The sequence below is a fragment of the Diceros bicornis genome, chromosome 37 (assembly GCF_020826845.1).
Source record: "Diceros bicornis minor isolate mBicDic1 chromosome 37, mDicBic1.mat.cur, whole genome shotgun sequence".
NCBI classification, from domain to species: domain Eukaryota; kingdom Metazoa; phylum Chordata; class Mammalia; order Perissodactyla; family Rhinocerotidae; genus Diceros; species Diceros bicornis.
In genome coordinates this window covers 29,434,979-29,507,067 of record NC_080776.1, presented here as the reverse complement: position 1 = coordinate 29,507,067, position 72,089 = coordinate 29,434,979, and positions in this window count along the sequence as shown.

Genomic DNA, 72,089 nt, shown 5'->3' with positions numbered 1-72,089 from the left:
CACCTCCCTCTTAGATCCCAAAGCTCCCACAAAGCACTTTTGTCTGTGGATGGATACAAAATTGTTGTTGTTGAGGGGGGAATATGAGGAGGGACTTCTTATTTGGCCCTCTTGCTGAGGTCATTCTCCTTCGAATCCTTTGTGTTTTAATCCAACAGATCTGGGGGCCTTGGATTGATGTTTTTGGTTACATGAAAATGTGGCCTTTCAATGGAGATGCAGTTGGAAGTGATTGATACCTCTGCTAATAGATGGGCCATGTAGAGAGACTGCTGATTAACTTAACTGAGAATTGCTACTAGAAGACCTGGGAACTTCTGTGGGTGGGAGTGGGGCTGTGGGCATTGATGAGGGTGGGAGGTGGGATGGCTGCCTCCATTGGGGGTGACACATCTCTGTGTAGGAGGTTGAATCTCAGATAACAACAGCCCTCTCTCCCGGCTACTGTCTGATACCAAACACCCCCACCTTGGGCAGGCACAGGAATCATTCTGAGATGCTATGGTGGGACTTGTTGGCTCTACATAACCTTCTGCTTTGCTAATTTACTTATACAGCCAAGAAAAGCACTTTAAAGAAAAAAATCTTTCTTTTAAAAAAGTAAACTTTCAGAGTTCGTTCCAGTTTTCCCTGGTGGCAATTAGTAAATTAGAAAGATGCGTGATAGGGCCGGCCCCGTGGCTTAGTGGTTAATTGCACATGCTCTGCTACTGGCAGCCAGGGTTCGGATCCCGGGCGCGCACCGACGCACCGCCTCTCCGGCCATGCTGAGGCCGCGTCCCACATACAGCAACTAGAAGGATGAGCAACTATGACGTACAACTATCTACTGGGGCTTTGGGGAAAAAAAAAAAAGGAGGAGGATTAGCAATAGATGTTAGCTCAGAGCCGGTCTTCCTCAGCAAAAAGTGGAGGATTAGCACGGATGTTAGCTCAGAGCTGATCTTCCTCACAAAAAATAAAAAATAAAAAAAAAAAGAAAGATGCGTGATGGTCTTAGGAGCATGCATGCACAAACCATGACTGTCGTTAGCATTCCTTCCTCAGATCTATTTCTGTAAAGTCAGCTTCTCCACTAGTAACTTCCGTTTTTGATTTCCAACCTTGATTGAAATTTTAAAATTTTGTGATTTGATTTATTTTTCATTTTTCACTTGTCCCTCTTCACTTCTAACCTCCTTCCTGCAAGGTTCATACTAGATTTTGGTAACTCCATGCTCTGTGGTGGAGATCAGACATAAATGAGCTTCATGGCAATCAGTTTCAAGGCTCATGGTGTGTTAAGTGATTAGGAGATAAAAATGAAAACATGAGTCCTGTCTTCCACAAGTTTGTAGTCCATTTGTGTCAATGAGACTGAACCCCAAAACATAATTGGAGGGTATGAGGAAATGGTAGAAATTAAGAGGAAAGTGTCAGGACACATTGAAGGCCAGGGGGATAGTAGCAGCTGGAAGAGGAAGAACAGCTCTGGGAGGAGGTGCCTGTTTCCCAGCATGCAGGTGGGTGATTTGGGTGGGAGACGAGGAGGTGGAGGACAGTCTAGGCAGAGGAGCAGCAGCAATGAAGGCAAAGAAACAGTGACCATGGCTTAAAAAGAAAGTGTTAATAAGGTATTGGGATGGCCACACAAAACATGGAGGGTGTCGATAGCCTGGTGGAAGTGCTCACAGTCGATGCAGCAGGAGACTGGCAGTCTCTCACTGAAGGACCTGCTTGGGAGAATCACTGAGCGTGAGACAGAGTCGGAGAATCAGTGTGTGGTGCACTGAAATTCCAGTGGCAGAGAGGATTTCATTAGTCGCCTGTCAGGACACGGTTCAGATCCTGTGGTTAGCACTCAAGGAGAATGAATGTGGAGTAAGAGGTGGCCTTGTTGCAGGCCAGCCATGGCCACACTGGGGAATGGGGGCTGTATGAAAGGGAGGTGGCACAGATGGTGTCAAGGAAAATATTTCCAGATCCTCAAATCCATAGATGCACTTTCCAGAAGTGGTCAATCTGTGTCGTGGGACCTTGATGGTCCCTTTCCTCTCTCCTCCTACACTCCCCCTCCTCCTGCTGTACAAAGAAACTGTTCTCCCATACCCCACCCACATGGAGCCCTTCCTGGGATGTCAAAGCCTCCTGGATATCTGCACAGGCACCACAAACCCATGGAAGGGCTTTGCTTATTCTCCTGGGCTGTGCATTATCCTGTTAAAGGATTAAGGTAAAGTCTGATGTTGGACACAGGGTATGTTCATGTATGTTGATTCGGGATTCATTTATATTGTAGAATGGAAAGACAAATTTGAGTTAGTGAACTTTCCCCTTCCATCCCCAATTATGATAAAAGAATGCAGCAATGCATACATTCTGGTGCATGAGTGAAGAATGGAGACAAGAGGGGGTTAATGAGGAGTACCACTGGGGTGCCATATGTCACTCAGGGGACAAACTCCTGATACTATGCCCTATAATCTGTCTATCTATCTATCTATCTATCTATCTATCTATCTATCTATCTTTCGATCATCTATCTATTTATCTATCATTTATCTACCTACTTACCTATCATATGTCTTTATTTACTATCTATCTATCTATCTATGATCAACCTATCTACCTATATTTATTTTCAATCTCTCTTCTATTTAGTGATTATATCTCTCTCTCTCTATCTTTATCTATCAACCACTGAATATCTATTAACTATCAATTATCTATCTATTGATTATCTATCACCTATATATCTATCTATATTTATCTGTTATCTATTAATCTAAGAATTAAAATTCAGAAGGAAAGATGGTTATCACAGGGAAGAATATTAACAAGCTTATTTAAATTGAAAATTGAAATACAATGTTTTATGACAGAAATCAAGTCTGATTTGGCTTGTTGGTTAGGCAAAGAGAACTGGATTTGCCAATTAGGATTTATGATAGACATTTTCCTTAAATCACATGTGCTAACTCTACATTGTAGAGTTTTTGAGAAAAGTATATTTGAAGCATGTTGTTTTATCAAGATATATTGTATTTTCAAGTGTGTATTGAAATTAACTACATTGGAGTTAATATTTCTCCAAGTCTTTGTGAGTATATTGTGTTAAAATATCTTTATATGTATGACAAAAAGGTATTATTTAAAGTAACTTTGATAAATTCCTCAGAAATTGAGAAATTGGATTATTCTAATGCTAAGCACTAAAGTCTTTTGCAAGTCTGGTGGCTTTGGTTTCCAATTTTTTTTTTTTTTTTTGGTGAGGAAGATCAGCTCTGAGCTAACATCCATGCCAATCCTCCTTTTTTTTTTTTTTTTGATGAGGAAGACTGGCCCTGAGCTAACATCCACACCCATCTTCCTCCACTTTACGTGGGATGCCGCCACAGCATGGCCTGACAAGCAGTGCGTTGGTGCACACCTGGGATCCGAACTCAGGCTGCCAGTAGCGGAGTGTGCTCACTTAACCACTACACCACGGGGCCGAACCCTACAATTCTTTTTTTTTGAACAAAATTAAAGGCAGAACTTAATTAAATTGTCAGTTGAAATATCTTTGAAAATATTTTAATGATAAATATCTCTGTAAGTTTTGGTATGTAACTCAAGAAGATCTTAAATAATTTAATGTTATTGTTATGTAAGTCCATCCATTGCCTTCAAATTATTTTTTGGACAAAAATTCTCACCACTTATTGTCATTATTTTGCAAAACAGGGATAGAATTGATACTTTTGCCTTATTCTCCTCATCCATATACATATTAGTTTAAAAGCCCATCCATTTCATCAACCTCATAAGGGAATGCTGATGGGTGTCCAATTCTTTCGGCACCATTTGTTGAAAAGTTCATCCTTTCTTCACTAACTTTCCCAGCCCCTGTGTCAACAGTCAGCCATGATATGTTTGTGGGTCTATTTTGTAGACTGTGTTCTGTTCCATTGTTCTATGTGTCTATTTCTACGCCAACACCACACTCTCTTCATTACTGCAGTTTTATAACGTCTTGAAATCAGGTGATGTTGTTCCCACAATTCAGTTATTTTTCAGTTGTTTTGCTTCTTCTAGGTTCTTTAAAATTCCATATAAATTTTAGAATCATTTTGTCAATATCTACCCCCTAAAAGTCTGCTTGGATATTGGTTACGATTGTCTTGAATTGATAGTTCAGTTTGAGGAGAACTGGCTCATCAACAAGATTAAGTCTTCTAATCCATGAACATGGCATATCTCTTCGTTTATTTAGGTCTTCTCTGATATCTTTCATCAGTATTTTGTAGTCTTCAGCATACAAAGTTTGTACATTTTGTAAAATATATACGTTAAGATAGGATGGTCTTGTGCTTCTATTCTAAATGGTAATTTTAAAAATTTAATTTTCAATTGTTCATTGCCAACATATAGAAAAATGATTGGTCTTGTGTATTGACATTGTATCTTATGAAATTGATAAATTAACTTATGAGTGTGAGTAGCTTTGGGGTTTTCTGTAGAGACAATCTGGTCACCTATAAATGAGACAGTTTATTTTTACCTTTCTAATCAGTATAACTTTTATTTTATGTCAAGCTTTATTTCTGTGCTGGGAACTATAGGATCATGTTGAATAGAAGGGGTAGGAAGGGACATCTGTGCCTGTTCCTAATCTCAGGGGAAGCTTTCAATCTCTCAACCACTATGTTTATTATGTTTGATGTTTTCTGTGTGATTTTTTCTTTCTTTCTTTTTTTTTTTGTAGACACCTTTTACCAACTTGCAAAATCTCCCTTGTATTTCTAATTAGCTGAGTGTTAATGTTAAATTTTATCTAAAGTTTTTTCTGCTCTATTGAGATAATCATTTAGTTTCCCTCTTTTTATGAGTTGACGTAGTGAATGTATTGTTTGAATTGTGAATGTTGAATCACACGTATTCTTAGGAAAACCCCATTTTATCTTTTTAACATTGCAGGATTCAACTTGCTAGTGTTCTGTTGAGGACGACTGCCTCTGTGTCCACAGGGTCATTGGCCCCTACTTTCTGTTGTTTGGTTATTATCATTTGTTTGTCTTGCCATTTCTTTGTTGGCACTTGGTGTTAGAGTAATGCTGACTCATAAAGTACTTCGAGAGTGTCCCATTCTCTTCTCTTTGCAGAAAAGCGTGTGTGGGGTCTGAGGCACGAGCAGTATGATCTCTGGTCTCTGTGCCCTAGGATGTCATGGGGACTTTTGCACACGCAGTGACCACTGCAGGAACAGAGGGCACGATGGAAACCTGACAAGAAGGACCCTCTCAAGGGCAGGAGCCCAGGACTGAGAATCGGAGGGGGCAGGAGAGGAAAGGTCCACAGGTGAGAAGCACAGCTGTGAGGCGAGAACGGACATTTGAAGTTATAAAACCCTGTGCAGTCACGCACTTCATGCACATCCATTTTACTAGAGACCGTTGCTTTTACTACAGACAGATTATGATTTCCCAGCAGAAAGCCAGTTAAAGATAAAAAATAGAAAAAAGAGGGATGAGTATTATAGATACAGCTATTTTAAGAGCAACAAGAGGTGATAGGTGAGATGTTGCTGACAGTGAAAGAAGCAGAATGTTGCTCTAAATATCTAAACTGAGAATCCAGAAGCAAGCTTGCTAGGCCTCTTAGTGTGGAATAAAGAGTCACTGTCACACCTGCAGGCTTTGGGTTACAATATAATCATAAATTAATGCTCATGGGGACCCTGAGGTGCCAAGAGAAGAATTAATTATATTAATTATCCTCCACTTGGGGAGGCAAAGAGTGTACACCATCCTTTAAGAAAGATTTCTATATAAAATATTTAAAATATGCTTTGGATTTCAAAAGACAAATTTCGGTTGGTAAAAAGCCAACAGAAAAAGAAATGGGCACACTTGTGTGTAGATGCTGTCGGTGTCCGTGCACACGCCCCGCTGCTGTGAGTGGGGCTGCTGACAGCTCACAGCTGCACCTCCTCCTCAGAGCCAACAGGAGAGGCCCCGATGCATATCTGGGGGCTGTCCCTCTCCAGGGGTGGCTTGGAGCCAAAGACTGACTGACTGACACAGGGTGCAGGTGGCCAGGACAGCTCTGTGCTGCCGTTCATGCCCAGAGCTCCCATGGGACAGTGTCAAGGCTGGACATCAGCTGAGCTCACACCTCACGTGGCTTCTGCCCTGCCCTGCTCCCCTCATGCCCTCACAGCTTTATCCTGAGATCCGTCCACAACCCATTGTTCTTACAGGAATGCCCATCTCAGGCTCTGCACCTAGGGAACATCACCCAAACACTGGGGGAAGTTTCAATCCCACACGTGACACCAGGGGTGATAAATGAGATGTGACTGTGTGATAGGTAAAGAGAACATGATAGGAAGATGTGCAGCAAAATTATGAGCATTGTTTCACAGGTACAAATTACTGGTGATTACTCAGCAGTGGAGTTGACATTTTATTTGCCAACACTTTTATCTAAAAGTTTATTTTTTAAGTCAGGGAGCACTTATTTTTGAAAGCTAAATAACAGTGTAGGTGGAATTGGGGCGACTGCACTTAAATTTGAGCCGCATTTTAGGCAGAAAATATTGAAGCCACTCAGTTCTCAAGGCTGCTTCCTAAGTCAATTCAATTCAACTCAATTCTTTTCAGTCAAAGCCTAATGTCTGCACTGAAAATGAAATTGCTTCAGTTAATATTAAAAAATTCCAATTTTAAAAATGCTGATCCAGGCCGGCCCCATGGCTTAGCAGTTAAATGCGCACGCTCTGCTACTGGCGGCCCGGGTTCGGATCCCAGGCGTACACTGAGCACCACTTGTCCAGCCATGCTGAGGCCGCGTCCCACATACAGCAACTAGAAGGATGTGCGACTATGACATACAGCTATCTACTGGGGCTTTGGGGAAAAAACAAGGAGGAGGATTGGCAATAGATGTTAGCTCAGAGCCGGTCTTCATCAGCAAAAAGAGGACGATTAGCATGGATGTTAGCTCAGGGCTAATCTTCCTCACACACACACAAAAAATAATAATAATCTAAAAAATAAAAAAACAAAATTCTAAATATGTTAATCTGAACATCTTTAAGTATATTTTCTATCAATTTTCATGGAGAAAAATTACTTATTTAAGATGTAAGTATGCTATACTCATAGATTAGAACAAATTATGACAGAAAATCATCAATTTGTTTAAGAAAATGCATATGTACCAAAAGCAGACCCACATGTGAGAAAGGGGGTGTTTGTGTGCAAACAGACAGGGCTGCTGTTGGGAACCTCCTGTCCTCTCTGCTGTGCAGGCCCTCCACACCGAGAGCCTCCCAGGGTCAATCTCTGCCTTTGGCCCTCATGTGGGTCAGTGGGTGGCATCCTTCTGCTCATGGCCTAGCCTGGCCATGCCCTTGACTGTGAGGCCAGTTCTGTCACATCACTGTGACCAGCATCACCTAGCCTGGCCCAAGGATGCTGAGTTATCCAGTGGTGATCCCCTAAAGGCCAGCAGCCAGATACATTTGTAAGACATTGCTGGGTGAAGGACCACAGGAGAAGCTGTGAGATCTGACATAATGTTCTTACGTACGCAAAAATGACTGATAACATTGTTTGGTTAATTTTTGCTGTTGTCTCTTCTAACACTGGGAGATTGATTTTAACTTTAACTTTGTTTTGGATACCTCACCCTTGTATTGAGCCATATGGTAGTTCCTAGAAATTCTATGGCAAATCACCACACACTTGGTGGCTTGAAACAACAGAAAATTTTTCTCTCACAGTTTTAGAGGCCAGAAATCTAAAATCCGGGTATCAGCAGGGCCTTGCTCCCTTTCAAGTTCTCTAGGGGTGAATTCTTCCTTGACCTTTTCAGCTTCTGGTGGCTACTGGCATCTCTGGGCTTGTAGTCACATCACTCCAGGCTCTGCCTCCATCTTCAAGTGGCCTTCTCCTCTGCATTTGTATTTTATAAGGACACTTGTCATTGGATTTAGGGCTCATCTGGATAATCCAGAATGATCTCCCTATCTTAAGACTCTTAAATTAATTACATCTGCAAAGGCTCTTTTTCCACACAAGGTCACATTCAAAAGTTCAGAGAATTAAGGTGGGAGGTATCTTTTCAGGCACCACCACTTGGTCCGTGACAGGTGGTGTCCAGGTGTTAGCAAGGAGTGTGAGAAGGGCACTGGGATTTAAGGAACATCAGAACCCACAGACAGCACAAGAAATATGTGCCTGAGCCGGTTTATAAAATCAGAAAGAAATGTGTTGGTATTTTAAGAACTTTAGAAGAGAGATAATCTTTTCCATCTTAGGTAAAAGTAACTATTCTTTAGAGTTTCTGAGTCTTCGCCACAGTTTTATTCCTAATTTTGGGAACTTGCTTACTGAGATCACGTATCTTTATGATCAGCTTCTCCAATGTCCTTTCCTCTCCTAAATCATTCATGACATGCCTGGTGGTTTCCAGTGGAAAACTCCAAGTTGTCTTTCAATTCTGTCTCTCTCAGATATTTGATCCCTATATTCAGAAGTGTTAGTTTGAGCCTCCCCATATCACACTCCTTACTTCAGTCAACCACGTTCCTCACATCCTCTGGCTGACCCTACACTCAGCTTGTTTGCATCTGTTTCCTGTCCCCATGTGCCAGTCCCAGCTCCTCCTCAAGTCTTCCTTGTGCACTTCTCTCTACATCCTATTAAGTCATAATATCCAAGTGAAACAAAACACACGTTTCTCAGTAGCTCCTAACAATACTCCTTATATATATCATTGTTTAATAGATACATTAAATCAAAGGAGAAAATTTAATGACATATTTGGAAATTAAGCAGTGTGGGGAAAACATAATATTAATGGGTTAGTTTCAAGTCTAGTTAGGAAATAAAGGCTAAACTCACATTACTTACAAAATTAAATAGAAGCAAATTCTATTAAACCAACATTTCCTGTGTGACTATGGTAGTAAAGAAATATCTAGAATGTGTTAGATGTACAATGGTGAACAGCACAATCCCTGCCCTCGAGCAGCTAACATTCTAATAGAGAAAAGAAACCTGATAACTGATAACAGCAACATAAAACAATATATGGAGAGTCATTAAAATCAGCAGAAATTATTAGCCCTAGGGATTCTCCTTCATGACAGTTCTCTTGGGTTTGCAATACTTAGGTGTGTGTCCTGCCAAGACGGATTCCCCTGGAGGACTGGCAGGGCTTAGCATCACCAAGTGGGCAGGTGCACAGCACCATGGCTGACCCAACCTCAGCCTCTTGGGGTCATTCTGCATGTTCCTTCTACACCACAGTGTCAGTCAGAGTTCTCCAGAGAAACAGAACCTGCAGGATGTTTCTATATAAAGAGATTTATTGTAAGGAATTGGCTCACATAATTATGGAGGCTGAGATGTTCCAAGATCTGCCATTGACAAGCTAGAGACGCAGGAGAGCTGATGATGTAAGTCCCAGTCTGAGTCCAGTCTGAAGGCAATAGAAGATCTATATCTCAGCTTGGAGACAGTCAGGCAGAGACAGAGTGAATTCTCCCTTTCTTGGCCTTTTTGCTCTATTTAGGTCTTCAACAGATTGGATCTGCTTTACTCGGCATGCTGATTCAAATGTTAATATCATCCCAAAACACGTTCATAGAAACATCCAGAAATAATGTTTAACCACATATCTGGGCACCCCATGGCCCAGTCAAGTTCACATAAAATTAGCCATCACAACTACAGTAGTCCTCAAACACAGCTCCCTTGTTCAATCTTTAGTTCTCATCTTCCAAAGGATCCATCTCCTCCACTCTGGACCTCAGGACCCATACTTACAAAAATTATCCCTACTTTTGAGGGGGTTGTAATCACAGAAGGAGTGTACATTATCAGTCTACAAAGTAGGACACAACCAGGGCCTGCCCATCTCATGCCTTTGGCCAAGTGTCTGGTTTGTAACTGCAGAACATTGAAATCCAACCATCAGAACTTCCTCTCTCGGCACTTCTTTTGCTCTCTAAAACTTGAATTTTTTCAAGGTTTCCAATTCTCACCATGAGCATCTTTTCCTTTAAGTTTATAAACTTATTTATAATAGTTGCTCCAAAGTTCTTGTCTCCTAATTCCAATATTTGGATCATGTTATGGTTACTATCCATTGGCTGCTTTTTTTTGTTCTTGAAATGGATCAACTTTCCCCTTTTGCATTGGATTTGCATTTCTTTGCAAATCTTCTACTTTTTTAATTGCATATTTGTAATTATGGATGATACACTGTAGAGACTCTGGATTTTGTTATTTTCCACTGAAGAGTGTCAATTTTTGTTCTGTTACGCAGGTAGCTGGCTTGAATCAAACTCCAAACCCTGGTCTCTTATTGATAAGCAGAAATTACCAGAAAGCGTTATATACAGATGCATCCTCAGTCTTCCTGACGTCACTTTTTATGGGGATTTTGAGCACCTGTGCCACACATTTACAGTTCAGGGTCACCCAAGAGTTTGGGCAGACTTTCTATGCAGATTTTGGAGTTCTTCTATTTCTTCCCTTCCAGGATGGCCCCTTTCTCTTGCACCCCATTATTTGTCCTTTAGCTCCACAAACCAGTACTACTGTGGGTTTCTAACTGTCCATTCCTGCTGGTGTTGTGACAGTCCTTATGCACATGGCCGTGGACTGTGGCGCTCACGTGTCCTTCACTTCCTTCAAGGTCAACTTCCTTCCTGTTTTTCCTGTTTTAGACCTGTCTCAAGTGCCTTCAATTAAGTGTTCTTAATTATTGTGTGCGGGCTGTTTGGTCATATATAAATTATTCTGCCATTACTGGTAGGGAAAGTCTTAATTAACTTTAAAATAGTTTACATCTCTCTGCTAAAATCCTCCATCTGTTGATGCACATTTTCCACTTTTTTCACTAGTTTTTCTTTAAACATATTTATATAATATTTTAAAATCCTGAGAACAAGATTGTATAGACCCCTTTTTGTCTGCTCCTTCCTGCTAAATATAACTATAAACCCTGGAAGTAACACAAGATGCAGCCAAAGGAGAACTCTGAAAGATAGAAGAGGAAGGAGAATTGGTTTCAGACCCAAGGACTGGAGAAACAACACAGTGCCAGGTGGTGGCAAGCCCGTCCAATCAGCAGAAGCTGACTGACCTAGGCCTGGGGTTTCCCAACCTCCAGCCCAGCAACAGAAAGTGGCCAGGTGGGCTCATTTCTCCCATTGTCTCTGACAACACCAGATGAGCCTGATACAGATGGGGGATCAATCAGAGTCCACCAATGATAGAGAGCCAGGAGGAGCACTCTCCTCCCCTGCCTGGCCTGAGACTCATTCCCTGTGAGAGGTACTGAGGGGGATGGGTTCAAAAAAGCAAGAGGGACCCAGCTGCAACAAGCAGTCCTGTCCAAGATCCCCTTTGACCCCATGGACCTGAGAGTCCCCTTCCTCCCGGTAGACAACAGGTGGTACCCAAATGTCCATCAACTGCTGATGGATAACACACTGTGGTCCTCTAGGATGGAGAACTATCCATCAATAAAAAAGAGTGTTCTTCTAAGAGAAGCCCCCCATGGAAGAGCCTCAAAATCAATATGCAAGTGAAAAAAGCCAGTCACAAAAGTCTATATTGTATGTTCCAGTTGTATCACACTACCGATGAGAGAAACCTCCAGAGGCTGAGGCAGATCTATGATTGTCTGGACTTGGGGTGGGACTCACTGCAAATGGATATGAAGGGACTTCTCTAGGTGGTAGGAGTGTTCCAGTGGGGATGTGGTGATTGTTACATAAGAGTGTTAATTTACTCTAAACCATTGAGTTGTGCACTTACAGTGGGCGAATATCATGTTGTGTAAATTATATCTCATTAAACTTTAAAAATATTTTCTATGTGTTTTAAAACTTTTGTTATTTCTACTTGGTCTATTTTTAAATAGGTGATACTGTGGAAAGTATTGAGTCAAAAGTGGGTGGATTGGAATGTGGGCAAGCCTACATTTTGTACTAAATTTGTTCTATTGTTTTTCTGTGTAAGTCATGACTTATATGCCAACCTGTATAAAGAAGGCGTCTTCCTCCAGCATGCTCCTAAGAGGCCGTGGTCACATGTGGAGAGTGAAGATGAAGGGACTCCATCACACATGTGCATATCTGTTCTTATCTTCTTCCTTCTTATAAAAAAATTCACATGTTGCAACTAGTGTTCTGGACTTAGAGCTAAAGAAACTGGTTCTCATGAACTCTCTTCCTCATGGTTCTAAGGATAACAGCAGCATACATATTAAAAGGTACTTGCTTGAACTGAATTTAATGGAGTCCTGAGAAGGCTATAAAATTCACAAACATGTTTGCTTCTTCAGCATGATTCTATGGAATGGTTGCTACACATGAGGAGAAACGAGAGATCTGGGTCCCTTTTCCAAACTGCTGAGCTAGTGTGAGCTGCCCACCCAGCCTGAGGGACCCATGCTCATCAGACAAGTGAGAAGGGGACACCAGCCCTATATTTTAATGAGGTCCCCTTGCCAATGGACTGGACAACATGTGGGATGTAATGTGTTCCTGTGGTTGTAATCAGGTTCATGATAATCCTGGGAGCCGTCTGTGGTCCTCCAGCGCTGCCCAGGAGTGGATCCCCCACATGGTGCACACGCTGTCTGAGGCTGAGCCCTTCCCCAGCACCCCCTCCACCCCTAGTCTGGAGCTTTCCCTCCTGCACTCTGTGCTTCTCGTTTTCTCCAGGTTAATCTCTGCTCTGACGCCAACAGCTTCTTTCATGGATTTGCTTTAATATTACAGAAGTCTCAGAAAAATCACATAAAAATGGGTGGAGGATCATTCAGGTAGCAATTTCCTCACGTGTCCCTTTCCACCTGTTCCCCAAGTTCAGTTCTCAGGAATTCCCATTGGAGTAATTGGCCCTTTTGTTGCCTTCTCTGTTGAGGAGCCAGGGAGCCAGCACAAGACAAAAAAAGTCCATATGCTTTAGAGAACCCACATTTGAATTTTGGAAGCATGATTGGACCATTTAAACTTGACAGTGACAAAAACCCAGCAACACAGATAGCTTCTTTCTTGAAATGAAGACAATGTTTTATAACGCATTTTTGGAAACTTTAGGCATAGTTTTGAACTCAATAATTTTCATAGTAGAAAAAGGAGACAGAGGATTTAAAAAATGAAATCTATAACTCAGATGTATAGCCATAGCACAAATCAAAAGTTATCTTGGCTGAGTGGGCAGGGGAGGAAAGGGTTAGTCTTTCTTTCCTATAAGGACACACTTCAGTGGGGATGATCTGCCCAACCAGCCTTCCTGCAAACATGGTGATGGTATTTATAAGCAGAATGGCAACCGAGAGTCTCTATCTATGAAATCTATGAAATGTTTGTGGCAGGACGTACTTGGTCTGTGTGGACTGCTTACTGAAATAACCTGGAATGTATAGACTTATGATTCATGGTTGGAGAATGAGGCTACATAGTTCCTGTCTGTGTGATTTGTGGAACCCCAAACGAGAATGGTTTGCTTTTAGAATGCTGTGCCTGCACACATTGTTATGAACCTGTCTGTCAATGCAAAACCAAAACATGTTTTATGTGGAATAAAGGGGCGTTTGGGGAACTGAAAGATAAGGGCTATGTCAAAAAATGCTACTTGTGTGCCTGGTCATTGCTGCTGTCATTTGAATCATTACAAAGATCAGTGTTGGGTAAAGAGCTGTGATTCCCATGAATCATGACCGTTCATTTTCACACACATTGGTGCTAGCAGTGGATTGTCTTTCTCACCCACATCATACTGACTTAGGCACTTTTTGGCAAGGTAACAGGTGGCAAAACATGATGAGGATTTGATCTGGAAAGCTGCCTATGCATCCTGTCATAAAATGGTGAAAACCATGCAACAGGTCAGAGGAAGTAGAATTATCGTGGAATTTGGAAGAAATAGTCTCAGACTCCAGGCAGCAGGTTAAGTGGATAGCTATAAAACACCAAACAGATGTAAAGTTAGTGAAAATGGGTGTTCCCTGTTATTAGTAGTTCTGATAGAAATTATATGTCTAAAAGAGGAAACTACAACATTGGAAGAGAAAGAAGTAAGCTGCTGTGCTCACTCACAGGAGGATTCACTCATGCCTGTCGATTACCCAAAAGACTGTGGAGGCAGCTGGGAGCTGTGGACAGGTGAACGTGGACCCCAGAGTAGGCACACTTATGGGGATACAGTACAGAAACAGACAGGTCCATACCAGTATGGATTCCTAGAATTAGTGGTCAGGGTCCATCTCTAGTTCTAGATACTGCTGGATGGCAGAGATTACCCAACGTGTCTGTGAAATTTGAGAGCAGATCCTTCTGGATGGTACAACCACTAACTTGCTGAAAGTAGGTGAATGTGGGAGTTCAGTGGACTTAACCTAAGCAAGCAATTGCCCCACTCCCTCGCTGACCAAAAAAATGGAATATTCCTTCCAAAGTTCTAGAAAGTTTCATGTGACCCCAGTTTGCTGTATGATGACCAGAGAGACAGCTGATTTACTGTCGTTGACACAGATCATGTTACATGCTGACATGTGACAGGCTCACCAATACCAGGCACTGGCCCGAACTTAATCTTGAGTGGCCAAAAAATAAACATTCAGTAGGCAGAAACTGACATGCTAATGCCTAAAAGAGAGGTGGCACTAAGGAAGGTGTGACTGGCAAAGTCATTTGGAGTTATGTAGATGACTGTTGAAGAATGTGCTGAAAATGGAAAAATGATGGATTTCCACTAGAGAACTGATCGAACACTGTCGGTGTTTGGGAGGGGTTGGGAAACTGGTATCGTCCCATATAACCCAGTTTGTATGAATTCAAACTCAATCTCGAGGATTGTGAGGTGGAATGGAAAATGTGATCAGGGGATGCACACTCCCCTCAGTTAAAGCGAGAACCTCTCAAGAGGAGAGACGGGGTCTGCCGCGATTCCAGAGGGTGTGAGCCAGGACCCAGCTGGAGTTGGCCCAGGAGTGGAGGCTAAGCAATGCCCCTGGGCCCCTTCAACAGCTGCCTTCTCTTTTCAAACACAAAGGATTAGATGCTGCATGCTTCCATTTACTTCACATTCTACATCACAGAAAGCAGACCAGGAGTTGCTGCATCGAGGGAGGAAGCCAACCACCCTGGGGCCTGACAGACTGTGTGTGCTGATAGGAGTGTGTGTTATCTTGACTCCAACTGAGCACTTACAGTGGGCAGATTTCCTTTAAGTACAGTATCCTCAGTAGAGCTGAGAGAAAGACATAGGAACAGCAGCAAATATAATGACTGTGGGCACACAGCCATCTGAAATAGTGTTATCTGGACCTTTGTGTTTGAAATAGTTCATAATTTAAAATTTGGTAGCATTAAAATTTGGTAGGTAGGATTCCCTAGGAAGGGGACCACGATCATGCCGGCCTGTAGATACAGAGAAAGCATCATCGCTCTGGGAAAGAGGATGGAGCTGGGCATGGTGTCTCAGTCAACCTCCCAAAGAAAGGGAGAAAGAAACAACCAGGCACCCTGGATGGAGGAGGGAGCAAGGGCATCTGAGGGCACTGTGGGAGGTGTGTTGGAGAGAAGATTATAAAATGCGAGTCTGTTAGAGGTGAGAATGGCCAAGGACAAATTTTGCCTTTATCATAATTTTGCCATCACATCTATGAAGCAGCCTGTTTGGTGTCATCTTTCCATCTTTCTTTACTTTCCTCCACCCTGGAAGCTGTGGGTATAAATAAAAGCAGTAGGTTCATAGGATTCTTTGTGGTGATACATCAGCGTAAAGATTATGAGGTCCTCAAGCTTAGCTCAGTTTACAACACCCAGTGTTTTCTGCAGGAAAACACCAAGATGTTAAGTGCCTTTGTTGAATTGTGGTGTTCCTGATGTGTGAGCGCCTGTCCTATTTGTCTTTGGTGTCCACTTTAGCACTAAGAACTTCCCTTTGAGTTAAAAAAATGATAGAAAACCTTGTGTAAATTATCCATCTTAACTGGGTGTGGATGCTACCTGGTTACAATGCTTCTACAAAACGCTGCTTTCTCTGTTTTTAAAGGCATTTAGAATTGAAAAGGAACCTAATTATTTATACCTGAATAATTCCCAGGTAAGTTGCTACCTAATGAGCCATTTTCTTCTCAGGCTAATGAGAGATGTGTCTTAGCCTTGGATTGCAAGTTGAAAATTCAGAGCTTCTCAGTTAAAGAAATCCTGGGTGCTTTGACTTTTGACTTCAATTTTCTTCTCTCCTCTCAAATGTGAAGTGGACCGGCTCTCCCGTGTCTGCATCACATGCACACTTGTCAATAATGGAAGAGCCAATGGACACAGACTTTTTTCACTCTTAGAGTTGGCAATAAGGGAGGAAAATTTCAGCTTTTCTTTTTCTGTCTCATTAAAGACCTTGATGACAAAATACAATGGACGCACTGACAGAGCTGGCCTTAAAAAAATGGCGGTGCATCCTGGGCTCGCACTCCACCAGGTACACAAGGACCCAGCACCAAGGCGACCTACGACCAAATCCTCAGGTCCAGTGTGCCTTGCAATGGAGCTGTAGGGATACCAGGTGATTTAAAATTCTGCATTACTCTTGAACGCAGGTGTCCAAGAAGTGCTGAAATGGTTTTTAAAATAAAGTTTACATTGGACTGTGGGAACTTTAAAGACTGGTGTCTCTTTTCTGCCTTCCAAGGGCTCCCGTGTGCAGTTGGTGGGTGTGTAGTGGATACTAACGTGCTGTCCACATCACAATACAGCAGATGATGAAAAGAAAATGGGGCTGAGTTGGCTCTTTGGGAACTGAACCCCAGGGTTTAATCTTGCTCTGCTGGAGACGTTTAGGAAGGTTAGCCTCGTGAGGTAAGGGGCCTTTTCTCAGCTCAGTAACTCAGGAATTGATGTTTGGAGAGACACATAGAAGTAAATGTACTAACAAGACACGAGGATTCAGTTTGTGGTCCTAAATCAGAGTTCTGACAATAAAAAATGTCAAGTAGCTAAAAAGCTACATGGGTATCCGACAGAAGTTTAGTCTGGTTTGTTCAGGAAATGATGTGTGTAATTTCTAGAGGACTTTGAATTTAATCACACATTTACATTGAATGAGCAGAGTGATCCTGAACACAACGAAAAGTAGATTAAGGTTGAGGACTGACTTGATGTTTTGAATTATAATTTTAGATCACTTTTTAGGTATAAATTAAATTTAGGGAATTATTTTTGCAAAATTTTCTCACAAGAGATGCTACTTAATTTAAAGGATAGAAATAGTTATAAAGTAAGTGTAGAAAACTATATTTAAAGTAACATCCTTATATATTGATCCACGCTGGACCACGAATGAGTGGTCATTTAATTAAAACTTAAATGCAAGGGAAAACTGGTGCTAATGGTCACAAATAATAGAAGAAAATTTCATTTATTTTTCTGACTATATGTTGTGTCTAAGGTGGAATACGCTGCATAACATCTCTATCAGTGAAATTTGTGCAAGTAAATCAGCAGAGTATGCTCTAGGGGACACATTTTCATGTTCTTGTTCATTCATAATTTATGTTCTCCAATAGGTAGAATGATTATCTATGATACATCAATAAATACACTTACAGAAGCAAAATGTTTTCATTTACTAATGGCATGTAATTGATCCAGAAATCTATTCAATAAAATATTGAATAATTAAAATAGCCCAGACCTAAGCTGTTGCAGACACTGAGACAGACACATTAGTCACTCTCCTTGGAGAACTCAGAGATAACAAACGAGACAACACAGACAAACCTGACACTTGGCTTTGGGACCACATGTGCACATAGGGCCAACGAGCAGGAATTGCTGATATTTATGTCTGATGTGGTGTTCTTGTGATCTATTTAGCATTTCTTTTATTTCTCTAGCGATGCTTTTGCCTAACATCTACAAGCAGTGAGACTGTGAGCCTCTAACTGAGGGCAGATCTTGCCTAAAAGCAGGACTGACTCTGCTTCTCTTCTGTGCATCACAGCTTTATAAAAGCAATGTTCTCTAAGTCAAATCAACTCAGTTGTTATCTTCAAGTGCATAGGAATGATAGGGCATGTCGTGCACACTTAAAGTTTGCACCAGCCCAGTATTGGGATTACTAATATAACCCCTTACCAGCATATTTCATATTTCCACTTACAGTAATAAGGTGGAATTGAATCCCATCTACAGGGAAGCACCCAGAATCTGAACAAATTAATCATATTATGTACACCTAATTGATGAATAAATGAAAAGCAATAGGATATGGAGTATGTGAGGAAGCCATTTGGTTTAAAAACTAATTTGGTTTGACCTTGTTTTTCCAGAAAGGCCTGATGTGGCCTGTTGAATATGCATTGTACATCAGCTTTAAAAATTTACAACATCCCAAAGACAAGAACGATACCCTTAAAGATAGGGATGTAACTTCCTCTCATATCAGCATTTCTTTAAGGATAAGCATCTCTTCCCAGAAACTAAGGGATTAATTACTGACCTGCTGTGTTCATCTCATGACCACTGACAAGCTCACCACTGACCTGCTGTGCTCACCTTGTGCCCACTGACCTGCTGTGCCAGCTAAGCATCTTGTGACAGTAGTTAAAGAGATATTCCTGTCATATGTGATGTATGATCTTTGTTCCAAGATGGTACATAACCATTATGTACACCCCACTTCTGTGGAGTGCTTCCTTCCTTGGTGAAAGTAGTTTCTCCCGGGCTATAGTCTTCAAACTGGTTTATATAAAAAACTCACCCCAATTTTGATTTATAGATTGATTATGGATTATTCATGTAGACATAATGCACATATGGATTCCCAATGATGATAGAGAGATTTCCAGTAATCAAAGCATTTTTGAGAGGGACATCAGCAAGATGGTGAACCAGGAAGCTCCAAGCCCTGGTTCCTCCATGGAAACATTAAAAAAAAAAAAAGGTAGAGACTTGCTAAAATATCTTTATAGGAGTTCTGGAAAATAGTCAAAGGTCTGCAGCAGTCAAGTGAATGCCCAGACAAGAAAAAGCCACATTCAAAATGCTGGGAAATTTCATGATATTCTTACCCAGCCCTGCCCCACCCTCTCCCAAGCACAGAGTGGTGCTGTCTGAAAGAATTGGTGGTCCAATCCCCAGTCCCTCCCTCCAGAGGGATCATAGCAGATTTATTTATGATGCTGTAACCTCTCTGGGGACTGCCTGTGGGGCTGGTCTCTGTTTTGTCTGACTTGGAGCTCAAACGGGGAAAAAGGAACCCAGGCCATGGCATTGGGGTGTGAACACTGTGATCAGGACCTCAAATGGCAGGGCAGCAGTCCTGCCTGCATCTTCTCCTCCTCTTCCCTCATATGATGCACTGTGGACCCACAGTCCCACCCTTGGCCTCTGACATTGCAGAGGTGAGTCTGCATCCAGCAGCCGTGACAAGGAAAAGCACCAGGAAGCTCCTTTGTGCTCTGTGACCAGGCCTGGGATTTCAGGCCACCAGAGATGACAATGTGGGAAAATAATCTCTTTTGAATAGTGCCTCCTTTCCAGTTGATGGTCGCCAATCTGTCTCCCAGTGTGGCGTATTTAACCAAGCAGGCATGTAGCATCATGAACAGTAGACTGAAGGATTAACGCTGCATCTTCTCATGCGTTCATGGACAGTGTTTTCATGGTTAAGGGGTTTCTGAAGGAGGAATTCACTTCATGTGTTATGGGAGGTATATTGTCACCTGGGATGTTCATGGGCTGTGAGCCCTGTTCTCATCTGGCTCTGGGGTTAATTAGCTGCATCATTCAAGGATGGTAATTGCCAGTGGGAGCTCTTCCTTTTGTGTAAATAGAATCACAATTTGTGGCATGATTGTTACCAAGTACTAATGAGATAACATTCTCCAAGTGTCCACTGAATGGCTGAAGTATTTTTATAACAATAAAAGTAAATGAAAATATTAAAATTACAGCAATATTATTATTACAAAGTGTACACACTGCAATGTGACAAGTCAATACTGAACATGTTATTTTTTAGGTTGTTGCTAATTTCAAAACATCAAAATATTGTATTTACCATTTCAAGTTAAAATCAAAGTGTTTAAACAGAATTTGATTTACATAATAGGAATTTAAATGGGACAAGACATAAAATTTAATTCAAACTAAAACCATTCAGGTCACAAGGTTCGGTTAATAAGGCAGCCTAATCTCTTTGCTAGAAGCATGGCTGCACATTTCATTCATTTCAATTGTTTCCTTTCTCAGAGCTAGAATGAAATTAGAAAAATCACATTCTTTATGAAAATCCAGCTGCTTAGCTATTATCTATCTTACATTATTGCTGCAGATCTTTGTGCTGGTGGTGACTGGCAAGTTTCTAATGTAAGATGATAATACAATAAAGGGTACACACATATGCACATGTGTATACAAACCTATATCCACATATGTGCATGCAATGCACAAACATATAAAAATATACACCTACACACTTGCATGTACTTGCATGCATGCACATACATAGGCAGACATACACACATGTGTGCGCGTGTGTGTGTTTGTGTATAAATAAGTTATTGTACTTTTTACATAATTCTAGTTTCTAAAGTCAGAGCAGTAATGCCCCCAGCTGTCTTCACATCTTGCATATTTATAAAAGCCAGTGAGAGGGCCGGCCCCGTGGCTTAGTGGTTAAGTGCGTGCGCTCCACTACTGGCAGCCCAGGTTCGGATCCTGGGCACGCACCGATGCACCGCCTCTCCGGCCATGCTGAGGCCACGTCCCACGTACAGCAACCAGAAGGATGTGCAGCTATGACATACAACTATCTACTGGGGCTTTCGGGGAAAAATAAATAAATACAATTAAAAATAAAAAAAGCCAGTGAGAGCTCACAGTCTCATCCATGTTGTATTGATTTTCCAGCTGAGGAATTGGAGCCATGTCATAAGCTGATATCTTAACTGTGGCTTGTAGACTCTTTGCTCTATGTCCTCTGTTCAAGGAGAGTCCATGGATGGTTGCCAGAAGGTTCTGGGCCATCTCAGGGCTCATGCCCAGGTCCCACTCTCACAGTGGATCCCACAAGGGGATACAGTGGTCGAGGGGCACTGTCTCCCTAGCCCCCACCACAGGGGCCAGCAAAGATAAAGCAGCTTCCACAACCCCAGAGAGGAATCAAAAGGGAAGTGGGTCTCTACAGGTTCCTGTGTGAAAGCATCCAGCGGTTTGTGGGATAGAAAATGCTGGACACACCGGGATGTGAGGAGAAGCAGCCTGGCTGTCAGCTGAGACCATGGAGAGTGAGGGTCTGGCTCCCTCCTTTTTCATTTACGCAGCTGCTGAGTGTTCAACAGCATGTTCAACAGCCTGTGTGACCTTCTCCCACCCTTCTTCTTAGGGTGCCTCTGCTCTGGGCACTGAGTACGTAGCCATGGAAAATATCAAGCATGCATGTTTTTACACAGGGGGCTTTTCCTTCCCTGTGATAGGTTCCAGAATGTATTGCTCCATCAAATACACGCTCAGGCATTTAAATGGCAGCAGTTTGCAGAACAGCTACAGGGCACAGCCCCCAGTGGTGCAGACCCGGTGCTCGCTCCATGTTCTGAGAGCACTAGATGTTGTTACTGCAAAGCTTCACCAAGTGGGGAGGAAAATCTGCATCTTGTTGGAGGTGCCCTTCCCGACTCCTGTGTCCCATTTCTATGGCCTGTTCACCATGTTTTCCTCAGTTGTTAGATGGTTTCTGCCCACTGTAGGATCTACTTTTATTAGTGGTGGTGTCTGCTGTTCAAGGGTGAGCTCTGAATACTTCCTCCAGCCCACTGATTTCTTTCCAGTTTTTCTCTTTTTTTGTAAACAATTTACTGAAGTATAGCATAATACATCAAAGTGTGTAAACTGTGATGTCCAGCAGGATGAATCATTTCCAGTGAGCACACCTGGTCCCAGCCGGGCAGGGCTCCAAACACTTCCCATCATGACACCCCAGGGCAATCACTGTTCTCACTTAGAAAACATAGACTGGCTGCCTGTTAAGCCTTTGATCTAGATGAGAGATTATGTACTGCTTTGCATCTGGTTTCCTTTGAACGCCATCTCTCATTTGTCAGTTCTTCCAGTTGGGGTCAGGGGGGCTGCACTACTGTCCTGACACTGTTTTCTCTGCACCTCCCTCTGGTGACAATTGGGGGGATTCTGTCCAAGTCAGACTGGAGTCTGACTCTGACGAGTCTGCTGGAGGAGCACAGGGGGACGGGAGAGAAAGGGGCACATGCCCATTCCCGCCCTTCTTTCTCTCCACTCACCCCCGTGTTGAACTGTTCCTGCAGCTCTGACCTGGAATCACCACATGACAAGTTCTTTCCTCCTCAGGATGCACTCCTGACCCGTGTCAGACAGGCGTCTTCACACTGGCACCAGGACACTCCAACGGTGGCAGTAATGTGAGGAAGGAGCCGCTGGACTAGAAGGCTAGATAGCCACTGACTTCTTTACTGAGCATCCTTCGTGACCTTTATGCAGAGACTGACTCCAGGAAAATGCATAGCCGGCTCACCCATGTCTGGTTTGCCCCCAGCCCTCACAGGCTCTCCTCCCACTGCCTGGACAGTACCTGCTGTCCCACCTTCCAGGCACCAGACAGGCTCCACATTGCCATATTGTGCTCCAGGTGGTGATTAAGAAAATGCAGAGCCACTTGCCCTGAGGTGCAGTGATCGGTGACCCCACTGGTTTGAAACTGTTGTGAGGGCCCACAGCTTTCCTCTGACCTGGAGAACCTGGGCTGAGGCTGTGCTCAGGGTCAACCTGACCTCAGCAAGGACATTCCAGTCTTCTAAGTCCTGGCCCAGGCCCTGGTCTGGAGGTTCTTGGAACAGGAGGTTTACGGGTTGTAGAGCCCTTGGAACCAACTGCAACCAATAGAACCTGAAAGCCGATTTCACTATGACACTGAGATCACATCAGGGGTTTCTCTCAAGGACCCTGGTTGTATGAAATAAATATTAATTTAAAAGGCTGGGAAGTCACACACCATGTTTAGTGCTGCGTGTGTCCGTGCCTCCTCAATTCTGCAAGCATTGACGTCCTGGAAAGTCCATTAATCTGGAGAAGGGAAATCAATACCAGATTTAAAATAAAGCAAGTGTCTTTACTCCCTCCTTCCTCACCTCCCCCATGGTTTCTGCCAAATAGAGTTGGGGAAAAACAATTAAAAAGAAGATCTTCTCCCAACCCAGAAATCCTCTCCACAAAGGGAGAAGAGAAAGAAACAGTTTTATTACTGAATCAGCATTAAACCAGAATGGGAGGCACATCACAGGATCAGACTAAGAGCTCAAGGACAGAAGGAAACTCCCCGTTCACACAGCAGGCAGCTGCACCCACCGCACACATGCCCTCCAGGTGGGCGGAAAGTGGTCCTCGGGGAAGGGACTCTGTTCCTCGCATCACTCAGGTTCCCCCCGAATCCTCCTGGTAAACTGGGTGGCCACTGTGTGAGCTGATGGGCTTTATCCAGAGGAAAAGCACACAACCCATCTTCATGGCGACTTGGACGAGGAGCCCGCTCAAGTCCCAGATCAGGCTCCCGCCCGCCCAGGAAGCGAGAGATGGAGCTCCTTCCTGAGGCTCCGGGACCTTGAGAAAAGCATCCCTGGGCTGTGAAGCTGGCAAGAGGCTGGTTAGCTTTCAAAAAGATTTACATACATCTCAGAGAGACAGAGGAAGAACCGACAGTTACAAGTTTTCTAGAGTAAATGCTCTGAGAAAAGGGAGGGGGGAGAAGTTTCTTCTCTTATTTTCAACAGGAGAATAAAGCCTCTTAGTTTTAATTTGCATTTCTCCTTATAATAGTCAGTTAACATCTACCCACAAAGCACCTTAGAGAACTTAATGATGCAAGTGCATCTCCTGTAGGAGATGAGGGACCGTGCTGCTGTGAATAATGGCATCAAGAAGGTCGTTTTGTGAGTGGTTGCAACAGTGCAGGACAACTAGGCTGGGTTTTGAGTTTCAGCAAAAGTGATTCCACAGACTGATGTGCAGAGTCAAAGCCATCGTTTGCTTCTCAAGGACAAGCCTGGCACAGTTTCCAAGGTCGGGACAGACGAGCCCTCAGTGAGCCTCCGAGCGAGAATTGTATTCTTTGCTACCATCCGATCCTGGGCTGGACCACACTTTGCCACTTAGAACTGAGACTAAGGCATAAATTAATGCCTCCAAGCTCAGAATTCTCATCACAGACTGAGGGTAGCAGCTCCTTCCTTACAGAGCTTCAGGGTGCAGACAATGCAAGATGCAAGAAAATGTCTAGCAGATAAACAGACACATAGATACGGAGAAGAGATTAGTGGTTACCAGAGGGGAAGAGGGTGGTGGAAGCATGAAAGCGGTAAAGGGGCACATATGTATGGTGACGGGTAAAAACTAGACTGTTGGTGGTGAGCACAAAGCAGTCTACACAGAAGCTGAAATATAATAAGGTACACTTGAAATTTACACAATGTTATAAACCATTATGACCTCAATAAAATAATTGAAAAAAAAAACTATGGCATACAAGATTCTAGTTTTTAACCTAAAAAAAATAGAAAATGTCTAGCAATGTCCCTGGAACCTAGAAGCTGCTTCCTACAGATGACTGTTTTACTATTTCAATTTGTTTTTCCAGCTACAAACGTTTATGAATTCTTGTTGTGTGCCAGCGCTGCTGTGGGCTCTAGTGATAGAGTAGTTCAGTCAGCTCACGGGGCCTGGGGGCAGGAGCATCAGTCAAGACAAGAGTCCAGGGCGTGGCCTTCAGAGACCTCAGGAGGTGGGCAGGGAGAGACTTTCTGAGGAGGTGACATAGCTGGGACGTAAACAACTTGGGCTCCTGGGTGATGGGAACCTCATTGCCAAGTCCCCGAGGCCCACATTCTCCTGGGGGATCAGGAGCAGAGGATCCAGGGGTGTCTGAGAGAAGCGGGCAGGGGTGAGAGATGGGCCTGCGGTGAGGAAGGCCAGGTGTCCTGTTGGGGGTTAGCAGGAGCCATGGCTGAAGTCGATGAGGAGGAGTAGAGGCTAGGAGTGGAGGGACTGGTCAATAGCAATCCCAAAATAGTAGAAAAACAAGACTATTCATGTCTTACATTGAGGCTAAAATAACAAACCACTCTGATGCTGACAAGTGGATATTGCTGATTCAGGCAAGTTGGTGCCTCCAACCAAAGCCAGGATTTCGGTAAGACTTACTCACAGTGTCAGGAAAACAACTTCACTCACATGCCTTCTTTTCCATACGAGGAAAGATAATTGTCAGGACCACAGACACCCTCCCGGGGAGTAGAGAGTTACACCTGGGACGGCCATCACCACACTGGTCATCTCCTCCACGAGGTGGTTGAGGACCCCACGGTGCTGTGACCACCTCTGTGCACTGCTGTTGGCTGGTGGGCAGCAGCTGAGGAGGACCTACCACGGCCCCTCCAGGGATGGGACCTGCCTACTCCCACCAGAGCAGACGTCCTGCACCCATGCAGACATGTGAAGCCCTGCGGGGAGAGACCAACCTCAGGAGAGAGGCCGACACCTGCTGACTTCCATGGTCAGACGTGGGCCTTCACACGCCCGCAAGGCAGTGACCTTTCCCCCAGCCTGCCCCTCAGTGCTCACTGTCAGAGAACCTTCCTGACATGCAGAACAACTTCACTACTCCCAGGAAAAAGCACCTTTCAAGGTCGGGGAAGGTCTGCCCACCCCCAGGCATTGCTCAGCCAAGATTCTTGGAAGGTGGTAGGTTCTGGGCTGAAACGTGCCTCCCTCGGTGGAGTGGCCAAGCCTCCTCTCGAGTCACCTCCCAGGTCTAGGCTACGGTCCACTATTCAACCAGTTAACAAAGATGGGACAGGATGCCCTCCTGTCCATAGGGCCATCTTGCCCTCCAGACCAGGACCCCATGCACAGCTGTTGTCACGTGGGACTGTCGACACCACAGCTGCACTCGGCCCCCCAAGAGGAGTGGAGCAGCCAGTCTCCTTGACTGGATGACCTGGGTGACAGTTGATCTCCATGAGTCCCAGCAACACCGTCACTCAGAATTGGTGGCAGCAGCAGGGCTCAGTCTGTAGGTTCCAGACGCTGTAACAGTCACGATACACCCATGGGGCTGGTGTCATCAGGGTCTCTACTTTACAGGAGGGAAAGCAGAAGCAGAAGCAGAGGAAGCAAAATAATTTCCTAGAGTCACTCAGCTGACATGTGACAAGGCTGAAATTTGAACACCAGTTTCAAATCGGGTGCTCTTATAATGATGATTCATATCCTCCCATTCACTTTCCTTTGACCAAACATGTTTAAAGTTTCATCTTAAAAAGAAACAACAACATCTAATTTGACATATGTTAGAACCAACACTGGGCGAGTGGTTGGGGAAAGCCCAGGACAGGCCCCAAGCAGCAGTCAGATCCTTGAGATGAGCCTGATGGCGGGTGTTCCCATCTCCCGTTAGGAGAGTCTGTCACCAGTTAATGAGGACCAATGTGTGGGATGTGGCCTCAGGGACAATATCCCAACCTGGAATTTCGGGTCACCATGAAAACCAGAGAATGGAGGGACCAGAGCAAGGAGGGAGCCATCCTCAGCATGCAGGACAAAGGCAAGGCTGGTCCCAGGGCTGGGCCAGGGCTGACAGGCCCTCCTGTGGACACTGAGGCCTGGCTCTGGCCGAGTTGCCCTCTGCTGGGATCCTGGATGCACGTCTGAGCCCAGAGGTGCCTGGAAGATTGTCACCCAGGTGGGGAGATGAGGCCACATCTGGGAGCTGGAAGGACCCACAGGACCCAGAGTGCAGGGATCACCATCACCAGGAGGGTCACCTTAGCTCGTGGATGCACTCAGGGGGTCCCCCACCCTATATTGGAGGTGAGAGGAAGGTTCCACATGGGCTAAACTCAACACAGATGCGAGCGTCCAGGAACACCCGTGTCCCCATCGAGAATGAGCGGTCTCGGCATGAGGGTCCAAGGTCCCTGCTCAGGGCTCCTGAGCCTCCAGGACACGCAGACAGAGTCGGGTGTTTCTCCATAGTCTGTCAGATTCTATTCTGCTCCTACCTTGATTTCGAGTCCAGTTTTAAAATTGCATCAGAAAACACAGACCAGAGATGGCCACCAATTTACTGATGGAGAGTTAGGGAGAGGACACAAGATGTGTTGTTGTTGTTGTTGAGTGGGCCACCGTGTGGTTTCCGTCACAACATACAGTCTTTCTTCCTTTTCTATTCCTACCTTATTTTGTGTCAGATTCCTGCAGTGAACAGTTTTCCAAAGTTAAAGCTTCCTTGTACTCACACAGGTTGTGCTAACAATGTCCTATCAATAGAAGGAGAAAAATTGTTTTTCCCTGTTGACAGTGAAAAATGAAGGTCTATTAGCACTGATTATTTCCATGACTCCAGTTCATTACTTTCTTGGATAATCAAATCAAGATTAATCATTTGAAGTAACTTCTTTTTCTTGTAGTGATGATCCATTTTTCTTTCTAATTATTGTCTTTCTTCTCTCTCAGTTGTGCTCCAAACTATTTAAATATCTTTTAAAAACTCTTATTTATACAAGTTTTTAGGACAGGAGGCTGTTCCTTGGTAAGACTTTCATGCCACCCTGGTGGGGACAAGAAGCTCACCTTAACATTGAACATCCCTGACAGCAGGAGTCCCCTGCATCATAGGATGGCTGATGGCCCCACAGTTGAGATTTGGCCTGTGGGAGATCAAGATTTGGCCACCCTGAAATCTATCTCTTTACCTTGGTTGTTTTCTCTAGGGACATTTCACCTCCCCCACTAACTGCCTAAAAAATTTGACATGGTGGCTCCTTCCTGGAACAGATCTATCATGATGGCTGTAAAGATAACGTAGGGTAAATGTTACAATAGGAAAGGCACCAACAAGCCCCTCTTATCAGAAGTTCTGTCTCTCTGGCCACATTCTCTGGATGACCCTGCGAAGAGTTGCCAGACAATCATTTACATTTATAAGGGAAATCTCCATTTGTAAAGGTATCTCCCTCTCTGTTTTGAGAAGAGAGGGGGATGAGCTCATTTTTAGTGACTTATCAATGTGGAAGGTGAGGCCTTGGGCTGCATAATAAACCTTACTCTTGTTTACTGTGCTTTAGTGGTAATCTCCTGTAACTGACTCCCCCCACCCCCAAAATCCTCCTTTGTCATTGGCTGAAAATGATATTTAAGACGAGAATTTCTGCTATTGTGTTGAGAAATGCAGTGTCCCTGCTTTCTCCCATGTATACATGTTATTAAACTTGGTATTATTTTCTCCTGCTAACCTGTCTTGTTGATTATTTGGCCAGCCAGAAGAACCTTAAGGGAAAGGGCAGAGGGAGATTCTCCCTCTTCCCCCGACAGGCCCTTGGTCTTGGCACATTCTGTGATTTCAGAGGAGAGCGAGTGAGCAAATATGCAGTATGTTTCCTTCCCTTAGAGCAGTTGAGACATTTGTCCACTCTTCTGGAAGATGAGCTTGCCTCCAATGTTCTGGGCAAGTGATCCCTACAGACGGACTGACACTGAACAGAGGGGATCTCTTCCTGTGCCGGAGCTCAGCGATGCTGAGTGGATCGGGGGAGGCAGGGAGAGGAGAGAGCATGTGGAGAGAAAGCAGATCCTCCCTCAGGCCCAACCTACAGTGCACGCAGCCTTCAGGCCCGCCCAGCCCGAGAGGACAGCTCTTCTTCACATGCACCACCTGGACTCCCAGGGAAACGGGCCCCTCTGTAGAATGACAAGAACATTGTTTCCAGAAGCAGCCGCAATAAGTAATGTGAAACCAAGGATATCAAAACATATACAGATTCATAATTTAAAATTATTAGATAATAAGCATGCCAGCATATTTTCACCCTTTTTTCGTATTGTCAAGGAGTAAAATTACTTAAAGAGCTATTTTCATGGTTGCTAATAAATGGTCCTGGAGATTTCAGAGCACACTGGGTTTTCCAGGCTCGCTGCTCTTGCTTGTGCACAAATGATTGAGGGTGCTGGAGCTGTCACAGGTAGCAGGATTTTAAAATGTTTTCAGTCATAATAGAACTGGAACTTGCAGTAGAATTACTTCCAGTTTGTGGTCTATAAACAGCTTACATTTTCTGTGGAGACTTGTACAGGTTGCCAGGATGCTGCTCTGTTACCCAGGGCCTGGTGGTTTGGAAGCTCCTGTGCATCCTTTCCGTCTGGTCCTTGGTCTTCACGAGGCTTTTCCAAGCCCGTGTCGGTGGCTGAGGGAGCCGGGACTCCAGCACCGCCTTGGTCTGTCTCAGACACGGTGGCTTAGAGTCATGTGCCTGTCCACCCTGCCCTCGGTGAGCGTTTCTTATGTCACAGGAGTTGAGCTGGGGACAAGCGAGGAGTCCTGTAAGGCAGAGAGCCACTGCCCTTTAGGAGCTGACAGCCCCCTGGGATATAGGCCACAGGATGTGTGAGGCGGCAGGAGCATGTGACAGTGGGTTCAGGCCCCAGGGGTCAGAGGGCACTGGTGTCAGAGTCCCAGGGTGTATCTTATACCCACCCAGGGTGACAGCCATGGGGTTTCAGAGCTCAGGAAGGTGCAGGTGTCAACACATCAGGAAGAGCACAGTTTCACAGACTAGAAAGACCCTGGGGGGGTCTCTGACAGGGGAACACTCTGCATAGAACATGTGGAGGTTTGAAAGCAGGAGACTTTCTTTTTTTTTTTTTAATTTTATTTATTTATTTATTTTCCCCCAGAGCCCCAGTAGATAGTTGTATGTCATAGCTGCACATCCTTCTAGTTGCTGTATGTGGGACGCGGCCTCAGCATGGCCAGAGAAGCGGCGGTTCCGTGCGCGCCCGGGATCTAACCCCGGGCCGCCAGCAGCAGAGCTCGTGCACTTAACCGCTAAGCCACGGGGCCGGCCCAGCAGGAGACTTTCTAACGGGCCTTCAGGTATATTTGGCCATGCTTGGTTGGCTTCGAGGGGACAGCAAGCAGTTAGAGACGTTTCTAAAGAGGCTGGTTGTTCCACATTAGGGGTGGTGGGCGTCTGTGGTTGGCCATCCTGGAGCGAGTGGGGTCCATGGGGACTTCCTTGCGGTTAAACTGTCACATGGCCATTAACAGGTGGCTCCATGACTGGCAGCATTTTGTATAAAGCTAAGGTTTGGGGCAAGAACAGTTCTCTTATTCCAGGTGAGGGATGAGGGGCAGGTATGGTGCTGGCACCTGGCCCACCTCCTGTGAGCCCCGCCTCTTCTGAGATGGAAGGTGTATGTATGTCGGGGTTTCCCCTTAGTTGGTGGAAGTCACATCAGTGCAGGTTTTAATTTAGAGGACATTGCATTATAACAGTGACATTCCCTGAAGGTGCTTTGAAGAATTATTTCAGTGTTTCCAGTCTGCAGTTTATTGTTGGGCAGAAAACAGTCCTTCCTTGGGAGGTTTATAGCAAATTGGGCAGAAAGTACAGAAAGTCCCCACATACCCTCTGCCCCACGCATAATCACAGCCTCTCCCATTATCAACATCCCCCACCAGAGGATACGTTTGTTACAGCTGATGAACCTACACTGACATGTCACCATCACCCAGAATCCAGAGTTTACATTGGGGTTCACTCTGTGTGTTGTACCTTCTGTGGTTTGGACAAATGTATAATGACATGTATCCATCATACAGAGTATTTTCACTGCCCTGAAAATCCTCTGTGCTCCTCCTATTCATCCCTGCTTCCTCCTAACCCCTGGCAACCCCTGATCCTTTTAGTAGTTTTTGCCTTTTCCATAACGTTATGTATGGAATACATACAATATGGAATGGAATCCATACAATGTGTTGGATATTATACAATTGGAATCATACAATATGGAGCCTTTTCAGATTGGCTACTTTCACTTAATAATATGCATTTAAGTTTCCTACATGTCTTTTCATGGATTGGTAGCTAACTTCTTTTCATTGCTGAATAATATTCCATTATCTGGATATTCCACCATTTAATTATCCATTCACCTAGTGAATGACATCTTGGTTGCTTCTAGTTTTGGTGACTAGGAATACAGCTGCTGTAAACATCTGTGTGCAGGTTTTTGTGTGCACATAGGTTTTCCACACTTTTTGGGTAAATACCAGGGAGTACAATTGCTCAATCATATGCTAAGGGTATGTTTAGTTTTGTAAGAAACAGCCAAAGTGGCTGTACCATTTTGCATTCCTACCAGCAATGCATAAGAGTTCCCATTGTTCCACATCCTTGCCAACATTTGGTGCTGTCAGTGTTCTGGATTTGGGCCATTCCAATAGGTGTGCAGTGGTGTCTCATTGTTGTTTTAATTTGCGTTTCCCTGATGGCATGTGATGTGGAGCATCTTCTCATATGCTTATTTGCCAGGGTTTTATCATCTTTGGTAAGGTGCTTGTTAATGTTTTCTGCCTATTTTTTAATTGGGTTCTCTGTTTTCTTAGTTTTGAGGTTTAAGAGTTGTTTGTATATTTTGGATAACAGTCCTTTATGTACATTTTGCAAATATTTTCTCCTAGTCTATGGCTTGTCTTCTCATCTCTTGACAATGTATTTTGCAGAGCAGAAGTTTTTAATTTTAATCAAGTCCAATTTTTTCTGTCATAGATCATGCCTTTGATATATTGTCTAAAATGTCATCACCATACCTAAGATTATCTAGACTTTCTCCTGTTATCTCCTAGGAGTTTTACAGTTTTGCATTTTACATTTAGGTCTTTGCTTCATTTTGAGTTAATTTTTGTGAAGAGTGTAAGGTCTGTGTCTGGATTCTTTTTTTTTTTTATTTTTGCCTGTGGATGTTCAATAGTTCCAGCACATTAGTTGAAAAGACTCTCATCTTCATTGTATTGCCTTTGCTCCTTTATCAAAGATTAGTTGACTATATTTATGAGGATCTATTTCTGCACTCTCTCTTCTCTTCCATTTACCTATTTGTCACTTTGTTTTATATTATTATTTTTTCCAGAGAAGTACTCATACAGTTTCACTTCTTTACCCCCATTTAGTTAATTAATTCATCCATAACATCATATATTTTTCTTTTTTTATGAGAACATTTAAGTCCTACTCCCTTAGCAAATTTCAATTATACAACACAGTGTATTATCTATAGTCACCATGTTGTACGTTAGATCCTCAGATCTCATTCATCTTAGAGCTGAAAGTTTGTGCCCTTTTACCAATTTCTCCCCATTTCTCCCACCCCCCAGCTCCAGCAACCACTTTTCTACTCTCTGTTTCTATGAGTTTTAATTTTTTATTTTATTTTTTTTAGATTTCACTTATAAGTGATACCAAGCATTTTTTTGTCTTTGTCAGACTCATTTCACTTAAAATAATGCCCTCAAGGTCCGTCCATGTTGTCACAATGGCAGGATTTCCTCCTTTCTCATGGCTGAATAATATTTCGTTGTGTATATATACCAAATTTTCATTATCCATTTATCCATAGACAGATACATAGGTTTTTTCCATGTCTTGGCTACTGTGAATAATGTTGCAATGAACACAGCAGTGCAGATAGCTCTTTGAGATCCTAATTTAATTTCCTTTGGATGTAAACTCAAAACTGGGACTGCTGGATCATATAGTAGTTCTATTTTCAACTTTTTCAGGAACCACCATACTGTTTTTCCATTGTGGCTGCACTAATTTACATTCCCACCAACAATGCTCAAAGGTTCCCTTTTAGCAACATCCTTGCCAACATTTGATATCTCCTGCCTTTTTGATAATACATTCTGACAGGTGTGAGGTGATATCTCACTGTGGTTTTGATTTGAATTTCCCCGATGATTAGCGATGTGGAGCACCTTATCACATACCTATTGGCCATTTGTATGTCTTCTTCAGAAAAATGTCTATTCGAGTCCTCTGCCCATTTTTTTTTTGTTGTTTTGTTTTTGTTTTTGGTGAAGAAGATTGTCCCTGAACTAACATCTATGCCAATCTTCCTCCATTTTGTTTGTGGGATGCCACCGCAGCATGGCTTGATGAGCAGTGTATGAGTCTGTGCCCGGGATCCAAACCCACAAACCCTGGGCCACCGAAGCTGAGCATGTGAACTTAACCACTATGCCACCAGGTTGACCACCCATTTTTTAATCAAATTGTTTTCTTCTACTTAATTGTATGAGTTCTTTACATATTTTGGATATTAACCCTTTATCAGATACGTGATTTGCAAATATTGTCTCCTATTCTGTAAGTTTACTTTGCATTTTGTTGATGGTTTCCTTTGTTATGCACAAGCTTTTTAGTTCGATGTAGTTCCACTTGTTTATTTTTGCTTTTGTTGCCTTTGTTTTTGGTGTCAAATCCAAAAAAAATCATTGCCAAGACCTATGTCAAGGAGCTTACCACCTATGTTTTCTTCTAGGAGTTTTATGGTTTCAGGTCTTACATTCAAGTCCTTTAATCCATTTCAAGTTAATTTTTGCTTGAGGTGTAAGATAATGGTCCAGTTTCTTTCTTTTGCATGTGGCTCTCCAGTTTTCCCAGCACCACTTATTGAAAAAACTATCCTTTCTCCATTGTATGTTCTTGTCTCTTTTGTCACTTGCAAAGTAAGTGACATAAATTAACGGATATATAAACTCATATATGCACGAGTTTCTTCCTGAGCTTTCTATCTGCTCCATTGATCTATGTGTCTGTTTTTACGACAATAGCAGAGTGTTTTGATGACTATAACTTTGCAATATAGTTTGAAATCAGGAAATGTGATGCTTCCAGCTTTGTTTTTTTTCCTCAAGATTGCTTTGGCTATCCAGAATCTTTCACGGTTCCATAAAAATTTTAGGATTGTTTTTTCTATTTTTGTGAAAAATGTCATTGGAATTTTGATAGAGATTGTATTGAATCTGTAGATTGCTTTAGATAGTATGGACATTTTAACAATATTAATTCTTCAATCATTGAGCAGAAAATATCTTTCCATGTGTTTGTATCTTCTTGAATTTCTTTTTTTTAGTTTTTGTCTTATAGTTTACAGTGTACAGATCTTTCACCTCCTTGGTTAAACTTATTCCTATGTATTGTATTCTTTTTGATGCATTTGTAAATGGGATTGTTTTCTTTTTTGTGTGTGTGAGAAAGATCAGCCCTGAGCTAACATCCATGCTAATCCTCCTCTTTTTGTTGAGGAAGACCGGCTCTGAGCTAACATTTATTGCCAATCCTCCTCCTTTTTTTCTCCCCCAAAGCCCCAGTAGTTAGTTCTATGTCATAGTTGCACATCCTTCTAGTTGCTGTATGTGGGACGCGGCCTCAGCATGGCTGGACAAGAGGAGCGTTGCTGCGCATCCGTGATCCGAACCGGGCTGCCAGTAGCGGAAAGCAGGCACTTAACCACTAAGCCACGGGGCCAGCCCTGGGATTGTTTTCTTAGTTTTTCTTTCTGATAGCTCATTATTAGTACATAGAAACACAACTGTTTTTTGTAGTATATTGATTTTATATCATTCAACTTTACTGAATTTATTAGTTCTAGTTTTTTGGTGGAGTCTTAAGGGCTTTCTATGTGTAATATCATGCCATCTGCAAATAGAGACCATTTTACGTCTTCATTTTCTATTTGGATGCCTTTTATTTCTTTTTCTTGTTTAATTGCTCTGGCTATGACTTCAGTACTATGTTGAATAGAAGTTTCACGTGTTTTAAGTTTATGATGACTTATTTATGGCTCAGCATATAATCCTGTACACTTGAAAAGAAGGTACCTTCAGGAGTGGACAGATGTAGTGATCTATAAATTTCAATTCAGTGACCTATATTATATTGATTATTTTTTCTACTTATTCTTTCAATTAAGGAGAGAGGATGTGAAAATCTCAATGATAATTATGTTTCTATCTCTTCCTTTAATTCTATCATTTTTTGTTTTATGTACTTTGGAACTTTTGTCCAGACACACATATATTTAAGATTATTATGTCATCTTGTCCTTTTATCATTTTGAAAAGTCCTATATGTCTCTAGTAATATTCTTGTTTTGTTATCTTTTACTGATACTAAAATAGATACACTGCTTTTTTTTTTATTGCGGCAACAGTGGTTTATAACATTGTATAAATTTCAGGTGTACATCATTATACTTCTATTTCTGCATAGATTACATCATGTTCACCACCCAAATACTAATTACAATCCATCACCACACACATGTGCCTAATCATCCCTCTCGCCCTCCTCCCTCCCCCCTTCCCCTCTGGCAACTACCGATCCAATCTGTTCTCTATGTGTTTGTTTGTTGTTGTTTTTATCTTCTACTTATGAGTGAGATCATACAGTATTTGACTTCTCCTCTGACTTATTTCGCTAGGCATAATACCCTCAAGGTCCATCAATATTACAAAAGGCTAGATTTCATCGTTTCTTACGGCTAAGAAGTATTCCATGATACACTGTTTTCTTACGGTTAGTGTCAGCATGATACATGTTTTTTCATCTTTTTACTTTCTTATTTTACCATCACCATTTTATTTTATTTTTTAACCAGTTTTATTGAAACATAATTGACATATAACATTGTATAATTTTAAAGTGTACAACATAATGATTTGATATATGTATATACTGCAAAATGATTACAGCAGTAAGTTTAGTTAACATCCATCACCTCACATAGTTACAATTTTTTTCTTGTCATGAGAACTTTTAAATCTATTCTCTTAGCAATTTGCAACCTATTTTTAAAGGTACTTTCCTTGAAAGAAAACATAGTTAGGTCTCACTTATTTTTAACTCTTTAACGAATTTCTGCCTTTTAACTGTGTTTAATCCATTTACATTTAAATTTTATGTATATAGCAGCATTTGAGTCTGTCAACTTGCATTTTTTCTAGCTGTACCATCTTTTCTTTTCGTTTCTTTTTTCCCCTATGTTTTGCCTTCTTTAGGATGAATTAGTTATTCTTTAAAATTTCATTTTATCTTCTGGATTTGCTTTGTAGTTAAATTCTTCATTTTATTTTTAGTGATTACAGTAAGAATCTTTAACCTTCCTCAGACTATTTTCCAATAAAATAATATTACTTTCCATATAATGTGTGAACCTCCAGCAATATACCTACATTTATCTTCCTCTAGTCCTTCATGGTATTGTTGTCATATCTTTTACTTTTACACGTGTTATAAACATCACAATACACTATCATTAATTTTGGCCTACAGCAGAAGTTGACAAACATTTTCTGTAAGATGCTAGATATGGACTAGTTTAGGCTTTGTGGATCCTTCAGTTTTTGTGGTGACTCCTCAAGACTGCAGATGTAGTGAGAAAGCTACTGTACACACTACACAAAATAACTGGCATGAATGTATTCAAATAAAAGTTTATACGCAAACTCAGGTGGAAGACGGGGTTGCCTCGCAGGCATACTTTGCTGACCCAAGGTCTAAGCAGTCAATTAACTTTTTAATTAACTTTTTATTTTTAAATAATCTTAGATTTGCAGAAAAATTGCAAGACAGCACAGGGAATTCCCTTATACCTCTTGTTAGCTTCTCCTAAAGCGAATGTCATTCTTAATTAACCACAGGATATTTGCCAACACTAAGAGATTAACAGTGGCTCACTAATATGAACTCAACTACAGATTTTTCACATTTCATAAGTTTTTCTACTATCTTTTTTTTCCAGGATCCAATCAAATCTTTTCAAGATGTCTTATAAATGGAATTGTGCAATATGTAGCCTTTGGGCATATGGCTTCTTCCACTCAGCAAAAGTCCTTTGAGACCTATCCATATGGTTTCATGGATGAATATTTTATTGATAAGTACTACTCTGTTGTATGAATGTCCAAAATTTGTTCATCAATTTACCTATTCAAGAACATCTATTGGTTTCTAGTTTTTGGCAATTAAGAATAAAGCTGCTGGACCGGCCCCGTGGCTTAGCGGTTAAGTGCGCGCGCTCCGCTGCTGGCGGCCCGGGTTCGGATCCCGGGCGCGCACCGACGCACCACTTCTCTGGCCATGCTGAGGCCGTGTCCCACATACAGCAACTAGAAGGATGTGCATCTATGACATACAACTATCTACTGGGGCTTTGGGGGGAAAAAATAAAAAATAAAAAAAATAAAAAACAAAAAATAAAACTGCTATTACCATTGATTCTTAGGATTTTGTGTGAATATAAGTCTTCATTTGGGTAAATGCCTGGGAGTGGTATCGTGGGTTGTATGGTGAGAACGTGTTTAATTGGTAAGAGTCTATTAACCTGTTTTGTATAGTGAATTTTCCGTTTTTCTTTCCCACCGGCAACGTATAAAAGATCTGGTTGCCCCACATCATCACTAGCACTTGGTATTGTCACTTTTATGAAAAAATTTTAGTCATTCTAGGGGCCAGCCCAGTGGTGTAGTGGTTAAGTTCGCACATTCTGCTTCAGTGGTCTGGGGTTCGCTGGTTCAGATCCTGGGGGTGGACCTACTCACCACTCATCAAGCCATGCTGAAGCAGCATCCCATACAGAAGAGCTACAACTCTACAATTATGATACACAGCTATGTACTGGGACTTTGGGCAAAAAAGAGGAAGATTGGCAACAGATGTCAGCGCAGGGTCAATCTTCCTCAAAAAAAAAAAAAAGGAAACTAGTCATACCAAAGTTAAAAAAAAACTTAGTCATTCTAATAAATGCAGCATCTCACCACACTTTTAATTTGTATGTCCCATGTGACTAACAATGTTGAGCATCCTCTAATGTGCTCATCTGTCATCTATACAGCTTCTTGGGTAAAGTGTCTGTCTAAACATTTTGCCCACTTTCATTAATAGAATGTTTTCAAATTTCATTTCAAGTGTCATATAAATGTTTTCATATACATATTTCATATGTATTTGTGTTGCTAATTTTAGAGACCATTTAAAAATATTGGATACAAGTCACTTGTTAGAAATATTATTTGAAAATATTTTCTCTCAGTCTCTGGATTGTCTTTTCATTTTTCTTAACAGTGTATTTCATCAACAAAAGTTTTTAAATTTGACAAAGTACAATTTATAAATTTTATTTTGGTGATTAAATTAAAACTTCACTGCCAAACCCATGATCACACAGATTTTTCTCTCTTTTCTCCAAATTTGATAGTTTTGCTATCAAATTTGACATGTAGTTCTATTATTCACTTTGAGTTAATCTTATATAAAGTGGGGGTTATGTGTCAAAGTTAAATTTTTTTTGCATATTGTTGTCCAAAATTTCCACCACCATTTGTTGAAAAGATTATTCTTTCTCCATTGAATTGTTTTGTATGTTTGTCACAACTGTCAACTGTGTTTCCATGGGTCTATCGCTGCGATCACTATTTCACTGCATTTATCTACGTGTTCATCTTTTTGCTAATATCAACTATCTTTATTACCATAGCTCTATAGTGGGCTCACAACTGGGTAATGTGAGTACTATTGGTGCTATTGAAAATAGATTTAAAAAATTTCAATTGGGAATTGTTTATTTCATAAACCACAGATATGAAATTTTCATTGGAATGGAATTATATTAATATGCCAGCTCCTTTTCTCTGCTAACATTTTTCTGATTTCTTTACTACAATCTTGATTTTGATGTCATAATAATGGCATCACATAGCTTTTTGATATATTCTCTAGGTTAGCTTGTTGTAGAGATTTCTAGTATCAATTTATCTTTCATAACTTCTGTCTAAAATTTGAATACAGAGATATTTTAATCAGTAAGCCTTTGCTAAATTAATTTACCATATGTGGATGAAGAAAAACTATTACTCTGATAAAGTAGAACTTTATACGCTATAATTACAAACACAGACTCTTAAAATGAGAGTGTTCCTCCAAAGACCATCAACCGTGCCTTTTGGAAGTTGGTAATTAAAAACATTTTCCATTATCTCTCCAATTATTAATAACTCTCTAAGAAGAGTGCCCTAGGTTAATGCAGTTTTTCATCTGTGATGACAGCATTTCTGGTATCAAGTCTCTGGGGTTTCAAACACCCACTGAATCTTTTATGGATGTTCAGCCAGCTCCATCCCCACGTTTGTTGTCGTGGCATTTGTGAGAGGTGATGTCTCCCCCCCGGGTTTATAGAGGACACGTTGAACACTTAGTTCAACCCAGTATCTGTGTCTGTGGGTATGTGCAAAAAATTTAATCTTGGCACTCACATTAAAACACTTCATTGTCTCAATCTGCTGTTCTTCAATACATGAGGCAACAGCTGGCTAGGAGGTGTTGCCTCCCTACAAACTTTTTGTTTGTTTGTTTTTGGTGAGGAAGATTAGCCCTGAGCTAGCATCCGTTGCCAATCCTCCTCTTTTTGCTGAGGAAGATAGGCCCTGGGGTAATATCCGTGCCCATCTTCCTGTACTTTATATGTAGGATACTGCCACAGCATGCTTTGATGAGCGGTGAGTAGGTCCATGCCTGGGATTGGAAACTGTGAATACTGGGCTGCTGAAGTGGAGCACGTGAACCTAACCACTATACCACCAGGCAGGCCCCTACAAACTTTTACTTACTGAAGAAGAGCTCCACTCCCAGGCTGCTGGGAACTGAGCTTTGACCTCATGGTGATGTGAGGGTCAGGAGGCTATGCAGATCCATCTGCAGAATTTTCCTCATACACTAAACCGAATTTTTTTTTCAAGATCGATAAACACAACTACTCTATTCAAATTTTTTTTCCCAAAAGAAATATATAGGAACCCCATGCTTCTAGAAAATACAATCCATTACAATCTTGGCTACAAACTCTCCACTTATTTTTAAAAGAAGCTTTAGAATGTAGTAGCTATTTGTCATGTGACTATGTGAATTCTGTTATTTTATTTCTAGGTGGCAATTATATTTTTGGACACTTTCTCTCAGACATTCCTTTGAAGAAATTTGGAAAGAAACAAACATGTAGTTTTGGGGGGAACTTACCAATGAAGAAACTCCAACTCTCACACTCATTGGCCAGCTTAGTAGCACAGCTCTGCATCCGAGATGAGCAGACATGTAATGACCATCCCACACAGCATCTCTGAGTGACGTGTCAAGTACTGCACTTTAAATATCCAACCTCAGTGCACACAGACTCCACCTGCTCACTTACAAAACTCGCAAGCGAAGGTCCTATTTTACAATAGTAGCTGCACAGGCATAATTAGGATCAATCCCCCTGTAACATGCAAACCCTGGGAGTCCCCAGAGGCCCCAGCTGAGTCTTGGGCTCTCTACTTTGTTACCCTGGGGCTGCAGATGTTGTATGTCATTCTCCTGAGCAGGGTGGGTTCTGGACCACAGGATCTGTGCCTTGGTCCCCCAACACAGCTGTTGCGGGGGCCCAGAACTGGGCTGAGGGACCTCACTCAGGCTCAGAGTTCTGGTGGGCAGTATTCGCAGGAGCATGGTGGACTATGAGACTGGTCCATTGACAAGAATAAAGGTCTGGCTCTAGTCCATGTTCTACAATATGCGGTCACTACAATAAGGAAAGAGTTCTTGGAGAACTGTGCCCCGATTTGCATATACTTATTTGTCTGTAGATTATGTGCATGTCCTGATGCACTACAATTTTATGTGCATATAAAGCAGGCATGAAAGTACAACTTTTCAGAGGATGAGATGAAAATACATATACATACAAATTCTAATACTTTCCTCCCACCCACCTGGCCCCTAGTGTGTCATCATCATATTCAATCCTTAAGGAAGGGTACGTTAGGGCAACCTCTTGCCTGAAAACAAAATGTTGAACATTCATACCTTGGGCCTTATATAGCTATAAAGCTATATATAGCTATAAAAAGCACATATAAATCTTTTATATGTATATATAGCTATATATTTATAGCTATAAAGCTATACATAGCTATAAAAAGAAGATATAAATCTTTTACATATAGCTATAAAAAGAAGATTTATGACTTCTTTTTATAGCTTTCCTCACAATGCTGCACATAGTAATTGATCAGAAATGGTCAAATTTTAAAATAAAGTCAATTGTTTAAATAAATATCTCTTGAATTTATCACTATGAATTAGTGACCCATACCCCCAAATAAAATGAAACCCCACAGATATCTAGAAAAGACATTTTTGTTTAGGCTTAGCCTGGAAATACTGTTGAGTAAAATGAGGACCATTTTGTACTTTGTACTACACTTATGGTGGCAGTTAGGAAGGATTTGATTGCTAAAGAAGACTCACAGGACCCAAACGCCACTGTGACAAACCAATGTTTTATTGCAGGAAAAGGAGAGAATACAGCAACAGCACTGAAGTAAAGATGTGGACCAGGTAAGGATGTGAACCAGGTAAGGATGTGGAGCAGATAGGCTATATATCAGGTTAGGATATAGCTCAGGTAAGGATGCACGTCCCCTCTGGCCTCACAGAGAGGCAGAGCCTGAGCCAGAGGTTTGATGTCCTCCCTCTGTAAGCCATATCGGACGAGCCCTCCCTCTCGGATCAGGAACCACCAGTGTGTGCACAAACCCCTCAGGACCAGGGAGCCCAAGATGGGCTTTGGCCACCCTGCTGGTCACATAGGTACAGTCCCAATGTCAGAACCCTTCCACAATCTCCCTAGACCAGGTGCAAATGGTAGACCTCCCTGCTTCGGACACATGATGCTGACAATCTGGTAAAAGCACCCAAAACCTGCCTGGACCCAGTGCTGTGCCGAGCACATCAGCAAGACAGCTCAGGCCAATTTCAGGCTGACTAGGGTTGACCCCCACATCAAACTTACTGTGTGGTCAAGATAAGAAGGAGAGCCAGAGCGTCCTGGAAAGCTGATGCTGAGTCATAAAAGAGAATCATGCCTATCTCATCTTCGCATCTTAGGACTACAGGAATGCTACAAAGGCGAGGGATACAAGGGAGATGACAGTGATTTTAATTTGAAAAGAGGATTGGGAAGCAATGGAGGCAATGGACAGCTGTGGTCTGCCAGCTCTGGGACTGCAAATGGCCTGTGGGTGGGCGAGGACTCATGGAGAAGAGAAATCCATCTGATTCTCCATGCCTTGGGCTGGACTGTGCCAGATGGTGACATGTTTTCAACAGTTCTTTACTCCTGTGCTTTGCCAGCAAAGGCAGCATATTTATTAAATTCCCCAACTCAATTATATTTATGATAACATTTCCAGGGTAGTGCCATCTTTCTCAATTAATAAACTGCTTCAAGGGATTTAGTATTGAAATCTTGATACAATTTGCCTTGAGTTCACTGAGAAAATTTAATGAACTAAATTTGAAGCGCCCTCCTTCTCAGCATTAATTAAGCCCCCAATGGCTTTTATTGGAAATAATAACTAAATAAAGATGCTATCTGTTTTGTTGAAGCTGAGGATATTTGTAAACACACAAAGTGAATAAGCAGCTGAATCTTCTAACTGGCGTGTTATTATTGATATGGACAGATTAAGTTTGGATAGCTATCATCTCCAACAAGGAAACAAAAAAACACCTCTGTTTTACGAGAAGGGTGTAACACATATTTCACCTTAACTTGTCTCCCTGAAATCCCTACATTGATGTGGACCCAGAAGTGACTGTGGGACCCACGCAGCGTGACGACTGCATTGAGCTCCTCCTGGGGCCATGCAGCCCACATGTCACCTGCTTCTCCTGGGTACAGTGTCCTGAGTGTTCTCTGGGGGACTGCCCCACCCATTCTTGTCTTCTGGGTGGTGGGTGGAAGGAGATACCTCCTCGGGTCTTAACTCAGCCTCAGTAACAGTTCTAGGAATGGGTAAGTGAGCGGATCATCACTGAGAGGAGCTGACCGCTTTTCTGGTGTCCCAGAAGAGGTCTATCTCTCTTCTTCTGGTCTCAGTGCTGCAAGATGTCAGCCTGAGGCTGCTGGGAGGACCCAACATAGGGGAGATTGAGCCTAGTGATGGAGGGAAGTGAGTCCTGATGACACTGCAGTCCTGGATCATGCTGTGCCTGAAGCCAACATGCCTGGACTTTTCATTTACACAAACTGATGCATCTTAGCATTTGTTTCAGCCAAGTTTGTGTTGGGTTTTCTATTATATGTGGTCAAAAATCATAACTGATATAGATGTGCTTATTCAGGATCCCTATCACAGAGATCCTCCCCACAGGAGATGGTGACCCAAGATAACTCAGCCTTCTAGAAGGTTCATTCCCCTAGAGCTCTCCATGGATGGGCTGGGACCCACCCACAGGAGATGGTGAACCTGCTTATGGATCAGGAGTCTCACTGTTGTAAAGATGTCCATTCTCCCAAAAGTAATTGACAGATCCAACTGTGCTTTCAGACAAAACCTTAGCAAGTCTGCGTACGTGTGATTGTGTGTGAGTTTAACATGAAAAACTGATTCTAAAAGTTATATGGAAATACAAAGGGCAGGAATAATCAGTCTCAAGGAAAGGCAAATGGAAGTCACTTAGATGCCATGGAGTTATTACAAAGTTCTAGCATAACTGGAATAGAGACTAACTCAAAAGTGGATAAAATAGAGGGTCCAGAGACAAACCCACACATACATGGACCCTAGATACATGACAGAGGGGGCAAGACTGGGGAAAGGATGAACAGTGCAGCACAGAATCCTCCATCATGTGGACACTCATATGGGAAAAATGAAATCAGCCCACAGGAGAAGACAATTCCAAGTGGACTGTGGCTCTAAATCCAGAAGGAAGAACTCCTCAGCTTAGAATAGTTTATGAGAGAATATCCTCATAAATTCAGGGTGGGCAAAAGAATTTAAAGAGAAACAAAATACATTAACCATAAAAGAAAAGATAACTGATTATATAAAAATAAGCTGTTCTGTTTATCTAAAGAACACCTTAAGGAGGAAAAGACAAGGCAGATTGGCAAATGAAATGTGATCTATAGAACCAAAAATGAACAAGAATCCATAATATATAAAAATTAATAAGGCTAATAAATAAAAGACAGATATCCAAACACCTCCAAAAGTAAAGTGGGCGAGAGTCTTGAGGCAGAATTCAGGAAAGAAGAAACCCAAGTGACTCACAATCATCTCAGTGGAGACACTTACCATCTCCATGGTTGATCAGGCTATCCCAAATTCAAACTGCAATTAAATACTACAGTAAATCCACTGGGATACAAACACTAACAGTCTGCCAATACCAAATGTCACAAAGGATGTGTGCAAAAGGGGTCCTCAGACCTTGCTGTGGAGCCTGACTCCTTACAGCCTCGTGGGAAGAGTTGAAGAGGAGGATCTGTGCACCGCCGCCAGGGAGTCCTGTCATGGGAACAATCTTGGAGGAAGGTGCACACAGCTGGGAGATGCACACATGAAGGTTATTGGCAATATTGTTGTAATTGCCCCAAATTGTAAACAGCCTCAATGTCCATTAACGGTAGAAAGGTCTACCTGGTTGTAAAAATTAATGCATATATATAATAATGCATATATATTCTGGGTACAAAGATTAATAGATTTAATAACTGTGTTCAGCAAGTTTGTTGGATACAACATCAATATATTAAAATTAATTGCAATTCAAGATATTTACAAAAAGTAATACAGAAAAATTTTAGAAATAGAGTTTAAGATACTACGAATAGACGTTATATTTAGAAATATCTACATTTAAAATGCTTAGGGGGTCTATGGGAAAAACTATAAAACTTGATTTCTATTCTTCCCGTAGTGCTCTGTCATTTCAATGCAGTTCCAAATGTAATTTCAGCGTTTTTCTCTTTCCTTTTCTTTAGAACCAGATTAAGATGCACGTGGGACGAATGCCGAGAAGAACATGGCGGCAGGTTGTGCTCCACCGAGAGCAAGACGTGTTCTGAAGGCGTCGGGGTCAGGCCCGGGAAGTCAGTGCTGGGAGAGGAAGGCAGACCCAGCGCAGCGCAAGACCCACGCGTTCATGGACAATTTATGTCGGAAATGGCCCTGCGGAGCAGAGGAGAAAAGTCCTTCCACTAGAAGTACTGGAAAACTGGAACGCAGATGGAAACACAAACTGGTCCCTCTAAGACTGTGGATCTGTTTGCCACTTTGCGGATCATTGCACTGTCTACTTCCTCTTTAAATAGTTCACGCCTGGGTGATTTTGTGCCGGTTCCGTGTCCGGGTCCTGTCGGGACACCACCGTCCTGCGTTCACAGCAGCCGTTGTCAAAGGGTGGAGCCTGGAGCAGCCGCAACCGCATCACCGGGAACTTGGGCATGTGCGTCCCCTACCCCACACCCGCTGAACCAGAAACTCCGGGCCCAGCTCGCGGTGCTGCAGCCGACCGTCCCGGCAAGTCTGATGGGTGCTGGTTTGAGTACCACTGTTTACAGTGCCCCCAGAGGGACTTCCTCCCATCGCAGACCTCTATAGATCTTCTCTTCTGAAGCCTTTCATGTCTGGAAATACATGGCTTTCATTTGACAAGTGAATACTGTGTTATCTGGCTGTAGGATTCCTGAATGGTATTCTTTTCCTTGAAAACAAAAGTAAATAACGTGCCTTTATGTCTGAAAGATTTCAAAGCATGTTTATTAATTCTTGTAGATCAGGAATCTTATTAGTAAGAATCTAAGCTTCTGCCTTTTTGGTCCTTTCACACTGAAGATAGTGAGATCATCCTCCTGCTCAGAAGCCTCTCTGCCCCCTCCCTGTCCTCCTGTGACCCCTGTGGGGTGCCCTGGACACTTGTCATTTCTGTGTCTGCGTCTTTGTTCTGCATTTCTTCTCTTTGGTCATCCAGAACTCTAAATGGCTATTCAGAAGTCAAGTTTTTCTTTAATTACTCTAGTGATTTAAAGTTTTTTTGTGTTTTTTTTTTTTTTTGGTGAGGAAGTTTGGCCCTGAGATAACATCTGTTGCCAATCTTCCTCTTTTTGCTTGAGGAAGATTATTCCTGAGTTAACATCTGTGCCAGTCTTCCTCTATTTTTTACGTGGGATGCCGCCGTACCATGGCTTGATGAGCTGTATGTAGGTCTGTGCCTGGGATCCGAACCCGTGAACCCTGGGTGGCCAAAGCAGAGTGTGCTGAACCTAACCACTATGCCATCATGCTAGCCCCTGATTTAAGTTTTAAGGTCATATAACACCAGAAAATCTGAAATCTCTGTGCGTGTGTTGGCGGTTATAGGTTCCTTTTCTGGAGAGCATACATCTTTCTTTCCAGTGTTATTTCTTTAGTTGCACACAGGCTGTCATTTTTCTGGTTATTGCTTGCTGTTTTCCTTTGAGCCAGTGCACAGTGGGTCCTTGGGTCACCAGGCTGCAGCAGACCACAGGGATTATCTGCCCCGAGAATTTGTATTTAGGTTTCCAATAGTGAATAAGCCGCCAAAGTGTCCCTACTCCCCAAACTGTGAGGATGTAGGTCCACCAGCGCTGCCCACCAGGACTGCCCATCCCAGGGGACCCTCCAGCACTGCCCCTGGGCCCCAGAGGGCAGCTGCCTGCAGTCCTCACCCTCGGCCTCCAGGAGAGGAAAGCCCGCTTGTCCCCAGCTCTGTCTCTCCAGGCTGTTTCCTTCCTGGAGTTCTCCCAGGAGAACTCTGACAACAAAGACGGCTCCCACCTTGCTGAGTCAAGGCCCTGAACTGCCTAGATCTTGCGGGGCATCCTTAGTACACTCTTGACTTAGCCGTGTCAGACTCACTGATGCTTCATCACACCCACATGACATCTTGAGCTCCTGTGATCACTCCAGACCACAGCACGGCCACCGTGCTTCTCTAGGGGGAGGTCCACACCAAGTCCAGTCATGACTGCCAGGACACTCCACACACTAGAAAAGACAATTGCCAATGAACTTGCCATTAAAATACTCTTACAATGACAGACCTTTTAAAAAATCCTTTAAAGCTAATTACACAGTGTGGCTTCCTGTAAGATTTCCCTATTCCTCCCAGACAGGTTAAGAGAGACCAAAACGGGGAGGAACCGCAGGTCCCTAATCAGAACAAGAAGCCTCCAGTTTAGAATCCATCACATGGGATCTACCCAATAATTATTTCAAATAAAAATAAAGCGGAAAATGTGTAACCCACTTCAAATCTTACACACTTGAAAGCTGTTAGAACACTTACATTCCCAAAGTGAATCAAAACATCTCAGGCATTTTTTCCTGTGGATGAGAGACCTTTGTGAAGAGATCAAGGCGCTGTCGGGGTGCCCTCTTGTCTTGACATGAGTGCAGCCATGTTTGGCCCTTCCATTAACCTACAGCCACCAGCACACAAAGAAATATAAAGCTGCTTTCTGTGTGGTGGGAACTGGCCTTTTTCCCAGGAACTGGCCTTTCTCCCACGGAGATAGTTGCAATTTGTAAGAATTTCAAGGTCCTTTGGGCGTGACAGCCTGGGGCAGACTGGCCACCTGTGCCGGGCTGGGACAATAACCAGGGAAAACAATACAAGTACACAACTGCCAGGCTGGGACGATAGCCAGTAGCCTCAGTGCACGTATGCCACTGATGACCATCTGTGCATGGGAACACCGAATGCTTGCTCTGTAAACTCTGTAACTGTTTATATAAACTGCTGGAAACCGAGGCCTAGTGAGAGTTCCACCTGTGGAAGGGACGCCTTGCACAGGACGTGTGATTCCTGCCCAGCCATATCAATTGAAGGGACTTTCCTGGCAGTGGGGCATGAATGTTGTGAGTAACCGATCCGATGTGTTCTCTTTTTGGTCAACCTGGTGTTTCTATTTCTGGTTGATTTGTGTCATTTCCCTTCAGTCGTTCTGGTGTTTCCCTTTCTGATCAATCTGATGTTTTTCCCTCTTATTATATGACCTATTTGAATCTACCACTATCTCAGCCAGTCTGGTGTTTCCCTTTCCAATCAAGCTGGTGTTTTTCTCTCTTATTATTTGACTTATTCAGATCTGTTTGTGGACTATCGCCTTTACTTTCCTCTGTATAATAAAATATACCTTCAGTTCATTTGTTTGGAGTGGAAAGTTTCTTTTATGTCTCTGATTGAATCCCCAGAACCTGTTATAACACCTCTCCTCTCACTGGTAGCTCTGGGCTCTCTGGTTTTCTACCAACATGTAGCCTTTCTAATAAAGACAGTTTTAATTATTACAGGAGTGATCTACTGTGCTAGAATCCCATGTAAAAAGATGTGCTCTAACAGCTCATTTAAGAGAAATACAGCTGCTGTGGCTGTAACTCTTCCTGCTATGGCAGGCGAGTCGGCAACCTTGTTTTCATCTTGTTTAGATTTAAATTTAAAAAGTGATTTCTTTCCAGAGCAGCAAATTCCTGCCAGTGTGACACTTTTAATGAGGAGAAACATTCCTTTCTGTAATTTGCTGTATACTAAAAACTGCAAACTCCCTGAAAAAGTGTAATGCCACCTTATAAATTAACTCTCAGGAATAAAGTAATCGTGTTTTCTTGTGGGGAGGTTTTTTGCCAATAAAAGGCACAGAGATTCATTAAAATTCCCAAAGAGGAAATTTTCTGTGAGTTAAGGGCCCCTGGCAATTCAAGAAATAAGTCATTAACAAGACCTGAGGTTATCTCCCCCTTGTCCTGCTAGCACATGCTGGTCGCTAAGCACCACCTCCACCATTAGGAGGGGCTGTGTCTGAAACGGCCTCCTGCCACCAGGAGCTCTCTGAGTGACTTGCTGTTCCACGTGGGCTGTGAGGGAAGTATTTTCGCACAGGTCTGGTGTTACCCAGGGTGAGGCCCAACTGCTGTCTCTGGTCTGATTGGAAAGATGGGGCTTCTACCGGGTTCCTGTCCTGTCCAGCCTTCTTTAGCTGCTGATTCACTTCCATTCTGTAGAACTTGCTCCTGCTGGGGGTTTGGTTTAATATACTTTAGCCTCTCAATACACTGATAACACTCTCATGAGTGATGGCAATTTAGCCAGTTTTACATGAGCCCACATAATATAAATGAAGACGAGTGCCTGCATCTGGTTTCCTGTTCAGGCTGCTGTTGGAATTTAGAAAACTTCAGGCCTGAAGTCAATGTATCCAACTACAAACTGTATGATGTCCTAACAGCCTTCCTTGGTATATAAATACCAACCACAGACATAAAGATAAAAAAAAAAATAACTGAAGAAGCACAGCTTTTAAGAATCTAGGTGCTTTCACAGATACTGCCTGATTTGCTTCCCACACCTGTAGCAGGTGGGCACTGTTCCTAGTCCAACCGAATGCTTTCCTCACTATAGTGTATGCTACTTAGGTTGCATGAACAGTTATTGGATATTGTGCCAGGAAACTGATTTTAAAAGACACCTTAGGAGCTCTATTGGAATGAAGTTGCTGAATTTACCCCAAGTAAGTGAGTATTCACCTGAAGTAGATTGTGACAAGTTAAAGGGGCATAATATAATCTCTAGAGCAACCACTAAAATAAACTCAAAAAGAATAAACAGAAGAATTAAAATGACACACTAAAAATTCTTTAAAACAAAAGAAGAAGAAAAGGAGAAAGAAAGGAGCTAAAATGATCTAGAATAAATAACAAAATGGCAGATGTAAATGCAACCATCTCAATAATTACATTAAATGTAAACAGATTAAATAGTCCAGCCAAAAGACAGAGATTGTCTGGGTAATGGGAAAGGCCTCACTACTTTTCAAGAGGAGAATTTCTAACTGATGAAAGAACCCCACAACAATAACTCCATGAGTCAGGATTATCTCTTGAAGCTTGGGGTCTTTACAACTGTCAGTGACCTAACAAGAACCCAAGTCCTGGTATCATAGGAGCATCTGTTGCCAGGAGAAAATCCAGCAGCCCCTGGGTGTGGTGGCCTGTGACAACATGAGGGATGTTACTGGAGTCTCACTGCAGCCTCATGAGGGTAACGATCACCCCACGGTAATTGGGCCACATTGCCTCTTCTGAGGCCCAGAATTCACTGTAGACTGAGAGTCCTCAGTCACACAAAACTTCCACGCAAACCTTCCCCTGGAACAGAGAACCAGCACCCATGTGTGTGCCATCCGAAGGCATGCAAGACATCAATGGAGCTTATAACTGTTTACAAGAAAGATGTCTTAAACTTTGAAATTCCCTCTGCTTGGGGGTCCTGGGAGACAAATGCCATCTACTTCCCAACCTTCACTTACATGTACACAACTCCTATATCCCTTCCCCATGGACCACCCTCCACATCAGGCTTCAATTTGCTGGTAACTGTTTATCCAGAACTGGCTTCTTGTCTGCTACAGGAGCAGTAAAGAGTTCCCAGCTTTCTGGGTGTCACCAGTGCCCTTGGTGGGAGATCTCAGTAGTAAATAGCAGAGAGAGATGCCCTTCCCAGAGAGACAAAGTCAGTGTGTGATCAGTCTCCCAGGCAGGATGAAGACAAGGATTGGGATGACTGTTTCCTAGAGGGGATGATCCCTCTTGGAATAGAGTGTGTGGGCTAAGGCAGCAGGCCAGACTGGCTGGTTCTGGTTGATGCCCTCCCCTCATCAGAGGCACAAACCAGCTCTGGGGCCCCTATGCAGTTGAAGTCACATGCCCACTTGAGTGATGGCTACAGGAGGTGAAGTCGTGTGCAGGCAGTGGGGGTGGACAGGCAATGTCCACAGGGTGAACCTTTATGGTGGTGGCAGGGGGTGTCTGGGGTTGGGAAAAGGGGTGGGTGGCCTGGCAGGTAGCAGTGTCCAGCCCTGAGCCTTGTTCTGGGAATAGGAAGAAGGCAGAGTTTCAGGAAGAACAAGGCAGGTGCCAGTGTTGGAGACCTGGGCTACTTTATCCAGTGAGGGGTGAAGAGGGCTTGGGGTGAAGGGACAGAGAGGGACCGGGACCAGGACCAGGACTGGAGCTGGGACAGCATGGTGAACCATCTGAGGACCCTCTGCAGGGCCTGAGTGTAGCTGGGATCGGGGGCGAGGCCAGCAGGAGGCTGTCGGGGGCAGTCACAGGAGCTGGGGCCCCAGCACTGCACAGACACTGTGAAACAGTATCACTGTGACTTGAACTGAAAACAAAGGTCCCTGCAGATCACACAGCCCGTGGAAAGGATGGAATAATTTTCAACGCTGCAAGTGGCAGCATTTCCACATCTAAAATGATACATTTGCACTTTCTGTAAAACTTCCAACCAGTGTTCCACCATGTCCTTGGAAAGACGCCACTTCCCAAATAATGTGACTGTGTCTGGAGACCCATGCACCATGACACGGTGCTGGTCTAAGACTCTGGGCTCCCTGGTAGGGATGGAAAGGCACGCTAGGTGCAGGATGCTCGCCTTCCTCAGCTGTGAGAGCTGATGGTGGGACTAGAGGGGCAGGAAGAGCTGGACTTTGAGCCAAGCCTGTGAGCTTCTAGGTCCAGCTCCAGAAAGGTGGGATTTGGCCGTCTGGGAGTAAGACCTGTACCCTGGAGCTTGGATTCCCTACTATGAAAATGCAGCTGAAACTGCTGCCCCATGGGTGGTTCTGAGAGGTGGTGCATGTACTGTGTGCAAGCTTAGCTGTTGTGGCTTCTTCAGTGTGACTGACAGTGGGACTTTCTTCATTGTCTTGTTAAAATGCACTTTTACCTATAAATGGCTGCCATTGTCAATGATGATAGGTTTTCTGCTTCTGCATTTTTTACATATGGTGGAAAGACAGTGACAAATGTTCTTGTTTATTTGCAGGTGCAGGAAACCCAAAAGAGAGACCCTTCCTCCAGGCAGCATTCTGCTCTCCGGTGATACCCAGGAGGTGGGAAGAGACAGGACATCTCAAAACAAGATGGAAGCTTACTCGTGACTCACTTTCCTTGTTGGGTAGACACTGTGCCTGCTCCTTCGTGTCAGCTCTTCCCTCCTGTGGGACCGGGGGGTCCAATGAGCTCAAGGGCCTCACCCAGCCCCTTTCACTCCCCATGTTCTGCATGTTGCAGTTTGGGGTCATCATTAAGTGACTGAAGTCACATTGTCCCTGATAATACAAGGACAAGTAGGATACTAGGAATTGGGGGTGCTGACACTCACCTTGTCAATCACAGCAAGGCTAAGCAGAGCCTCCCTTACATCGAACAAGATGGTGGAATCATGAGGAAGGTCTTTAAATGTCTTTTCAGTCATGACCATTGATACACGCCCTGCCTCAGTGTGTGCTGGGCCAGGAGATAGCAGCCAATGATGGAGAGCAAGGCATTCACCTTCATCTTATGTCATCTTCACCTCACTTGTTTAATGTTTTTAATTTGTAATCCTTTATAAGCTACAGAAGATATTAATTTAATAATACATAGATATTTAATAACATTGTTAAATATAGAGGGATATAGATAATTTATGAATACATAAACACACGTGTATAGGGTCTCAACACCATTCGCTGATGGGTGAGTAATTCAAAGAGCTTGGAGTCCACAGTGCTAATGGTGCCTACAAGCTTACGTCCTCTAGCGTCCTTGTTTCTGGTGTGTCCTCACATCCTCCACAGCCCTGACCTGTATAAGTCTCCCCCCGGATGCAGGGCAGCCCCCCTGCTGGGGCTGATGTCGGGTTGGGTGTGAAGAAGCTGAGCTGCAGAGAACTTGTGACCACCCAGCTGGTCAGCAGCAGAGCCAGCTCTCCAACCCAGTGTGGGGACGCAGAGCCTGCCCGCAGCCATGGGTGACAGACACTGGCCCCAGGGTTTGTAAGAGCCTCAACCCCAGGCCCACGACCTCACCAGGAGAGGATCAGCGGCACGTCCCCAACAGACTTAAAATGTGGTAAGTAAACCTCTGCATGGACTCTCAGAGTCACTGTGTTGGGGTCCCCGCTGCCCAGGAGAGGGATTCAGACCCCATTTCCTTGTCAGGGAGACTCCCAGCGTAATCAGCTCCATCACAGGAGGGATGTCTGCTCTGTCTGGGTAATTCCCCTTTTCTCCACTGGAGGGAAAGCACAGAGACAGCATGCCCCCTGAGGGAAAAGCATGGCAGATGGCTCTAAACTGACGATGTACATGCATGTCCTCACCTGTGTAGCAGGCTGGAGTGTAAGCTGAGTGTGTGGCAGGGCTGGAAACAGGCGGTGAAAAGGTGTGGAATATCCTCCCTACTCTTTCTTTAGTGACGCCATCCAAAACTTCTAAGCAAGCAGAACCAAAGAGAGAAATTGCAACTGTTTTTAAAACACTCATTGTTTTCACTTGATGGAACATTGAGTGCTGTTCTGATGGAAGGTTGTTCTTAGATTACAAAATAAGTAAATAGAAAAGTGCTTCTGGTCAAATGTCCAATTAATGACGATCCACATCACAGTAGGACGAGAAGGTGCAGGAGCCCGAGGTGGGGCCTCATTCTGTCTTCTTCACCATCCTCATGAAGGTGTCAATCGAAGATCAGACGGGGCCGCTGAGGAGGATAGGAAAGCTTCCACGGCTGGGTCCCTGCTCAGTGTTCCTGCTCCTCTGGGCGGCTGTGCTCCAGCACATCTGTTCTTCAAATATTACTTGGGCCCTGTTCTCTCTCATTTTTCCTTTTGCATTTCTGTATATTGTACATATATTATACCATCTGATATGGTCCACAGCGCTTAGATTCTCTGGGACTTGTTCTTTCTGAATTTCAGTTTGGGTAATTTCTGTTAACCTGTCTTCAAGTCTGAATCTTTGTTCAGCTCTGTCAAGTGTACTGATTAGCCTTTCAAGGACATTCTTCATCTCTGTTACTCTGCTTTTTATTTCTAACATTTCCATTTGATTCTTTCTTTCGGCTGCCATCTCTCTTCAGGAGTTACCTACCTGATCACATAGGTAATTACCTACCTGATGTCTTCCATTTCCATTAGAATCTTAACATATTTGTCACAGTTATTTTATATTACCTATAGGACAATTCCAACATCAGTGTTATATCTGGGTCTGGTTCTGACGATTGCTATATCTCTTCAATCTGTTTCTTCTGGCATTTTATATGCCTCAAGATTTTTGTTGAAAGCCACACTGAAAGGATAGTGTTCACTGAGGTGGATGGTTGTTACGCGTGGGGATGGACGTGGCTTCTTCTGCTAGGTCTCTGTTGTTGGCGAGGGAATGGTCTGGGCAGGAGGTGGACGAGGTTTGACCTCTGTTGCTGCTGTGATCACCCTCAGTCTACCAGAGAATTCCTCTAGTGATATCTCAGGGTTAGGCTGTGGGCTAACCTCAGAGTGTCTTCTGAATGTCTGCTCTCCACCCACTCGTGTGCCCCCCCCTCCTGCAGTGATGCCTGTGCATCCTCCCTGGGCGAAGCCCACTCTCCTCTGCTCTCCACCATCTGCAGTGTTTCCACCCATGCCCTCAGGCTACACAGTTACCTTTTGTCTTTTCCCTGCAGATTTAAGCTCCCCCATCCCTTAGGGGAGGCAGAGGGTGGGTCTGAACGGATTTCCTGGTGGCTACATTCCTTACCTCAACTAAAATGCCTGTCCACCAAGGCCCTTAGGCCAACGTTTTGTAACCTACTCCCCCAACAGACTTAGGCTTTTGTTCCATAGGGAAGGCTGTGATGGCCACCATACGGCTGCCCCAGCAGCACCATTGGAAGATTTCTTTGTGTTCCAGTCAATCACTGCCTAACAGGGCTCCTGAAGGAAGAGTCTGCAAACGGGTGCAAATCACCCTGTGTCTGTGGGATTTGATGTTTGCACGCCAGCCTGTCCTTGTGCTTTAGCGGTTAAATGTTTCTAACTGAGTCTCCTTATGGCTTATATGGCATCCGATGACATCCACCCCGTAAGAAAATGCTCCTTTTTCTCCCTGTGGGCACACTCCTCTCTCAAGTTTTCACTTAGTTATTTGGCCTACAAACTCAATTCTCTGATGGAGGCAAGAGAGTCATTAATTTGAAGTTTTTTTAGCTTTTTTATCGAGTAAAGGTGAGAGTAACACTCTTCCCCTCTTTGAATTGTACCAGGAAGTGTATGCTAATATTTTATATTTAAAATATTTTGTAAAAATATTATCCCAATCTATCACTCATCTTTAGATATTTTGTGATATCTTTTGTCATAAAGGAATTTAACTTCTTAATTTAAAGGGATTTTTTCTTTATGTTTTCCGATTAAGATATTGGGCTTCGGGAAACATTACTATACATTTCTGTATTTTCTAAATATCTTTATGGTTCTTATTTTCTATTTAGTTAATTTGTCCATCTTGAAATTTACTCTTTAGATGGTATGAAGTAGACATAAAAATCTATCCAGTTTTTTTTAAATTAATGGCTAATTGTTTCAAAACCATTTTTGAGCAGTCCTTTCTCCAAGTGACTGAAGGACAACGAATCATGGACCAGTTCTCCAGATGCACAATGGCCTAGTTCTGCCTCATTGGGAGAAAGCTTTCCACGGTGGTTGAGAGGATGTGCCCGAATCAACCTGACTTTAACAAACCCTGGCTTCACCGCCTTTTGCTGAGTGATCTTGAACCACATACTTAACCTCTCTAAGCTTTAGTTTCCTTACCTGTGAAGTGGGAATGAAAAGAGCACTGCACACTTACAAAACTCTTCTTATTAAAAGATAAAGAGTTTCTCATGCCAATCCTTTAAAAACTTATCTTTCTAAGTAGGATATTGGAGAAGATGGTTTTACAATTATTTCCACTTATAACTCAACATATTGAATCATCAGTTCTGCTAAATTTTCCAGAATTCTCATCTCACAAATTTATGAGTGAGTTAGAAATTTTGAGCAAATTATTTTACTTTCTTTTTGGGTCTTTTGATAATTTGCAAAAATAGATCTCAAAAATACGCTTAAAATAACTTCACTTCTCTTCAGGCCGATCATTTTCTCAAGTCTGCGCAAGGCTTTGTCTAAAGCAGCAGCCGATGGTTTCTAAAACATATTAGACACTTTAAGAGGAGTGATTGGAGCAGAAAGAGCAAAGCTATGACTTTAATTTTTAGCAGGCTCCTTTTTAATTCTCATATACCGTAATATTATTAAAATTCACAGTAGCAGGCTCAAGTATGAAAACAGCTTAGGCAGTTGAATTCAGAATCAAACAATTAAAACAACAATAGAGACTCACAAGAGAATATTTTGGAGATTCAGTTTGGAGGAGCTGCAATGAATAAACTCACATATGCATGTGATAACCAAAGCTTTGAAAAAAATGAAAACATTTCATATGAAATATGTGCTGCCTAACCACATTTTATTAATTGTAATTATTTGGAGAAATACTTTGTCCTCTTCAAGGAAGCTAATGTGGGTGCTTCAGAGGAACTTTGCATTTCTCTCAATGTGAGTATTTGCTCTTCAGTAGGTGGATTAACACAGAGAAGAAAAAACCTTCAAGACTACATTTAAATTAGCTTCAAGCCGCTGAACTAACTTGACAATACCTTCAACTCTAGTATTACAAAGAAGCAGATGTTGGCCTTTATTTTATGTAACTTTTCATCTATTAATGTATTCTATTACAGTACTGAATTATATTTCATTAGTAAAAGAGTGAATAGCCAACATTTTGGTTTTCTTAAAGTGTACAATTGCAAAGACAATTTTATTTTGGTTGAATACTACTGTCTTCTGTTGTATTTTGATTCCTTCCTTCCTATTCAAATTAGTTTTACTGAAGAATGGAATTATCAAAATAAATAAATAATAGTTTCTTCCACACACATTCCACATGATGAATATACCATATAAACAGTTGATCCTCATTATTCACAGATTCTATATTTGCAAATTCACCTACTCGATAAAACTTATTTGTAACCCCCAAATCAACACTCACAACACTTTCATGGTCATTTGAGGACATGTACAGGTTCCCAGCTGAGCTAGAACACAGGTCATCTCTGCCTTGTTGTTGCAGCTCTCCTACAGAGACGACAGAGGATGGTCCAGAGATGACAGAGGATGTCCAGAGACAACTAGAGGATGATCCAGGTACAACCAGAGGAAGGATGGTCCAGAGATGACAGAGGATGGTCCAGAGACAACCAAAGGATGGTCCAGAGATGACAGAGGAAGGTCCAGAGACAACCAGAGATACCAGGAAAGGAGAGGCAGTGCAGTGCTGTGCAGGGAGTTCTGGCTCTGGGTCAGTTCAACTGGGCTAGAATCTCAACTCTGGCACCATTAGTGCCACATTAGACAAGTTGTCTGACACTTCTGAACACTGTTTTCTCTTTTTGTCAATTAAAGAAAATGAAATCAACTAGGATAAGTTGTTAGGATTTATCTATGTGAGATTATACATATATCACATAATACATATAAATATAAATATATGTATATTTCCTCTAGGAGCAATAATTTGGTATTTGCTAATTCAAGTGTTTAGGGTGACTTTATAGAACAAAACTACCATGAATAATGAGAATCAGCTGTACATATCTATTTGTATAGTATGAATATATATAGTATGACTCAATTACATAATTGATTTTAAGTCTTTGCTTATGGTGCTATTGTAATCTTTTGCCTAGATAAATTGTAAGTATTAAATAAATCTTCATAAATTAAATTCATTTAATAAACAAAAAATGTGTTGATAGGGATGAAACTATAACTGTCTCTGGAAGAGATTAGAGTGCTCTGTGCCCTGTGGGGTCTAGAAGTTTGCACTGCCTGATGCCAAGCAGGAGACTGACCTCAGGGGTGAGGGCAGCTCAGCATCACAGACCTGGGGTATGTGACCCACGGAGAGAGGCTCCCTGATGAGAACTCTCAGATCCACAGTCAGAAACCTCTGGGAATGGAAAATAACCTCTGACACATGATGACCTTTGGTCCTAGATCAGTGAGACCACTGGTTTAAGGAGTGTTATTGCTGTTATATGCAGACAGAGGTATTTCCTCATGAATTCAGGAAAATCCATGGTGTTCTCCAGTCTGTAACATTCACCTTCTGGAGGCTTATGGGGCAGGGAGAGGAAGCAATAAGAACAGATGGAAGAAGAATGCACACAAGTGAACCTTAACTCCTTCAATAATTAAGTAACATATTTTCTCTACACCTAATACAAACATAAATAGCGTGCAGAGTTCCTTCTATAGAATGCCTCACCATCATGTATTACGGAGGACCACCACTCAAGAGCTGGTGGGTTCAGGGGTTGAGTTGGTGAAAAAGTGGTTCTGCCACAACGGGTTCCTGCGTCACTCAGGAGGAGGTGGAATCCCATAGGCCCATTTATCGTTTTGCAAATAGTCATTGTCTACATATTTTTTGCCTTACCTCAATGAAGCTAAAATTTGAGACCCAGACTTGTGATTAATTTATAAAATTCCATCACTTTTTAAATTCAATTTCATTTAGCCTCAGAGAACACAGAACAAAGAGGATTGAACAGATTTATTTTTACATGCTTTCAAAAAACATGTTAAGATAATGAAAATAAACACAACAGTGATCAAGAGCACAGCCACCACCACGGTATCCACCACCCGTTTACCACTATGTATGGATCACCCACTGACAACACCACCGCAGCGACCATTGCCACAACATATGGATCACCTGCACGGTCACCACCATGACTATCATTACTCTTTTGTATAAATCATCTGTGTGACCACCACCCTGGCTACCATTACTGCTGTGAGTGTGCACGTGTCTCGTGTGTGTGTAACATTAACCAAGTCAGGGTGGTGTAGGTCAAGATAGACACATAGACCAATGGGACAGAGTAGAGAACCCAGAACTAGATCCACACACAGGTGCCCACTGATTTTTGAACATTATGCAAAGGCAGCTCAGTGGAGGAAGGACAGCCTTTGTAAAAAATGATGCTGGAGCAAGTGGACAGCCGTGGTCAGAAATCAAAACAAAACAGAAAGAACAACTCCACACCTCAGACACAAATTGACTTACAATGGATCACAGACTTAAATGTAAGTTGTAAAACTACAAAACTTTCAGGAAAAACATAGGAGAAAGTTTTTGGGACACAGGGCTAGGCAAAGAGTTCTCAGACTTGACATCAAAAGCACAATCCATATACCAAAAAATTGATCAATTAGACCACATTGGCCTAATACACTTGCCTGTGTAATTTATTTATTTCTCTTGTTCAGTATAAATCTCCCACACATATAGTCCCCTCAATACCACCTAATGTAAGCTATATAAGGACAGGAGTCTTCTTGTTCCTTTATTCTAAGGTATTCTAAGGACTGAATTGTGTCCTCCAATACTCATACATTGAAGACCTAACTCCCAAAGTAACTATATTAGGAGTTGGGGCCTTTAAGGAGGTAATTAAGGTTAGACAGGGTCATAAAGTAGCCCTAATACAGTAGGACCGGTGTTCTTATAAGAAGAGGAAGAGACGCTAGAGATGGCTCTCTCTGTACCCACAGAGGAGAGGCCGTGTGCAGACAGCGAGAAGGTGGCCATCTGCAAGCCAAGAAGAGAGCTCTAACCAGGAAGCGACGCTGCTGGCACCTTGATGTCGGAATTCCAGCCTCCAGAACTGTGAGAAATAAATTTCCGTTGTTTAAGCCCTTGGTCTGTGGTGTCTTGTTATGCAGTTCTAGCAGATTAATATAACCCAAAATGTCTAGAAATTTCCTAGAACTCAGTGGGTACACAGTAAATATTTGTTGAGTGAAGTGAGTGGGTGTCATCCCCTTAAAAGATTTGCTTGTGCTTATGTTCCAGCTGCTCTGTCCTTGCCCACGACACTACCGAATCTCCACCTGCAGAAGCACAATCAGAGGTAGGTTTGCACTGTGTGAGAATCGAAGGGTCACAAATGTCAGTCCTGTGGGATAGTAACCAAACTTCCCACGAACATGAATTGGTGAATATAGGTAAGTGCTTAAGCTAATTAATGGCATATTTGTATATATTTTCTTATGTTGCTTTAAAAATAGTGCAGAACAAATAATATTACACTTGCAGAACACATAGCACATGTAGCAGTTCAAGAAGCATTACATGCTGCCATTTTCCTTGTTATAGAAGGAAGCAGACCAGTGATCAACATTGTTACATTAAGGAGAACAACACTCATTGGGCTATGTAACTTCTGGTGGGTTGTTAAATGCAACATTAGTACTTTAGAGTTACACTTTACCATATATTAATTTATCTCTGAAACATAAAGAGCCTGGGGAAATGATTCATGTATATTTGGGGATAATGGTTGGTTGATTGCTACTGAAGAAAATCAAATTGGAGAGCTGGTTAATAAGCTGTAAGAGGCTGCTGAGGGCAGGCCTGGTTGCATAGCAGTTAAGTTCCTGCATTTTGCTTCAGCGGCCCAGGGTTCACCAGTTCAGATCCTGGGCGTGGACCTACTCACTGCTCATCAAGCCATGCTGAGGCAGCGTCCCATATAGAAGAGCTACAATTATGACACACCAGTATGTACTGGGGCTTTAGGGAGGAAAAAAGAAAAAGAAGGAGACTGGCAACAGAAGTTAGTGCAGGGCCAATCTTCCTCAAAAAAAAAAAAAAAGAGGCCGCTGAAATGGGATCTCATGGTGATTTGATTTGTAGGTGTTCTCAGAAGTATCTTTCATCATGCACTGTCAACGCACTGGAGTATGCCAAACGCTGAGTGGCTAACGAGCTGTACTGTGCCACCGCTGCCTTACTTTCTTTGCCGCGGGTGACTACTTTCCCGTATTGCTGCCATTCCTCTGGGAGCAAGAGCAAGATGGAGGAGCAGGAGCTCCAGTGCGCAGGAGACCGGAGACAAAGCTGGGGAGCACGGTGTATCCAGCCCTGCCCTCGAGACGTGTTTCCTCTTGCCTCCCACTACACAAGCTCCAACTTCTTCACTCTTTCTTAGCATGTGGTGTCAGGAGATGTTGTTTCAAGTATTTTCACTGGGAACAAGTGGGGGGAGTGTGGTTTCGTGCCTGTTCCACATTGCCACATATTTGGGGTGAATTCATGTTCTGGTTTGGTGTTCTTCACTGACTGCTGAGCACAGCAGCAGCATGTCCACAGCTATTTCCGCACACAGGTGTACAAGAAAGCGGAGAACCGGAGAGAAACACGCCAGTGAGTCAGCGACTGCACTTGTTGTGTAAATGCTTCTGTTTCAGCACTCGGTGTGTGTACTATCTGTGTACAGCCCACTTTGTTCTAAAGACATAAAGATCACAGGATAGCTGTAGATGCCGTTTTCAAAACTACATTTCATGGAATGAGTATAAAGAGCTCTGTTCCTGTGACGTTAATTTTATGTGCCAAATTGACTGGGCTAAGCAATGCCCAGATAACAGGTAAATCAGTATTTCTAGATGTGTCTGTGCGGGAGTTTCCAGAAGGGATTACCATTTGAATCTGTAGACTTGAGTAAAGAAGACAGCCCTCACCAATGTGGGTGGGCATCACCGAATCATGAAGGGCTGGGAGAGAACAAAAAGGAGGAGGAAGAGCGGATTTGCTCTTTTTGCTTGAGCTGGGACGTCCATCTTCGCCTGTCCTCAGACCTCAGTGTTCCTGGTGCTCAGGCTTTTGGACTCTGACTGAACTACACCACCGGCTCTCCTGGGTCTTCAGCTTGCAGATATCAGATCGTTGGACTTCTCAGCCTCCATGATCACTTGAGCCAATTCCTGTAATAAATCTCTTCCATGTATCTCTGTAGATCCTATAGGTTCCTTTTCTCTGGAGAACCCTGACTAATACAGTTCCCCACCAAATGAGCTTGATGCCTGAGGAGAGAGTTTTGCCAAAGTCTGTTTTACTGGTTTTGATAATATATTGGCTTTGAAGAATAACATTCATTGCACAGAAGTTACATTAGCTACATATACTTACTGTGGCTTCTTCAGTTCTGATGAGAACCAATTGAATGCTCTTCATTTTATTTTAAGGGGATGTTTTCCTTTGAAAATATTTCTGCTTTATTGAAAAGAGAACTTACTGACTTCTTTTGGGAGATGTCTTGCCAAGAAGTGTGACATTGTGACATTTATTTTCCACGCTTCCTTTCACTAAGCATGGATGGGGAGTTAGACAGCAGTGATCAGGATATTTAAAATTGTGTTCTCTTCTGCCACAGAAAAATGACACTATTTTTAGTCTAGTGGAAAATAGCAGGTGACATGAGAGATGCTGCTTCTGGGCTCTGAGAAATGTCACTTGTGGGGAGTATTGGCCGAAAGACGCACACACAAGTCCTGTCTCCCCTCGCTGAGCTGCGCTGATGCAGAAGCCAGACTTCAGCTAGTTAAAATCTTACAATGTGCCATCTATACGGGTCCACCACAGGTGCCGCTACTTAGGAGAAGACGGACGGAGACTTGGAGCTGGGATAGACATTACAGGCTCCTGTCCACACTTTTCGCGCAGGTGAGGACACAGGGTACCCAACCAGGGCAGGTGTCAGCAAGTGTGCTTCCTCTAACAAAGGTCATTACTCCCCAGAGTCCTGACGTGAGCAGTAGCGATGGGTCTCAAGTCTGGGGTTTCTGTATGGTCCTCTTGTTTACAGGTCTAATCCAAGGCAAGTGGTAAAAGCCAAAAAAGGAATATTTTCTCAGTGGGTCAGTTAGAGGGAGGTCGTTGTTGACACGATCAAAGTGCTCAGGAGTGAAGACAACAGGTTGAAGTCTGATTGTCCCTGTGCATATTTTGAGATAAGGCTGCTTGTACTGCCCAGATTCCTTCATCATTTAGTTATAAAATCACCTCGCTGAAGTAAGAATTTTTCCTGATTCCATGCTCATGCTATGTTTCTCTTCCCTACTAAAGAATTCGGTGGTGATGAAGCATAGATCACTGGTTTGGGTTTGCAATGAAAACTCTTGTTTCCAATATCAGTCTGTCATTTTCTTGTAGTTCTCTGTAATCAGAGCAGGGCAGAAATGGCAGGTTACTGTAATGAGCTGCAAATGTGTTAGCTGAAATTGCCTTGATTTTATATTCCTTCCATCTCTTTCCAGGGGTAGATGAGAGCACAAAGGAAGACAACTCTTATTGTACTCTGTCCCTGGAGGGCACCCCCAAGATTCAGTGTTGGTGTGGTCGGGATGGCCTTGCCTTCAACACAGCTGACGCAAGGTGGTGCTGGTGCTTGTAGAAAAGGCTGCTACAGAAGGCTGAGTGGGTCCTCTGCCTGCATCCGGGCCACTCTCACCTGTCCTGGGCCAGTTCTCCTGTTCCCCTATTATCTATTTTTTAGGGACTCTTTCAAGTGTTCATTGGATTCTGTAACCATCCACTGGCTTCTCACTGCAGCCAAGGTAAAATCCCATGGTGGCCCTGGGCCTCTGTGGTGGAGTGCCTGCCTCCCTCTTTTCCTCTCATCCCCCCATCCACTCCCCAGACTTTCTTCTGCTCCTCACACTCTAAAGAGGCTCCTTCACTTGGATTCTGCATCTTAGCCCTCTCACTCTGAAAGCTCCACTCCCAAGAAAATGTCCTCAAACTGGACCAATCTTCAGCTACTCTCCTCCCCCATGAGGGTTGCATAGATGTTGGGGGTTCAGGATAGAGAGAGAATCTGCTCGGTGCTAGCCTGTGAAAGCATGTAGGTTGAACACTTAGTCAATGCCATGGTAAGATTCAGTGGACTGGGGGAGATTGTGGGCTTGGCCTCAGGCAGCTGTGGACATGACTTCCTTCTTTGCCAGCATTCAGCTGTGTGAACTCAGGCTTCCATGGCCTCACACATGAACCCTTCCTCCTCCTGAGGATCATCTGAGATAGGGAAAGTGACCCACTGGTCACACGAGTGGATGGACAGAGTTTAGGACAGGCGATGTTGTTGTCAGTGCAGGCAGCAAGCTCCCACTGTCCTCCCTCTGGGGAGGTGGAGAGACAGAGTTCATGAGAAGTTAGGAAAATGAGCATGAAGCCTGACTCCATCATTTGCACACAAATGCCCACATGAGCATTCACGTGCACACACACATGTGTGCACATGGTGTACCAGAAGAATGACAGGGCCCCAGGGGGACCCAGGGGATACAATAGCAATGCCCACCCCTTTGCACACATGGTACAAAGTGTAGATTTAGTCTTGGGAATGGGACTTTTGAAGTCTGATATAAAGCTCCATGGTTACTCCCTGTACTTATTTTAACTTCAGAGAGAGAAGATACGCTTAGTAGAAAAATGTATGTCTAATCCAAGGAATAAGTCACAAATGGAATAATTGACACACTTTCTCTTTTTGTTTGTTATTTCTACTCTCCACAATAATTAAGATACTACCTATTTGAAAAGGTATTTCATTATTTTAATCTGTTTTATTAGTTCAATCACAATGTGAGGTTAAGTTTAGATATTTTAGAAAGAAGATAAGTGCACTGCATGCTCTCCCACTCCCCAGACCCAGTGCCACCCCCACATATGCAATGTCTCTCTCCCTACATGGAATGTCTACCCTGTCAGGCCACATACAAAAAGCCCACAGTGATCATGTAGTCAGTCAGTGGGGAAAAACCTGAACGCTTTCCTTTTAAGATCCAGTATAAGGCAAGGATGCCTACTCTCGTGACTTCTATTCAGCATGAGACTGGAAGTCCTGGTCAGAGCAATTAGGCCAGAAAAATAAATAAAAGATATCCAAAGAGAAAATGAAGAAGTAAAATTATCTGTTTATAGATGTTTCTGCATACATAACTGTGTAGGTAGAAAGCCCTCAAGACTCAACAAAAACCCTTAGAACTAATAAGTTGCAGGGTACCAAATCAACATATAAAAATCAGTCACATTTCTATACACAAACAATGGACTATCCAAAAAGGAAATTAAAAAAAAAAAAAAACTTTCACAATAGTAACGAAAAGAATCAAGTACTTAGGAATAAACTTAACCAAAGATGTAAAAGACTTGTACACTGAAAATTATAAATCATTGATGAGGGAAATTAAAAGTGACATAGATTAATGAAAAGACATCCAAGTTCATGGATTGGAAGAATTAATATTGTTAAAATGTCCATACTACCCGAAGTCCTCTATAGATTCAATGAAATCCCTCTTAAATTTCAATGACATTCTCTACATAAACAAAAAAAAAATTCTAAAATGTGTATGGAACTACAAAAGACCCTGACTAAACAAGTAATCTTAAGCAAGAAGAAAAAAGCTGGAGACATCACAATTTTTGATTTCAAAATATATTACAAAGTTATGGTAATCCAAAAAGTATGGTGTTGGCATAAAAACAGACATGTAGACCAATGGAGCAGAATAGAGAGTCCAGAAATACATCCACACATGTATTGTCAATTGATCTTTCCCAAGGTTGCCAAGAACACACCATGTGGAAAGGACAGTTTGTCAACAAATGTGTTGGGAAAACTGGATCTCCACATGCAGAAGAATGAAGCTGCACCCTTATCTCACATCATACACAAAATTCAACTCAAAATGGATTAAAGACTTAACTCTAAGACTTGAAACCATAAAACCACTAGGAGAAAACTTAGGGGAAAAGCTTCTTGACATTAGTCTGGGCGATGATTTTTTTTTAAATAAGACACCAAAAAAAACAGGCAACAAAAGCAAAAATAAACAAGTGGGACTATGCCAAAGTAAAAAGCTTCTGCACAGCAAAGGAAACAATCAACAGAATAAATACACAATCTACAGAATGGGAGAAAATATTTTCAAAGCATTTATCTGATAAGAAGTTAATATAAGGAGTCCCTATAAGGAACTCATACAACTCCATAGCAAAAAACCAAGAAGCCTGATTAAAAAGTGCCCAAAGGACCTGAATAGATGTTTCTCCAAAGAAGTCATACAAATGGCTAACAGGTACACGAAAAGGTGCTCAACATCACTAATCATCAGGCAAATGCAAATCAAAACCATGAGATGTCACCTCATGTCCGTTAGGATGGCTATTACCAAAAAGACGAATGGCAACAGTGTTGGCGAGGATGTGAAGAACAGTTAATGAGATGTAAAATTGTGCAGCCACTATGGAAAACAGTATGGAGGTACCTCAATAGATTAAAAATAGAACTAACCTATAATCCAGCAATCCCACTTCTGGATATATATTATATATATATATTATATATCCAGAGGAAATGAAATCAGTATCATGAAGAGATATCTGTACTCCCATGTTCTTTGCAGCATTATTTACAATAGCCAAGACGTGGAAACAATCAAAATGTCCATCTGTGAATGAATACTTCACATCATATATAAAAATGTGGTGTTTACATACAGTGGAATATTATTCAGCCTTAAAAAAGAAGGTAATCCTGCCATTTGTGACAACATGGATTAACCTGGAGGACGTTATGCTAAATGAAATAGGCTAGACACAGAAAGACAAATACTGCGTGATCTCACTTATATGTGGAATCTGAAACAGTCAAACTTATAGAAGCAGAGAGTAGAATGGTGGTTGCTGGGGCCTAGGGATAGGGGAAATGGGGAGATGTTAGTCAAGGAGTACAAAGTTTCAGTTATACAAGATGAATAATTTCTAGAGTCTGGTGTATAGCAATATGACTACACTTAACAATACTGTATTGTATACTTGAAATTTACCAAGAGGGTAGATCTTAAGTGTTGTCACTCCAAAAAAAAAAAAAAAAGGGCCGGCCTGGTGGCTCAGCAGTTAAGTGAGCGAGCTCCATTTCGGCAGCCCAGGTTCTCTGGGTTGGATCCCAGGTGCGCACCGACGCACCCTTGTCAAGCCAGGCTGTGGCAGCATCTTATATAAATTAGAGGAAGATGGGCACAGATGTTAGCCCAGGGCCAATCTTCCTCATCAAATAAAAAAAAAAAGAAGAGGATGTTAGCTCAGGGTTGATCTTCCTCACAAAAAAAAGAAATGGTAATTATATGAGGTGCTGAATATGTGAATTAGTTTCTTTTTGGTGATTATTTCACAATGTGGAGTATATCAAGTTGTGCACCTTAAATACACACCATTTTTGTCAATTACACCTCAGTAAAGATGGGGAAAAACAGAAAGGTGAGGAGAGGAAGCCATTTCACAGGGAAATATTTCCTGGAATTAAATCTCCTGCTTTTAGCACTGAGGTTTTGTTGATGAGGTGTATTGCAGAGTAACAGACTTCTTTAGACTATCATCTACCATCTCCCTGAACTGAATTTTGTTTGCTTCACCGAGACTCTTCTCGCTGCTGTCACATCTCCACTGGGCGCTTCTGGACAGGTAGGAGGGTCCTGTTTGCCTCCTTGTTGCTGGATGGGCACACACCATGGAGCTCGCAAAAGTGCAAACCATGGGGCTGACATCTTGGGGAACCACCATGGGTCAGCGTCACCAAAGCACCAGGCTTAGAGCATCTTCACACCCTTCAGCTTCCTGATAGCCGAGCTCCGAGTTAGTCAGAACCATGGCTGTGTCTCATCATTCCATCTGTAATTGTAAGTGCATGATCTGAACCTTCATATTTGCTCTGATCATTGTCTTAGTTTCTCTATAACATCCCCTAGCTTTCTGAGTTGTATTGATTACCCACTCACAGCCGGTTGTCAGTGTGTGACATAACGCAAACCAGACCTAAGCTGAACAGCAGCTGTGGGGAGTTAGTGGGCTCCACGCAGTCTCGCCGTGCCCGGAGCCCTGTGTGTGCTGTTGGCTGCATGCATCTCAAACACAGTGATGAGAAAGTTCCAGGCAGAGCTGGGGGTCTGCCAGCACCACCTGGCAGGCTGTGCCATCGGGGGCATCTTGAATGCTTCAAGCGAGCCGGCCGTGCATATACAGCATCCCTTACAACTCCTGGGAACTGCTATAGCATTGAGTTCACTATCAAGGTAGCACAAGAAGAGATGTTTGTTGTGCAGTCTCCCAGGTCTGCAGAGAGACCCTCGGCCAGCTGGGCCAGCACAGAGAGCTGCTGGAGTGTCTCTCCTGGAGTTAGCTTTCTGCAGCAGTGCTGTCCTCAAACTCCTAAATCACTGTGAGCGCGAGGGTGGTAATCAGAGTTAACAGTATCACATTGATTTTACTGCTGCTTAGAGCAGCATTTGCTCCAATTAGGAGCAGAGATTTAAATCATCACGAGACGTGAGCGGGAGGGTAAACATCACATGCTTGTTTTCAGAACCACAGCCCTGCGGTAAAGCCGAGGGAGGGCAGCAGATGAGCCCCCAGCTGATCTGAAAAGGGGAGGATGCAAGTGCCCCGCTCCCCGCAGGCTGTGCTGGGACGGAGTCAGGAGGACGTTTCAGGGAACGTCTTTCACACCATGCTTCAAAATCCAGAGATATTTTTTAAAAAGAATCATAAAACCAACTCTATCTGAATAAAGAAGAAACGCTGATGGCACAGCAGAAAACACACGAGAAGAAGCAAAAGACAATCACAACAGAAAATGAATGTTTGCAAGTCATATCTCAGGTGAAGGTCTAATTTACTAACATTTAACTGTCCCTTAGCTACAAAAACAGACCAAAACCATGATAGAAAATGAGCAAATAAATGAACAGTTTATAACAAAAGGGTGCACAAATGCTTCTTAAAGTATGAAAGGTATGAAAAGATGTGTAATTTTATTCTGAAAGGAACGTCAGTTAAAACCAACAGAAACCGTTTCACGTTAGTCGGATTGTCACAAGTTAAAATTCTACAGCACGATTGTGGTAAGACTGAAGAAGCTCACACAGGGACAGCGGGAGGCAGAAAGCAGACAAAAAACCAAACAAAACAAAAATAAAACAAGGGAACACAACAAAAGACACAGAAAGAATCCTTGACTTTGCAGGTGAGGAGAGCTGCTGCTGGCAGCTCTTCAAGGTCCTGATGCAGAGATGATTCCCGCGCATTGCAAAGGCATCACTGACGCTGACCAGGCTGAGCGTGACCGTGGGAGACAGAGAAGAGCTGTGGGACAGGGGAGGGCAGGACGGGCTCCATGAGGTAACTGCAACCGGAGGGTCTGGGTGAGCTCACCACTGAAACAACAATAAGTGTCCTGAATTTCAGTTTGTGTGAGAACTGGATGGGCCTAACAGTAATGAACAGGAGGAATAATGTTTGATGAAAAAGAAATTTAAAACTATTTCTGTCAGAGATAATCAAAGAGATACTTAGAGGAAAATTTATAACTTTTGACGCATTTGTTAGAAAATAAATGAGATGTTCCTTAAATTTAGGATTCTAGAAGAAAAGCGTGAATAAGAACCAAAAGAGAAATGAGCAAAAGAAAAACCAAGGGAAATCAAACAAGAGTTGATCAATAAAATCAATAGCTAATTCTGTGAAACATTTCAAAATATAATAAAATGTTTTCAACTCTGATAATAGGAAAAGGGAGAGAACACAAGCCTTAAAATTGGGGAAAAAAGGAAAAAAGTATGACTGCAGATAGAGGCACAGTTTGTACACAAAGACAATACATGTATGTGTGAAATTATCTCTCTCTCTGTATGTATATATACACACACACACACACACTATGTTCACATGTGCGTTACTAAATTAAAATAGAGACAATTGATTTCTTGAGAAAATATAAATCACCAAAATTGTTTCAACTGGATAATCTAAACAGATCTGAAAAATACAGAAGAAATATAAAAGGTAGTCAAAACCTCATTCTTTAAAAAAGTGTGAGATCTCTTTGGAGATATGTGAAAAAATATGTAAAGCATTCCAAATTGCCTTGAGGGTTACTTATATTAACAACAAATCCAGATAAAAATAACACAAGAAAAGAAAACAATAGGTCCATTAATGCTTGAGCACAAACACAAAAATACAACATAGAATTCAAATAATTTAATTTTAAGACCATTATTATTAATCTTTATTATTAAAGAATAATACTAATATTAGTCATAACTAATAATATTTACCCCAAGAACTCAAAGTGAGCCAGCAATTGAAAATTAACAATTTATTACATTAAAAATTAAAGGCAAACATTATAAGATAGTCTCAAACGATGCAGAAAATGTATTCACAAAGATTCAACAGCTTTCTCTGGTTATCAGGAATAGTATAAATAGCATATCTTTTGGAAACTCACTGGTGATTAGTGCATGGATTCTCATTAAATGAACGTGTCTGCTGTCTCCAGAATAAAATATGTTAAGAAAAAATTGGAAAGAAACAAAATAGTAATTACACACAGAATTCTGCTTTCTTTCATAGAAAATGTGAGAGTGTCAACTATTAAAATAGCACAAGATTAAAAGAGCTTGACAAGATATCATCAGAAGATAATTTTTCTTATAAAGATCAAATAATGATCTGTGTTGCTATAGGAACACGTACATATGGAAATGCATTGAAAGTGTCTGATCTGTGGATACCAAATTGATAAGGATGCACATCTTTGGTGAGGAAGTGGAAAATAGGGTGAGTGGAGACAAGGAAATTGGTTTATCTTTCAAAATTTTAAATTTTGTCAAGATAATTTATTAGTTCTCTCCAGTCTCACCAAATTTAAAAGTAACTTCTGGTAAAGACTAAGGATCTTCCCTCGTGAGCCCCACCTCAGTGTCTATCCCTAGGCAGGCCCCTGAGAGCTTCTCCTTACCCTGACATGGAGAGACCCCTGTCTTCAGGGAGGAGGTTGGGGACCCCAGGCAGGTTGAGCTTACCCCACTCTGTCCCTGCCCAGGAGGTGGGTGGGTCTGGTGGGTGCAGGCTCCTCAGGGGCCCTGCACAGGGTCCTGAGCTCAGCTTGGTCAGGATGGAGGAGCAGACGGAGGCAGGCCGGCCTGGGGAAACTACCTTGGTTTACTTTGTTCTTGTTACTTGGGAAGAATAATGGACTGAAGTCAAAGCTTTGGGGTGAATCTCCGTCTGGGATTGACCCTGCCTCCCGAGTCCTTCCTGTGGACGGACAGGGGCTGCAGGAGCCTTTCTTTCCAGGCCAGTGGCAGCAGCATGTGGTAGACGGTGTGTGTGGAGGGGCCTCCAGAGAGCTTGCCTGGAGGCTGATGTCCACTCCACGAGGTGGGCAGGGGGCTCTCACCCAGCTCTTCCTCTGCAGGTGGAAAGGTGCTGGCCGCTGGTGCAAGAGCTAAGTGCATTACGAGCCAGACCAGAGACCAGATCTCACTGGAGTTGGACAAGGAGGGTCTGAGGCTCCAGGGCAGGCCCAGGGATGGTGCTGCTGAACAAGGCCTCTGCTCCAGATGTGACTGCAACACTGTGCCCCATCCTGCGTCCTCAGCCTACGAGGTTACTGTGACACTCCACCATCAAGAAGTGGCGCTCATGTCTCCACCAAAGTGGGTGACACAGAGTGACCCCCCACCACAGGTTGCACAAATGCTGGGCACTTCCTCCTTGCTCTCTTTGGGATCCCACTCTTGGACATAGCTGCTGTGGAGAGGTCACTGGGAGGGGCATTTGGCAGGAGTTTTTTTGCTGTGGCTTGATGAGTGGTGTATTAACCATTATGCCACCAAAATTAACCAGAATTAACCATTATGCCACCGGGCCGGCCCCCATTTGGCAGGTTTTATCACATCTGTGGTGTGCCTGCACACACACAGAGCTGTGACTGACAGTCCTGCCGAGGTCCCATGCAACAACGGCGTCGTCCGGATACGTGTGGAGGCACCCCCAGCCCCCATGTGCTCTAGTTGAGGCCCAAGTGTCCTGCGGCAGAGGAATCATCCTTGCTGTATCCTGATCGTGTTCCTGACCCACAGAATCCACGAGCACAGTAAGTGGTAGTTCTTCACCCTTAAGTTTGGGGTGTTTTGTCGCCTGGCAACAGTGACTGGCACAGCTTTCCAAGTGAGGGATTCTGGGGTGTGGGGGGTTGAGGAAGGTGGAGCCCCTGCCAATCTGAAGGGCAGACAGAAGTTTAGCTGTGCACAGTGGGCCCATCATAGAGCACTTCCTGTCTTTCTGGGCCCACCGTGCCAGGAAATGTGGAGGGCTGCATGCGTGATTAAGGTTGCTATTGAGCAGCAGAGGTTCCTGGCACGACGCTGCATGCTGAGTGTTCAGCTAACAACAGAGGAGGTGGAAGATCCTGGGACCACCCAGGTCAGATGTCTCTGTGCTGGGAAACGAGGGTGGTGGGTCTCCAGCCACTTCCACTTGTTCTCAGGGCTGTTGGAATGGCCTCCACAGCCACTCTGGACCAGCTGGCCCACAGCCTGGAGACCACTCACAGCCACACCAGCGTCTGTCTGAGTCCATCCCCAGGACCTGTGTCGCATGGACAGCAGGAGCAGCCCGAGACCGCCCAGAGTTGGAATGCCACCTGTGGATCACTGAAGACAAACTCTGATTCCAGAACTGAGGTGTCATTGCATAATTGCTG